This window comes from Pseudophryne corroboree, unplaced genomic scaffold (genome assembly GCF_028390025.1).
Source record: "Pseudophryne corroboree isolate aPseCor3 unplaced genomic scaffold, aPseCor3.hap2 scaffold_567, whole genome shotgun sequence".
In the NCBI taxonomy this organism is placed as follows: Eukaryota; Metazoa; Chordata; class Amphibia; order Anura; family Myobatrachidae; genus Pseudophryne; species Pseudophryne corroboree.
This window is the reverse complement of record NW_026970166.1, coordinates 286,175-358,263: the sequence shown is the minus strand read 5'-3', so window position 1 is coordinate 358,263 and position 72,089 is coordinate 286,175. Positions and strand designations below refer to the sequence as shown.

Genomic DNA, 72,089 nt, shown 5'->3' with positions numbered 1-72,089 from the left:
GAACAAATTTGTAATCATAAAAATAAAGCCAGAAAATGAAGAGCTGTTTAATCACTCAATTGGATTTTTCTGCCAGCATTTTTCTTTTTCTCTGCAACCCACTGCTAAATTGTGCTTCCTAGCTGTTTTTTTATAAAATCACTTAATCAAATCTAACTCTGATTACATCAGAGAAGGCCAGGTACCCTATACCATAAGAGGGGGTTTGCAATTTTGACTTGTCTACTTAAATATCACCAAAATCTGATAACAAGGTCAATTAAGTCCCTGGGTGGGATTGAACCACCAACCTTTTGGTTAACAGCCTTACACACTAACTGATTGCGCCACAGCGACACTTTGCAAAAAGCACATACTGACAAAGACTAATAAGCATTCATCTAGAACGTTTCCTAGAAAAACTTTAAAAAGTCAATAATCTGGAGAGTTTTTGTAAGATGTTTCTTCCAGCAACCAATGAAGAAACACATTGGTACTTTCGCATGATGAGTGAGTGCTTCAGGATCTCTTGCACTTACATGTGCAGCAGAGTACTGCAATGGAAGCATGCTGGGCCCATAACCCAGAGGTAGGCAGATTGAAACTATCCTTTGCTATATGCATTTTTTTTTTGTTCATTAAAGTAATCCAAAACTGGGATTGATATTTTAGCTTTTATTTTTACTTAAAGTACAATAACTTTTACCATTTTAATTTGTTTTAATAGTATATTGACAGTATTGTTTTCTTTCAAAAATCCACTTAATTTTCTTTACCCTATTATTAAAATGGTAATTGACAAAAACAAACTACATTGTCACCATAAGAGCAATACAAAATGTACAAGTGATATATTAAAATCATCTTTCCAGCTTGAATTTCAATGATGCATTGGGGCAACGATTTTGTGAGAAACATCTTCACCCTTAAATAAAGATTTTCTTAATTCCTTACCTGTGTGCTAATTAGATATCACCTTGTTTTCACATTAAACAGACTTCCACATGAGAAAGCAGCAAGGATGCAGTGGCGTTAATGTTTCCTGGTATCAACCTGTATTATTTCAGTAGATATTGAAATGAGGATGCATCTTGCTGCCTTTCCAATGAAGCAAGTTTAATTTAGTAATAGGTGAAAAACCATCCCTACAAATATGTTAATCAGATACTTGGCTTTGTGGACACTTTTCAGAGAACAAATTAGTTAGTATAAAAATAAAGCCAGAAAATGAAGAGCTGTTTAATCACTCAATTGGATTTTTCTGCCAGCATATTTCTTTTTCTCTGCAACCCACTGCCAAATTGTGCTTCCTAGCTGTTTTTATAAAATCACTGAATCAAATCTAACTCTGATTACATCAGAGAAGGCCAGGTACCCTACACCATAACAGGGGGTTTGAAATTTTGACTTGTCTACTTAAAGATCACCAAAATCTGATAACAAGGTCAATTAAGTCCCTGGGTGGGATTGAACAACCAACCTTTTGGTTAATAGCCTTACACACTAACTGATTGCGCCACAGCTACACTTTGAAAAAGTACATACTGACAAAGGCTAATAAGCATTCATCTAGAACGATTCCTAGAAACATTTTAAAAAGTCAATAATGTGGAGAGTTTTTGTAAGATGTTTCTTCCATCAACCAATGAAGAAACACATTGGTACTTTCCCATGATAAGTGAGTGCTTCAGGACCTCTTGCACTTACATGTGCAGCAGAGTACTGTAATGGAAGCATGCTGGGTCCATAACCCAGAGGTAGGCAGATTGAAACTATCCTCTGCTATATGCATTTTTTTTTGTTAATTAAAGTAATCCAAAACTGGGATTGATATTTTTGCTCTTTTATTTTTACTTAAAGTACAATAACTTTTACCATTTTAATTTGTTTTAAGAGTATATTGACAGTATTGTTTTCTTTCAAAAATCCACTTAATTTTCTTTACCCGATTATTAAAATGGTAATTGACAAAAACAAACTACATTGTCACCAGAAGAGCAATACAAAATGTACAAGTGATATATTAAAATCATCTTTCCAGCTTGAATTTCAATGATGCATTGGGGCAACGATTTTGTGAGAAACATCTTCACCCTTAAATAAAGATTTTCTTAATTCCTTACCTGTGTGCTAATTAGATATCACCTTGTTTTCACATTAAACAGACTTCCACATGAGAAAACAGCAAAGATGCAGTGGCGTTAATGTTTCCTGGTGTCAACCTGTATTATTTCCGTAGATATTGAAATGAGGATGCATCTTGCTGCCTTTCCAATGAAGCAAGTTTAATTTAGTAATAGGTGAAAAACCATCCCTACAAAGATGTTAATCAGATACTTGGCTTTGTGGACACTTTTCAGAGAACAAATTTGTAATCATAAAAATAAAGCCAGAAAATGAAGAGCTGTTTAATCACTTAATTGGATTTTTCTGCCAGCATTTTTCTTTTTCTCTGCAACCCACTGCTAAATTGTGCTTCCTAGCTGTTTTTTTATAAAATCACTTAATCAAATCTAACTCTGATTACATCAGAGAAGGCCAGGTACCCTACACCATAAGAGGGGGTTTGCAATTTTGACTTGTCTACTTAAATATTACCAAAATCTGATCACAAGGTCAATTACGTCCCTGGATGGGATTGAACCACCAACCTTTTGATTAATAGCTGAACACACTAACCGATTGCGCCACAGAGACACTTTGCGAAAAGTACATACTGACAAAGACTAATAAGCATTCATCTAGAACGTTTCCTAGAAAAACTTTAAAAAGTCAATAATCTGGAGAGTTTTTGTAAGATGTTTCTTCCAGCAACCAATGAAGAAACACATTGGTACTTTCGCATGATGAGTGAGTGCTTCAGGATCTCTTGCACTTACATGTGCAGCAGAGTACTGCAATGGAAGCATGCTGGGCCCATAACCCAGAGGTAGGCAGATTGAAACTATCCTTTGCTATATGCATTTTTTTTTGTTCATTAAAGTAATCCAAAACTGGGATTGATATTTTAGCTTTTATTTTTACTTAAAGTACAATAACTTTTACCATTTTAATTTGTTTTAATAGTATATTGACAGTATTGTTTTCTTTCAAAAATCCTATTAATTTTCTTTACCCGATTATTAAAATGGTAATTGACAAAAACAAACTACATTGTCACCAGAAGAGCAATACAAAATGTACAAGTGATATATTAAAATCATCTTTCCAGCTTGAATTTCAATGATGCATTGGGGCAACGATTTTGTGAGAAACATCTTCACCCTTAAATAAAGATTTTCTTTATTCCTTACCTGTGTGCTAATTAGATATCACCTTGTTTTCACATTAAACAGACTTCCACATGAGAAAGCAGCAAGGATGCAGTGGCGTTAATGTTTCCTGGTGTCAACCTGTATTATTTCAGTAGATATTGAAATGAGGATGCATCTTGCTGCCTTTCCAATGAAGCAAGTTTAATTTAGTAATAGGTGAAAAACCATCCCTACAAATATGTTAATCAGATACTTGGCTTTGTGGACACTTTTCAGAGAACAAATTCGTTAGCATAAAAATAAAGCCAGAAAATGAAGAGCTGTTTAATCACTCAATTGGATTTTTCTGCCAGCATATTTCTTTTTCTCTGCAACCCACTGCTAAATTGTGCTTCCTAGCTGTTTTTTTTTATAAAATCACTGATTCAAATCTAACTCTGATTACATCAGAGTAGGCCAGGTACCCTACACCATAAGAAGGGGGTTTGAAATTTTGACTTGTCTACTTAAAGATCACCAAAATCTGATAACAAGGTCAATTACATCCCTGCGTGGGATTGAACCACCAACCCTGTGATTAATAACCAAACACACCAACAGATTGCGCCACAGAGACACTTTACAAACGTACATACTGACAAAGGCTAATAAGCATTCATCTAGAACGTTTCCTAGAAAAACTTTAAAAAGTCAATAATCTGGAGAGTTTTTGTAAGATGTTTCTTCCATCAACCAACGAAGAAACACATTGGTACTTTCCCATGATGAGTGAGTGCTTCAGGATCTCTTGCACTTACATGTGCAGCAGAGTACTGCAATGGAAAAATGCTGGGCCCATAACCCAGAGGTAGGCAGATTGAAACTATCCTCTGCTATATGCATTTTTTTTTGTTAATTAAAGTAATCCAAAACTGGGATTGATATTTTTGCTCTTTTATTTTTACTTAAAGTGCAATAACTTTTACCTTTTTAATTTGTTTTAATAGTATATTGACAGTATTGTTTTCTTTCAAAAATCCACTTAATTTTCTTTACCCTATTATTAAAATGGTAATTGACAAAAACAAACTACATTGTCACCAGAAGAGCAATACAAAATGTACAAGTGATATATTAAAATCATCTTTCCAGCTTGAATTTCAATGATGCATTGGGGTAACGATTTTGTGAGAAACACCTTCACCCTTGAATAAAGATTTTCTTAATTCCTTACCTGTGTGCTAATTAGATATCACCTTGTTTTCACATTAAACAGACTTCAACATGCGAAAGCAGCAAGGATGCAGTGGCGTTAATGTTTCCTGGTGTCAACCTATATTATTTCAGTAGACATTGAAATGAGGATGCATCTTGCTGCCTTTCCAATGAAGCAAGTTTAATTTAGTAATAGGTGAAAAACCATCCCTACAAAGGTGTTAATCAGAGACTTGGCTTTGTGGACACTTTTCAGAGAACAAATTTGTTAGCATAAAAATAAAGCCAGAAAATGAAGAGCTGTTTAATCACTCAATTGGATTTTTTTGCCAGCATATTTCTTTTTCTCTGCAACCCACTGCTAAATTGTGCTTCCTAGCTGTTTTTATAAAATCACTGAATCAAATCTAACTCTGATTACATCAGAGAAGGCCAGGTACCCTACACCATAACAGGGGGTTTGAAATTTTGACTTGTCTACTTAAAGATCACCAAAATCTGATAACAAGGTCAATTACGTCCCTGGGTGGGATTGAACCACCAACCTTTTGGTTAATAACCATACACACTAACTGATTGCGCCACAGCGACACTTTGCAAAAGTACATACTGACAAAGGCTAATAAGCATTCATCTAGAACGCTTCCTAGAAACATTTTAAAAAGTCAATAATGTGGAGAGTTTTTGTAAGATGTTTCTTCCATCAACCAATGAAGAAACACATTGGTACTTTCCCATGATAAGTGAGTGCTTCAGGACCTCTTGCACTTACATGTGCAGCAGAGTACTGTAATGGAAGCATGCTGGGTCCATAACCCAGAGGTAGGCAGATTGAAACTATCCTCTGCTATATGCATTTTTTTTTGTTAATTAAAGTAATCCAAAACTGGGATTGATATTTTTGCTCTTTTATTTTTACTTAAAGTACAATAACTTTTACCATTTTAATTTGTTTTAATAGTATATTGACAGTATTGTTTTCTTTCAAAAATCCAATTAATTTTCTTTACCCGATTATTAAAATGGTAATTGACAAAAACAAACTACATTGTCACCAGAAGAGCAATACAAAATGTACAAGTGATATATTAAAATCATCTTTCCAGCTTGAATTTCAATGATGCATTGGGGCAACGATTTTGTGAGAAACATCTTCACCCTTAAATAAAGATTTTCTTAATTCCTTACCTGTGTGCTAATTAGATATCACCTTGTTTTCACATTAAACAGACTTCCACATGAGAAAGCAGCAAGTTTGCAGTGGCGTTAATGTTTCCTGGTGTCAACCTGTATTATTTCTGTAGATATTGAAATGAGGATGCATCTTGCTGCCTTTCCAATGAAGCAAGTTTAATTTAGTAATAGGTGAAAAACCATCCCTACAAAGGTGTTAATCAGAGACTTGGCTTTGTGGACACTTTTCACAGAACAAATGTGTTAGCATAAAAATAAAGCCAGAAAATGAAGAGCTGTTTAATCACTCAATTGGATTTTTTTGCCAGCATATTTCTTTTTCTCTGCAACCCACTGCTAAATTGTGCTTCCTAGCTGTTTTTTATAAAATCACTGAATCAAATCTAACTCTGATTACATCAGAGAAGGCCAGGTACCCTACACCATAAGAGGGGGTTTGAAATTTTTACTTGTCTACATAAAGATCACCAAAATCTGATAACAAGGTCAATTACGTCCCTGGGTGGGATTGAACCACCAACTTTTTGGTTAATAGCCTTACACACTAACTGATTGCGCCACAGCGACACTTTGCAAAAGCATATACTGAAAAAGGCTAATAAGCATTCATCTAGAACGTTTCCTAGAAACATTTTAAAAAGTCAATAATGTGGAGAGTTTTTGTAAGATGTTTCTTCCATCAACCAATGAAGAAACACATTGGTACTTTCCCATGATGAGTGAGTGCTTCAGGATCTCTTGCACTTACATGTGCAGCAGAGTACTGTAATGGAAGCATGCTGGGTCCATAACCCAGAGGTAGGCAGATTGAAACTATCCTCTGCTATATGCATTTTTTTTGTTAATTAAAGTAATCCAAAACTGGGATTGACATTTTTGCTCTTTTATTTTTACTTAAAGTACAATAACTTTTACCATTTTAATTTGTTTTAATAGTATATTGACAGTATTGTTTTCTTTCAAAAATTCACTTAATTTTCTTTTCTGTGTGCTAATTAGATAGCACCTTGTTTTCACATTAAATAGACTTCCACATGAGAAAGCAGCAAGGATGCAGTGGCGTTAATGTTTCCTGGTGGTAGTGGGGGACTGTGTTTGTGCTTTCCTCTGGTCAGCTCTGGTAAAAGTCAGATTTCTTTGTCTCAGATCTTCCTCTAGCCTTGTTCTTCTTTCGAGAGTTCCCTTGTGCTGCCTCAGTTGGATCTCCTTCACTTGACAGGGGCGTACCCGAGCAGCGACCCTCCCCAGCACTAGCCCAACTCCTACTTACCTGCCAGGTGAGATACTATGATCATGAAGGTGCTTCTCCCAGGGCAAGGCTCACCCATTGCACTCTGGGTGTGCTGCTCCTGCGATTTCCCCAAATGTGGGAAACTTGACTGCATAATTTGTGTTTCCCCTGGTCGGCTCTCGTATAATTCAGATCTCTTTGTCTCAGGTCTCTCTCCCGTCTAGTTTGCTGTCTGTTTCCACTTCTCTTTTCTTAAACCGCTCCCTTCTATGTCCTTGCGCACCTTAATTAAATCTAACTCTGATTACGTCAGAGAAGGCCAGGTACCCTACACCATAAGAGGGGGTTTGAAATTTTGACTTGTCTACTTAAAGATCACCAAAATCTGATCACAAGGTCAATTACATCACTGGGTGGGAACCTTTTGGTTAATAGCCCATGTAAGTGCAAGAGATCCTGAAGCACTCACTCATCATGGGAAAGTACCAATGTGTTTCTTACAAAAATTCTCCAGATTATTGACTTTTTAAAGTTTTTCTAGGAAACGTTCTAGATGAATGCTTATTAGCCTTTGTCAGTATGTACTTTTGCAAAGTGTCGCTGTGGCGCAATCAGTCAGTGTGTATGGCTATTAACCTAAAGGTTGGTGATTCAATCCCACCCAGGGACGTAATTGACCTTGTTATCAGATTTTGGTGATCTTTAAGTAGACAAGTCAAAATTTCAAACCCCCTCTTATGGTGTAGGGTACCCGGCCTTCTCTGATGTAATCAGAGTTAGATTTGATTAAGTGATTTTATAAAAAACAGCTAGGAAGCACAATTTAGCAGTGGGTTGCAGAGAAAAAAAATTATGCTGGCAGAAAAGTCCAATTGAGTGATTAAACAGCTCTTCATTTTCTGATTTTATGTTTATGCTAACAAATTTGCTCTCTGAAAAGTGTCCACAAAGCCAAGTCTCTGATTAACACCTTTGTAGGAATGATTATCCACCTATTACTGAATTAAACTTGCTTCATTGGAAAGGAAGCAAGATGCATCCTCATTTCAATGTCTACTGAAATAATACAGGTTGACACCAGGAAACATAAACGTCACTGCATCCTTGCTGCTTCCTCATGGGGAAGTCTGTTTAATGTGAATACAAGGTGATATCTAATCAGCACACAGGTAAGGAATAAAGAAAATCTTTCTTTATGGGTGAAGATGTTTCTCACAAAATTGTTGCACCAAGGCATCATTGAAATTAAAGCTGGAAAGATGATTTTAATATATCACTTGTATATTTTGTACTGCTCTTCTGGTGACAATGTAGTTTGTTTTTGTCAATTACCATTTTAATAATAGGGTAAAGAAAATTAAGTGGATTTTTGAAAGAAAACAATACTGTCAATATACTATTAAAACAAATTAAAATGGTAAAAGTTATTGTACTTTAAGTAAAAATAAAAGAGCAAAAATATCAATCCCAGTTTTGGATTACTTTAATTAACAAAAAACAATGCATATAGCAGAGGATAGTTTCAATCTGCCTACCTCTGGGTTATGGACCCAGCATGCTTCCATTACAGTACTCTGCTGCACATGTAAGTGCAAGAGATCCTGAAGCACTCACTCATCATGGGAAAGTACCAATGTGTTTCTTCATTGGTTGATGGAAGAAACATCTTACAAAAACTCTCCAGATTATTGACTTTTTAAAGTTTTTCTAGGAAACGTTCTAGATGAATGCTTATTAGCCTTTGTCAGTATGTACTTTCGCAAAGTGTCTCTGAGGCACAAACAGTTAGCGTGTTCAGTTGTTAACCAAAAGGTTGGTGGTTCAATCCCACCTAGGGACGTAATTGACCTTGTTATCAGATTTTGGTGATCTTTAAGTAGACAAGTCAAAATTTCGAAAACCCCTGTTATGGTGTAGGGTACCTGGCCTTCTCTGATGTAATCAGAGTTAGATTTGATTAAGTGATTTTATAAAAAAAACAGCCACGAAGCACAATTTAGCAGTGGGTTGCAGAGAAAAAGAAATATGCTGGCAGAAAAATCCAATTGAGTGATTAAACAGCTCTTCATTTTCTGGCTTTATTTTTATGCTAACAAATTTGTGCTCTGAAAAGTGTCCACAAAGCCAAGTATCTTATTAACACCTTTGTAGGGATGGTTTTTCACCTATTATTAAATTAAACTTGCTTCATTGGAAAGGCAGCAAGTGATGTCATCCAAGCAGTGGGTCAAGGTTGGTTTCAAACCTCGTCTGCTTATGAAAAGAGAAAAGGGGTATGCAGGGCATGGCGGCCTTTTGCGGTGCTTGGATGACCCCTAGTTCGCATTAAATAATGCCGTCGAGTTTCCCACATTTGGGGAAATCACAGGGGTCAGCATACCCAGAATGCAATGAATGAACCGCACCCTGGGAGAACAGTCTTCATGACCATGGTATCTCCTATGCAAAATAAGTATGATTTGGGATAGGGCTGGGGAGGGCCGCTGCTCAGGCACATCTCTGTCAAGTAAAGGAGATTCAACTGAGGCAGCACAAGGGAACTCTCATCTGGGGACAACAACTGCAGGGAGAACACATATTTTCAGATGAACATGGGAGGGCAGAAGGCTGCCTAATACTGAAGCACCCCCAAACAACAAACCAAATGCAACAACTAGTGCAAGCATTCCTGGGGGAAGGCCTGCAGCAGATGGATTTGCATATGGCGATGTCATCCAAGCAGTGGGTCAAAGTTGGCTTCAACCCTCGTCTGCATATGAAAAGAGAAAAGGGGCGTGCAGGGCATGGCGGCCTTTTGCGGCACTTGGATGACCCCTAGTTCGCATTAAACACCTCCACCCTCTGTCGGTGTGGGGCTCATGTTGGCTATGCCCCAGCCCCTGAAGGATTCAAGCTGATTTCTTGCAGCAGCTGGGCACTGTAACAGCTCCAGAGCTGCTCTGTAAGGCAAGTAAAAGGGTGTGGGCCCTGCAGCACTACCTGTAGTTCGCATTGTGCAAGACCCCTAGTTCGCATTAAACACCCCCACCCTCCTTCGGTGTGGGGCTCATGTTGGCCATGCCCCAGCCCCTGAAGCATTCACGCTGATTTCTTGCAGCAGCTGGGCACTGTAACAGCTCAAGAGCTGCTCTGTAAGGCAAGTAAAAGGGTGTGGGCCCTGCAGCACTACCTGTAGTTTGCATTGTGCATTGGAAGGCACAAAGTAAGCAGACGGGAGGAGAAGTCAGGATAGTGCACAAGGGTATAGACGGGAGGGGATCAAGAAAAAAGAAGTGGAAACAGACAGCAAACTAGGCTTCCAATGCACAATGCAAACTACAGGTAGTGCTGCAGGGCCCACACCCTTTTACTTGCCTTACAGAGCAGCTCTGGAGCTGTTTAATCACTCAATTGGATTTTTCTGCCAGCATAATTTTTCTCTTACGTCCTAGAGGATGCTGGGGACTCCGTAAGGACCATGGGGGATAGACGGGCTCCGCAGGAGACATGGGCACTTTAAGAAAGACTTTAGATCTGGGTGTGCACTGGCTCCTCCCTCTATGCCCCTCCTCCAGACCTCAGTTTACTACTGTGCCCAGAGGAGACTGGGTGCTTTTCAGGGAGCTCTCCTGAGTTTCCTGACAGAAAGTATATTTGTTAGATTTTTTTATTTTCAGGGAGCCTGCTGGCAACAGACTCCCTGCATCGAGGGGCGGAGGGGAGAGATGCACACCTACTTCTGTGAGTTGATAGGCTCTGCTTCTTAGGCTACTGTACAGCATTAGCTCCAGAGGGATCGGTACGCAGGTCTCACCCTCGCCGTCCGTCCCAGAGCCGCGCCGCCGTCCCCCTCGCAGAGCCGGAAGATAGAAGCCGGGTGAGTATAAGAAGAAAAGAAGACTTCAGAGGCGGCGGAAGACTTCATGATCTTCACTGAGGTAACGCACAGCAGTAAAGCTGTGCTCCATTGCTCCCATACACCTCACACACGGCAGTCAGTGTAAGGGTGAAGGGCGCAGGGGGGACGCCCTGGGCAGCAATATAGACCTCTCTTTGGCAAAATAAATATATATGCAGCTAGGCACTGTATATATATATAAGAGCCCCCGCCATTTTTTTATGGGGGGGGCTATTTGAGCGGGACAGAAGCCCGTCGCTGAGGGGGTGGGGCTTCTCCCTCAGCACTCCCCAGCGCCATTTTCTCCACAGCACCGCTGAGGGGAAGCTCCATGGACTCTCCCCTGCTTATACCACGGTAGAAAGAGGGTCTTAAAGAAGAGGGGGCACATAATTAGGCGCATATATATATGGAAATACAGCGCTACTGGGTAAACATAAAGTGATTGTGTTTTTTTCCTGGGTCATATAGCGCTGGGGTGTGTGCTGGCATACTTTCTCTCTCTGTCTCTCCAAAGGGCCTTGTTGGGGAACTGTCCTCAGATAAGAGGATTCCCTGAGTGTATGGTGTGTCGGTACACGTGTGTCGACATGTCTGAGGTAGAAGGCTCTCCTAGAGAGGAGCAGGAGCAAATTAATGTGGTGTCTCCATCGACAACGCCGACACCTGACTGGATGGATATGTGGAATGTTTTAAGTGCTAATGTAAACTTATTACACAAGAGATTAGACAAAGCTGAAGCTAGGGAACAGTCAGGGAGTCAACCCATGCCTGTCCCTATGTCGCAGGGACCTTCGGGGTCTCAAAAGCGCCCACTATCCCAAATAGTTGACACAGATACCGACACAGATTCTGACTCCAGTGTCGACTACGATGATGCAAAGTTACAACCAAAATTGGCTAAATGTATTCGATATATGATTATTGCAATAAAAGATGTTTTGCACATCACAGAGTCCCCTGTCCCTGACACGAGGGTACACATGTATAAGGGAAAGAAACCTGAGATAACCTTTCCCCCCTCACATGAGTTGAACGAATTATGTGAAAAAGCTTGGGAATCTCCAGACAAAAAGCTGCAGATTCCCAAAAGGATTCTTATGGCGTATCCTTTCCCGCCAATGGACAGGATACGGTGGGAATCCTCCCCTAGGGTGGATAAAGCATTGACACGCTTATCCAAAAAGGTAGCGCTGCCATCCCAGGATACGGCTACCATCAGGGACCCTGCTGACCGCAAGCAGGAGGTTACCCTAAAGTCCATTTACACACATTCTGGTACCTTACTCAGACCGGCAATTGCGTCGGCCGAGGTTGTAGCGCGGTGGCAGCATGGACAGATACCTTATCAGCAGAGATTGAGACCCTAGATAAGGATGCTATGTTATTGACCATAGGGCATATAAAAGATGCTGTCCTATATATGAGAGATGCTCAAAGTGACATTAGTCTACTGGGTTCTAGAATAAACGCTATGTCGATTTCTGCTAGACGAGTCCTATGGACCCGGCAATGGACAGGTGATGCCGACTCAAAAAGGCATATGGAGGTTTTACCTTACAGGTGTGAGGAATTGTTTGGGGAAGGTCTCTCGGACCTTGTCTCCACAGCTACAGCTGGTAAATCAAATTTTTTGCCTTATATTCCCTCACAGCCTAAGAAAGCACCACATTATCAAATGCAGTCCTTTCGATCACAGAGAAACAAGAAAGTACGAGGTGCGTCCTTTCTTGCCAGAGGTAAGGGCAGAGGGAAGAAGCTGCACAACACAGCTAGTTCCCAGGAACAGAAGTCCTCCCCGGCCTCTACAAAATCCACCGCATGACGCTGGGGCTCCGCTAAAGGAGTCCGCCCAGTTGGGGGCACGTCTTCGTGTTTTCAGCCACATCTGGGTTCATTCGCAGGTGGATCCCTAGGCAATAGAAATTGTTTCTCAGGGTTACAAGCTGAAATTCGAAGAGGTGCCTCCTCGCCGGTTTTTCAAATCGGCCCTACCATCTTCTCCCCAGGAAAGGGAGATAGTGTTAAATGCAATTCACAAATTGTATCTTCAACAGGTGGTGGTCAAGGTTCCCCTGCTTCAACAAGGAAAGGGAAATTATTCGACCCTGTTTGTAGTCCCAAAACCGGACGGTTTGGTCAGACCCATATTAAATTTAAAATCCCTGAACCTATACTTGAAAAGGTTCAAGTTCAAGATGGAATCGCTAAGAGCGGTCATCGCCAGCCTAGAAGGGGGGGATTTTATGATATCTCTGGACATAAAGGATGCATACCTTCATGTACTCATTTATCCACCTCATCAGGCGTACCTAAGATTTGCGGTACAGTATTGTCATTACCAATTTCAGACGTTGCCGTTTGGTCTCTCCAGAATTTTCTCCGAGAATTTTCACCAAGGTAATGACGGAAATTATGGTGCTCCTGCGAAAGCAAGGTGTCACAATTATCCCGTACTTGAACGATCTCCTCATAAAAGCGAGATCAAGAGAGCAGTTGCTGAACAGCGTATAACTTTCATTGAAGGTGTTACAGCAAAACGGCTGGATTCTCAATATCCCGAAGTCGCAGTTGGTTCCTACGACTCGTCTGACTTTGCTTGGGCATTATTCTGGATACGGACCAGAAAAGGGTTTATCTTCCGATAGAAAAGGCCCAGGAACTCATGACTCTGGTCAGGAACCTATTGAAACCAAAACAGGTGTCAGTGCATCACTGCACTCGAGTCCTGGGAATGATGGTGGCATCATACGAGGCCATTCCCTTCGGCAGGTTCCATGCGAGGATCTTGCAATGGGACCTACTGGACAAGTGGTCCGGGTCACATCTACAGATTCATCAGTTGATCACCCTGTCCCCCAGGGCCAGGGTATCTCTCCTGTGGTGGCTGCAGAGTGCTCACCTTCTAGAGGGCCGCAGGTTCGGCATTCAGGACTGGATCCTGGTGACCACGAACGCGAGCCTCCGAGGTTGGGGAGCAGCCACACAGGGAAGAAATTTCCAAGGTCTTTGGTCAAGTCAGGAGACTTGTCTTCACATCAACATCCTGGAGCTAAGGGCCATATACAACGCCCTATGTCAAGCGGAGACCTTACTTCGCGACCAACCAGTTCTGATCCAGTCAGACAACGTCACCGCAGTAGTTCATGTAAACCGCCAAGGCGGCACAAGGAGCAGAGTGGCGATGGCGGAAGCCACCAGAATTCTTCGCTGGGCGGAGAATCATGTAAGCGCACTGTCAGCAGTGTTCATTCCGGGAGTGGACAACTGGGAAGCAGACTTCCTCAGCAGACACGACCTACATCCAGGAGAGTGGGGACTCCATCAGGAAGTCTTCGCACAGATTGCAAGTCGGTGGGGACTGTTCCAGATAGACATGATGGCGTCCCGCCTCAACAAAAAGCTACAGAGGTATTGCACCAGGTCAAGAGACCCTCAGGCAGTAGCTGTTTAAACAGCTCTTCATTTTCTGATTTTATGTTTATGCTAACAAATTTGCTCTCTGAAAAGTGTCCACAAAGCCAAGTCTCTGATTAACACCTTTGTAGGAATGGTTTTTCACCTATTACTGAATTAAACTTGCTTCATTGGAAAGGCAGCAAGATGCATCCTCATTTCAATGTCTACTGAAATTATACAGGTTGACACCAGGAAACATAAACGCCACTGCATCCTTGCTGCTTTCGCATGTGGAAGTCTGTTTAATGTGAAAACAAGGTGATATCTAATTAGCACACAGGTAAGGAATTAAGAAAATCTTTATTTAAGGGTGAAGGTGTTTCTCACAAAATCGTTGCCCCAATGCATCATTGAAATTCAAGCTGGAAAGATGATTTTAATATATGACTTGTACATTTTGTATTGCTCTTCTGGTGACAATGTAGTTTGTTTTTGTCAATTACCATTTTAATAATAGGGTAAAGAAAATTAAGTGGATTTTTGAAAGAAAACAATACTGTCAATATACTATTAAAACAAATTAAAATGGTAAAAGTTATTGTACTTTAAGTAAAAATAAAAGAGCAAAAATATCAATCCCAGTTTTGGATTACTTTAATTAACAAAAAAAAATGCATATAGCAGAGGATAGTTTCAATCTGCCTACCTCTGGGTTATGGGCCCAGCATGTTTCCATTGCAGTACTCTGCTGCACATGTAAGTGCAAGAGATCCTGAAGCACTCACTCATCATGGGAAAGTACCAATGTGTTTCTTCGTTGGTTGATGGAAGAAACATCTTACAAAAACTCTCCAGATTATTGACTTTTTAAAGTTTTTCTAGGAAACGTTCTAGATGAATGCTTATTAGCCTTTGTCAGTATGTATGTTTGTAAAGTGTCTCTGTGGCGCAATCGGTTAGTGTGTTTGGTTATTAATCAAAGGGTTGGTGGTTCAATCCCACCCAACGATGTAATTGACCTTGTTATCAGATTTTGGTGATCTTTAAGTAGACAAGTCAAAATTTCAAACCCCCTTCTTATGGTGTAGGGTACCTGGCCTACTCTGATGTAATCAGAGTTAGATTTGAATCAGTGATTTTATAAAAAAACAGCTAGGAAGCACAATTTAGCAGTGGGTTGCAGAGAAAAAGAAATATGCTGGCAGAAAAATCCAATTGAGTGATTAAACAGCTCTTCATTTTCTGGCTTTATTTTTATGCTAACTAATTTGTTCTCTGAAAAGTGTCCACAAAGCCAAGTATCTGATTAACATATTTGTAGGGATGGTTTTTCACCTATTACTAAATTAAACTTGCTTCATTGGAAAGGCAGCAAGATGCATCCTCATTTCAATATCTACTGAAATAATACAGGTTGACACCAGGAAACATTAACGCCACTGCATCCTTGCTGCTTTCTCATGTGGAAGTCTGTTTAATGTGAAAACAAGGTGATATCTAATTAGCACACAGGTAAGGAATAAAGAAAATCTTTATTTAAGGGTGAAGATGTTTCTCACAAAATCGTTGCCCCAATGCATCATTGAAATTCAAGCTGGAAAGATGATTTTAATATATCACTTGTACATTTTGTATTGCTCTTCTGGTGACAATGTAGTTTGTTTTTGTCAATTACCATTTTAATAATCGGGTAAAGAAAATTAATTGGATTTTTGAAAGAAAACAACACTGTCAATATACTATTAAAACAAATTAAAATGGTAAAAGTTATTGTACTTTAAGTAAAAATAAAAGCTAAAATATCAATCCCAGTTTTGGATTACTTTAATGAACAAAAAAAAAATGCATATAGCAAAGGATAGTTTCAATCTGCCTACCTCTGGGTTATGGGCCCAGCATGCTTCCATTGCAGTACTCTGCTGCACATGTAAGTGCAAGAGATCCTGAAGCACTCACTCATCATGGGAAAGTACCAATGTGTTTCTTCATTGGTTGCTGGAAGAAACATCTTACAAAAACTCTCCAGATTATTGACTTTTTAAAGTTTTTCTAGGAAACGTTCTAGATGAATGCTTATTAGTCTTTGTCAGTATGTACTTTTTGCAAAGTGTCTCTGTGGCGCAATCGGTTAGTGTGTTCAGCTATTAATCAAAAGGTTGGTGGTTCAATCCCATCCAGGGACGTAATTGACCTTGTCATCAAATTTTGGTAATATTTAAGTAGACAAGTCATATAGCAGAGGATAGTTTCAATCTGCCTACCTCTGGGTTATGGACCCAGCATGCTTCCATTACAGTACTCTGCTGCACATGTAAGTGCAAGAGATCCTGAAGCACTCACTCATCATGCGAAAGTACCAATGTGTTTCTTCATTGGTTGCTGGAAGAAACATCTTACAAAAACTCTCCAGATTATTGACTTTTTAAAGTTTTTCTAGGAATCGTTCTAGATGAATGCTTATTAGCCTTTGTCAGTATGTACTTTTGCAAAGTTTCGCTGTGGCGCAATCAGTTAGTGTGTACGGCTATTAACCAAAAGGTTGGTGGTTCAATCCCACCCAGGGACGTAATTGAACTTGTAATCAGATTTTGTTGATCTTTAAGTAGACAAGTCAAAATTTCGAAAACCCCTGTTATGGTGTAGGGTACCTGGCCTTCTCTGATGTAATCAGAGTTAGATTTGATTCATACTGTTAACTGGGTAGTATATCACAAGTTATACGGTGTGATTGGTGTGGCTGGTATGAATCTTGACCTTGGATTAACAAAAATCCTTTCCTCGAACTGTCTGTCTCCTCTGGGCACAGTTTCTCTAACTGAGGTATGGAGGAGGGGCATAGAGGGAGGAGCCAGTGCACACCCAGATCTAAAGTCTTTCTTAAAGTGCCCATGTCTGCTGCGGAGCCCGTCTATCCCCCATGGTCCTTACGGAGTCCCCATCATCCTCTACGGACTACGAGAAAAAAAAATTACCGGTAGGTTTAAAATGTTATTTTTTTCTCTGCAACCCACTGCTAAATTGTGCTTCCTAGCTGTTTTTTATAAAATCACTTAATTAAATCTAACTCTGATTACGTCAGAGAAGGCCAGGTACCCTACACCATAAGAGGGGGTTTGAAATTTTGACTTGTCTACTTAAAGATCACCAAAATCTGATGACAAGGTCAATTACATCCCTGGGTGGGATTGAACCACCAACCTTTTGGTTAATAGCCCATGTAAGTGCAAGAAATCCTGAAGCACTCACTCATCATGGGAAAGTACCAATGTGTTTCTTACAAAAATTCTCCAGATTATTGACTTTTTAAAGTTTTTCTAGGAAACGTTCTAGATGAATGATTATTAGCCTTTGTCAGTATTGACTTTTGCAAGGTGTCTCTGTGGCGCAATCGGTTAGCATGTTTGGCTATTAACCAAAAGGTTGGTGGTTCAATCCCACCCAGGGATGTAATTGACCTTGTAATCAGATTTTGGTGATCTTTAAGTAGACAAGTCAAAATTTCAAAAACCCCCCTTATGGTGTAGGGTACCTGGCCTTCTCTGATGTAATCAGAGTTAGATTTGATTAAGTGATTTTATAAAAAAACAGCTAGGAAGCACAATTTAGCAGTGGGTTGCAGAGAAAAAAAATATGCTGGCAGAAAAGTCCAATTGAGTGATTAAACAGCTCTTCATTTTCTGATTTTATGTTTATGCTAACAAATTTGCTCTCTGAAAAGTGTCCACAAAGCCAAGTCTCTGATTAACACCTTTGTAGGAATGGTTTTTCACCTATTACTGAAATAAACTTGCTTCATTGGAAAGGCATCAAAGATGCATCCTCATTTCAATGTCTACTGAAATAATACAGGTTGACACCAGGAAACGTCACTGCATCCTTGCTGCTTCCTCACGGGGAAGTCTGTTTAATGTGAAAACAAGGTGATATCTAATCAGCACACAGGTAAGGAATTAAGAAAATCTTTCTTTGTGGGTGAAGATGTTTCTCACAAATTGTTGTCCCAATGCATCATTGAAATTCAAGATGGAAGATGATTTTCATATATCACTTGTACATTTTGCATTGCTCTTCTGGTGACAATGTAGTTTGTTTTTGTCAATTACCATTTCAGTAATAGGGTAAAGAAAATTAAGTGGATTTTTTAAAGAAAACAATGCTGTCAATATACTATTAAAACAAATTAAAATGATAAAAGTTATTGTACTTTAAGTAAAAATAAAAGAGCCAAAATATCAATCCCAGTTTTTGATTACTTTAATTATAAAAAAAAAATGCACATAGCAGAGGATAGTTTCGATCAATCGACCTCTGGGTTATGGGCCCAGCATGCTTCCATTGCACTACTCTGCTGCTCATGGAAGTGTAAGAGATCCTGAAGACTAAATTGATTAAAGGCCTAAAAGTACTGGACTATAAGGAAAGACTTACTAGGCTGAATATTTATACACTAGAAAAGAGGTGCCTAAGAGGAGATATTATTAATATCTTCAAATATGTAAAGATACATAACAAAGAGTTATCAGAGGAATTATTTATTAAAAGAACACGTGGTCACTCGCTGCGACTGGAGGAAAGTTCAGAACGCAATGGAGGAAAGGTTTCTTCACTGTTAGGGCAATCAGGATGTGGAATTCCCTGCCAGGGAAGGTGGTAATGGCGGACTCTGTAATTGGATTTAAAAAAGGAATGGATACATTTCTGAATGAAAAAGCTATCCAAGGTTATAATACTTAAAATATCAACATGGTTAATCCGGGGGTAACATGAGTTATAGTAGCTAACTAGTCATAAAACATTATTCAGCAAGTATGTAGAATCATCACAACTTAAAACAGGTTGAACACGATGGGCAATTTGCCTCTATTCAACCTCAAAAACTATGTTACTATATTACTATGTTATTGTAGTATACAGAACACCACAATGCAATGAGCAGTGATAGTGAGCACTGATGAGGATACTAGAACTGACACTGAGCAGCAAGATGCAGCACTGGACTATTAGTAATGTACTGTAGTATGCTGAGCACCACAATGCAGCACAAGACAATGAGCAGTGATACTGAGCACTGATGAGGATACTACTGAGAACTGACACTGAGCAGGAGAGACACACTACTAGTATTACTGAGCAGCAATAAGTAACCACTGATACTGAGCACTGATATTGAGATTTCCACTGAGAGAACATAGCCACGTCCTCTCCGCTCTCTCTTCAATGCACGAGTAAAAATGTCAGCAACGCGCAGCTCTTTATATGGAATCCGAATCTCGCGAGAATCCGACAGCGGGATGATGACATTTTCCCTTGTTCAGGTTTTCCGAGTCAGGCGGGAACAACCGAGCCTGCCTCGGACCAGTGTAAACCACGTGGAGTTCGTGGGGAATTCGGTTCTCGGAGAACCGAACCCGCTCCTCTCTACCTTATACCCATCAATTTTTTTATTTTCAATCTAAGCCCCTGCAGTTTTCTGTAAGCATCTGCTTCGCTATGATGATCAACAAGTCACAAGGGCAAACACTCAGGGCTTGAGGCGTAGATCTTAGGACCAGCTGCTACAAGCATGGCAGAGGTGTCACTATCACTGGTGACACCCAGAGAGGTGGCGAGGGAGATTGTAATGCAGTGCGCGCAGATAAACAGCGCAATGGTAAAAAGGAGGCATGGTTTCATAGGTAGGGGCGTGGCCTGGTGGCCTGAATCTACATTTTGTTGCTCCGGGTGTCCCGGGGGTTGGGGGCTGCACCCGGGGACTAGTGTGTGAGCTGTGCTGGCTCCTGCACAGTGACAGGGCATGGCCACCCAGCATGACGCCTCCCTTCTTGACCATGCTGTAATTGCAGTCGCACTGCAGTTCAGCGTGATCATAAAAAATGGTGTAGGCTCCTGCTGGTGCAGGCTGTAGAGAAAAGCTGCTGTGACCACGCCCCCTGTGTCTCCTCCGTTGCAGACCCCATTTTGAAGCCTTGCCCCCGGACTAAGAGAAAAGTATGCCCTTGCGCACTATCCTGACTTCTCCTCCCGTCTGCTTAATTTGTGCCTTCCAACGCACAATGCGAACAACAGGTGGTGCTGCAGGGCCCACACCCTTTTTCTTGCCTTACAGAACAGCTCTGGAGCTGTTACAGTGCCCAGCTGCTGCAAGAAATCAGCTTGAATGCTTCAGGGGATGGGGCATGGCCAACATGAGCCCCACACCAAAGGAGGGTGGGGGTGTTTAATGCGAACTAGGGGTCATCCAAGCACTGCAAAAGGCCGCCATGCCCTGCATGCCCCTTTTCTCTTTTCATATGCAGATGAGGGTTCCAGTCAACTTTGGCCCACTGCTTGGATAACATCACCGTATGCAAATCCGTCTGCTGCAGACCTTCCCCCAGGAGTGCTTGTACTAGTTGTTGCATATGGTTTGATATTTGATGGTGCTTCAGTATTAGGCAGCCTTCCGCCCTCCCATGTTCATCTGAAAAGATGTGGTCTCCCTGCAGTTGTTGTCCCCAGATGAGAGTTCCCTTGTGCTGCCTCAGTTGAATCTCCTTTACTTGACAGAGATGTGCCTGAGCAGCGGCCCTCACCAGCCCTATCCCAAATCATACTTATTTTGCATAGGAGATACCATGGTCATGAAGATTGTTCTCCCAGGGTGAGGTTCATTCATTGCATTCTGGGTATGCTGACCCCTGTGATTTTCCCAAATGTGGGAAACTCGACTGCATTATTTGTGGTAGTGGGGGACTGTGTTTGTGCTTTCCTCTGGTCAGCTCTGGTAAAAGTCAGATTTCTTTGTCTCAGATCTTCCTCTAGCCTTGTTCTTCTTTCGAGAGTTCCCTGGTGCTGCCTCAGTTGGATCTCCTTCACTTCACAGGGGGGAACCCGAGCAGCGACCCTCCCCAGCTCTAGCCCAACTCCTACTTACCTGCCAGGTGAGATACTATGATCATGAAGGTGCTTCTCCCAGGGCAAGGCTCAACCATTGCACTCTGGGTGTGCTGCTCCTGCGATTTCCCCAAATGTGGGAAACTTGACTGCATAATTTGTGTTTCCCCTCGTCGGCTCTCGTATAATTCAGATCTCTTTGTCTCAGGTCTCTCTACAGCCTAGTTTGCTGTCTGTTTCCACTTCTCTTTTCTTGAGCCGCTCCCTTCTATGCCCTTGCGCACTATCCTGACTTCTCCCGTCTGCTTACTTCGTGCCTTCCAACGCACAATGCGAACTACAGGTAGTGCTGCAGGGCCCACACCCTTTTACTTGCCTTACAGAGTAGCTCTGGAGCAGTTACAGTGCCCAGCTGCTGCAAGAAATCAGCTTGAATGCTTCAGGGGCTGGGGCATAGCCAACATGAGCCCCACACCGAAGGAGGGTGGAGGTGTGTAATGCGAACTAGGGGTCATCCAAGCGCTGCAAAAGGCCGCCATGCCCTGCACGCCCCTTTTCTCTTTTCATATGCAGACGAGGGTTGAAGCCAACTTTGACCCACTGCTTGGATGACATCACCATATGCAAATCCATCTGCTGCAGGCCTTCCCCCAGGAATGCTTGCACTAGTTGTTGCATTTGGTTTGTTGTTTGGGGGTGCTTCAGCATTAGGCAGCCTTCTGCCCTCACATGTTCATCTGAAAATATGTGTTCTCCCTGCAGTTGTTGTCCCCAGATGAGAGTTCCCTTGTGCTGCCTCAGTTGAATCTCCTTTACTTGACAGAGATGTGCCTGAGCAGCGGCCCTCCCCAGCCCTATCCCAAATCATACTTATTTTGCATAGGCGATACCATGGTCATGAAGATTTTTCTCCCAGGGTGAGGTTCATTCATTGCATTCTGGGTATGCTGACCCCTGTGATTTCCCCAAATGTGGGAAACTCGACTGCATTATTTGTGGTAGTGGGGGACTGTGTTTGTGCTTTCCTCTGGTCAGCTCTGGAAAAAGTCTGATTTCTTTGTCTCAGATCTTCCTCTAGCCTTGTTCTTCTTTCGAGAGTTCCCTTGTGCTGCCTCAGTTGGATCTCTTTCACTTGACAGGGGGGTGCCCGAACAGCGGCATATGTTGAAGATACAATTTGTGAATTGCATTTAACACTATCTCCCTTTCCTGGGGAGAAGATGGTAGGGCCGATTTGAAAAACCGGCGAGGAGGCACCTCTTCGAATTTCAGCTTGTAACCCTGAGAAACAATTTCTATTGCCTAGGGATCCACCTGCGAATGAACCCAGATGTGGCTGAAAACTCGAAGACGTGCCCCCAACTGGGCGGACTCCTTTAGCGGAGCCCCAGCGTCATGCGGTGGATTTTGTAGAGGCCGGGGAGGACTTCTGTTCCTGGGAACTAGCTGTGTTGTGCAGCTTCTTCCCTCTGCCCTTACCTCTGGCAAGAAAGGACGCACCTCGTACTTTCTTGTTTCTCTGTGATCGAAAGGACTGCATTTGATAATGTGGTGCTTTCTTAGGCTGTGAGGGAATATAAGGCAAAAAATTTGATTTACCAGCTGTAGCTGTGGAGACTAGGTCCGAGAGACCTTCCCCAAACAATTCCTCACCCCTTTAAGGTAAAACCTCCATATGCCTTTTTGAGTCGGCATCACCTGTCCATTGCCGGGTCCATAGGACTCGTCTAGCAGAAATCGACATAGCGTTTATTCTAGAACCCAGTAGACTAATGTCACTTTGAGCATCTCTCATATATAGGACAGCATCTTTTATATGCCCTATGGTCAATAACATAGCATCCTTATCTAGGGTCTCAATCTCTGCTGATAAGGTATCTGTCCATGCTGCCACTGCGCTACAACCCCGGCCGACGCAATTACCGGTCTGAGTAAGGTACCAGAATGTGTGTAAATGGACTTTAGGGTAACCTCCTGCTTGCGGTCAGCAGGGTCCCTGATGGTAGCCGTATCCTGGGATGGCAGCGCTACCTTTTTGGATAAGCGTGTCAATGCTTTATCCACCCTAGGGGAGGATTCCCACCGTATCCTGTCCATTGGCGGGAAAGGATACGCCATAAGAATCCTTTTGGGAATCTGCAGCTTTTTGTCTGGAGATTCCCAAGCTTTTTCACATAATTCGTTCAACTCATGTGAGGGGGGAAAGGTTATCTCAGGTTTCTTTCCCTTATACATGTGTACCCTCGTGTCAGGGACAGGGGACTCTGTGATGTGCAAAACATCTTTTATTGCAATAATCATATATCGAATACATTTAGCCAATTTTGGCTGTAACTTTGCATCATCGTAGTCGACACTATGTCGGTATCTGTGTCAACTATTTGGGATAGTGGGCGCTTTTGAGACCCCGAAGGTCCCTGCGACATAGGGACAGGCATGGGTTGACTCCCTGACTGTTCCCTAGCTTCAGCTTTGTCTAATCTCTTGTGTAATAAGTTTACATTAGCACTTAAAACATTCCACATATCCATCCAGTCAGGTGTCGGCGTTGTCGATGGAGACACCACATTAATTTGCTCCTGCTCCTCTCTAGGAGAGCCTTCTACCTCAGACATGTCGACACACGTGTACCGACACACCATACACTCAGGGAATCCTCTTATCTGAGGACAGTTCCCCAACAAGGCCCTTTGGAGAGACAGAGAGAGAGAGTATGCCAGCACACACCCCAGCGCTATATGACCCAGGAAAAAAACACAATAATTTTATGTTTACCCAGTAGCGCTGTATTTCCATATATATATGCGCCTAATTATGTGCCCCCCTCTTCTTTAAGACCCTCTTTCTACCGTGGTATAAGCAGGGGAGAGTCCGTGGAGCTTCCCCTCAGCGGTGCTGTGGAGAAAATGGCGCTGGTGAGTGCTGAGGGAGAAGCCCCACCCCCTCAGCGATGGGCTTCTGTCCCGCTCAAATATAGTAAAAAAATGGCGGGGGCTCTTATATATATATATACAGTGCCTAGCTGCATATATATTTATTTTGCCAAAGAGTGGTCTATATTGCTGCCCAGGGCGTCCCCCCTGCGCCCTTCACCCTTACACTGACTGCCGTGTGTGAGGTGTATTGGAGCAATGGAGCACAGCTTTACTGCTGTGCGTTACCTCAGTGAAGATCATGAAGTCTTCCGCCGCCTCTGAAGTCTTCTTTTCTTCTCATACTCACCCGGCTTCTATCTTCCGGCTCTGCGAGGGGGACGGCGGCGCGGCTCTGGGACGGACGGCGAGGGTGAGACCTGCGTACCGATCCCTCTGGAGCTAATGCTGTACAGTAGCCTAAGAAGCAGAGCCTATCAACTCACAGAAGTAGGTGTGCATCTCTCCCCTCCGCCCCTCGATGCAGGGAGTCTGTTGCCAGCAGGCTCCCTGAAAATAAAAAAATCTAACAAATATACTTTCTGTCAGGAAACTCAGGAGAGCTCCCTGAAAAGCACCCAGTCTCCTCTGGGCACAGTAGTAAACTGAGGTCTGGAGGAGGGGCATAAAGGGAGGAGCCAGTGCACACCCAGATCTAAAGTCTTTCTTAAAGTGCCCATGTCTCCTGCAGAGCCCGTCTATCCCCCATGGTCCTTACGGAGTCCCCAGCATCCTCTAGGACGTAAGAGAAAAATTATGCTGGCAGAAAAATCCAATTGAGTGATTAAACAGCTCCAGAGCTGCTCTGTAAGGCAAGTAAAAGGGTGTGGGCCCTGCAGCACTACCTGTAGTTTGCATTGTGCATTGGAAGCCTAGTTTGCTGTCTGTTTCCACTTCTTTTTTCTTGAGCCCCTCCCGTCTATACCCTTGTGCACTATCCTGACTTCTCCTCCCGTCTGCTTACTTTGTGCCTTCCAATGCACAATGCAAACTACAGGTAGTGCTGCAGGGCCCACACCCTTTTACTTGCCTTACAGAGCAGCTCTGGAGCTGTTACAGTGCCCAGCTGCTGCAAGAAATCAGCTTGAATCCTTCAGGGGCTGGGGCATAGCCAACATGAGCCCCACACCGACGGAGGGTGGAGGTGTTTAATGCGAACTAGGGGTCATCCAAGTGCCGCAAAAGGCCGCCATGCCCTGCACGCCCCTTTTCTCTTTTCATATGCAGACGAGGGTTGAAGCCAACTTTGACCCACTGCTTGGATGACATCGCCATATGCAAATCCATCTGCTGCAGGCCTTCCCCCAGGAATACTTGCACTAGTTGTTGCATTTGGTTTGTTGTTTGAGGGTGCTTCAGTATTAGGCAGCCTTCTGCCCTCCCATGTTCATCTGAAAATATGTGTTCTCCCTGCAGTTGTTGTCCCCAGATGAGAGTTCCCTTGTGCTGCCTCAGTTGAATCTCCTTTACTTGACAGAGATGTGCCTGAGCAGCGGCCCTCCCCAGCCCTATCCCAAATCATACTTATTTTGCATAGGAGATACCATGGTCATGAAGACTGTTCTCCCAGGGTGCGGTTCATTCATTGCATTCTGGGTATTCTGACCCCTGTGATTTCCCCAAATGTGGGAAACTCGACTGCATTATTTAATGCGAACTAGGGGTCATCCAAGCACCGCAAAAGGCCGCCATGCCCTGCATACCCCTTTTCTCTTTTCATAAGCAGACGAGGTTTGAAGCCAACTTTGACCCACTGCTTGGATGACATCACTTGCTGCCTTTCCAATGAAGCAAGTTTAATTTAATAATAGGTGAAAAACCATCCCTACAAAGGTGTTAATCAGATACTTGGCTTTGTGGACACTTTTCAGAGCACAAATTTGTTAGCATAAAAATAAAGCCAGAAAATGAAGAGCTGTTTAATCACTCAATTGGATTTTTCTGCCAGCATATTTCTTTTTCTCTGCAACCCACTGCTAAATTGTGCTTCCTAGCTGTTTTTATAAAATCACTGAATCAAATCTAACTCTGATTACATCAGAGAAGGCCAGGTACCCTACACCATAACAGGGGGTTTGAAATTTTGACTTGTCTACTTAAAGATCACCAAAATCTGATAACAAGGTCAATTAAGTCCCTGGGTGGGATTGAACCACCAACCTTTTGGTTAACAGCCTTACACACTAACTGATTGCGCCACAGCGACACTTTGCAGAAGTACATACTGACAAAGGCTAATAAGCATTCATCTAGAACGATTCCTAGAAACATTTTAAAAAGTCAATAATGTGGAGAGTTTTTGTAAGATGTTTCTTCCATCAACCAATGAAGAAACACATTGGTACTTTCCCATGATGAGTGAGTGCTTCAGGATCTTTTGCACTTACATGTGCAGCAGAGTACTGTAATGGAAGCATGCTGGGTCCATAACCCAGAGGTAGGCAGATTGAAACTATCCTCTGCTATATGCATTTTTTTTTTGTTAATTAAAGTAATCCAAAACTGGGATTGATATTTTTGCTCTTTTATTTTTACTTAAAGTACAATAACTTTTACCATTTTAATTTGTTTTAATAGTATATTGACAGTATTGTTTTCTTTCAAAAATCCAATTAATTTTCTTTACCCGATTATTAAAATGGTAATTGACAAAAACAAACTACATTGTCACCAGAAGAGCAATACAAAATGTACAAGTGATATATTAAAATCATCTTTCCAGCTTGAATTTCAATGATGCATTGGGGCAACGATTTTGTGAGAAACATCTTCACCCTTAAATAAAGATTTTCTTAATTCCTTACCTGTGTGCTAATTAGATATCACCTTGTTTTCACATTAAACAGACTTCCACATGAGAAAACAGCAAAGATGCAGTGGCGTTAATGTTTCCTGGTGTCAACCTGTATTATTTCCGTAGATATTGAAATGAGGATGCATCTTGCTGCCTTTCCAATGAAGCAAGTTTAATTTAGTAATAGGTGAAAAACCATCCCTACAAAGATGTTAATCAGATACTTGGCTTTGTGGACACTTTTCAGAGAACAAATTTGTAATCATAAAAATAAAGCCAGAAAATGAAGAGCTGTTTAATCACTCAATTGGATTTTTCTGCCAGCATTTTTCTTTTTCTCTGCAACCCACTGCTAAATTGTGCTTCCTAGCTGTTTTTTTATAAAATCACTTAATCAAATCTAACTCTGATTACATCAGAGAAGGCCAGGTACCCTATACCATAAGAGGGGGTTTGCAATTTTGACTTGTCTACTTAAATATCACCAAAATCTGATAACAAGGTCAATTAAGTCCCTGGGTGGGATTGAACCACCAACCTTTTGGTTAACAGCCTTACACACTAACTGATTGCGCCACAGCGACACTTTGCAAAAAGCACATACTGACAAAGACTAATAAGCATTCATCTAGAACGTTTCCTAGAAAAACTTTAAAAAGTCAATAATCTGGAGAGTTTTTGTAAGATGTTTCTTCCAGCAACCAATGAAGAAACACATTGGTACTTTCGCATGATGAGTGAGTGCTTCAGGATCTCTTGCACTTACATGTGCAGCAGAGTACTGCAATGGAAGCATGCTGGGCCCATAACCCAGAGGTAGGCAGATTGAAACTATCCTTTGCTATATGAATTTTTTTTTTGTTCATTAAAGTAATCCAAAACTGGGATTGATATTTTAGCTTTTATTTTTACTTAAAGTACAATAACTTTTACCATTTTAATTTGTTTTAATAGTATATTGACAGTATTGTTTTCTTTCAAAAATCCACTTAATTTTCTTTACCCTATTATTAAAATGGTAATTGACAAAAACAAACTACATTGTCACCATAAGAGCAATACAAAATGTACAAGTGATATATTAAAATCATCTTTCCAGCTTGAATTTCAATGATGCATTGGGGCAACGATTTTGTGAGAAACATCTTCACCCTTAAATAAAGATTTTCTTAATTCCTTACCTGTGTGCTAATTAGATATCACCTTGTTTTCACATTAAACAGACTTCCACATGAGAAAGCAGCAAGGATGCAGTGGCGTTAATGTTTCCTGGTATCAACCTGTATTATTTCAGTAGATATTGAAATGAGGATGCATCTTGCTGCCTTTCCAATGAAGCAAGTTTAATTTAGTAATAGGTGAAAAACCATCCCTACAAATATGTTAATCAGATACTTGGCTTTGTGGACACTTTTCAGAGAACAAATTAGTTAGTATAAAAATAAAGCCAGAAAATGAAGAGCTGTTTAATCACTCAATTGGATTTTTCTGCCAGCATATTTCTTTTTCTCTGCAACCCACTGCCAAATTGTGCTTCCTAGCTGTTTTTATAAAATCACTGAATCAAATCTAACTCTGATTACATCAGAGAAGGCCAGGTACCCTACACCATAACAGGGGGTTTGAAATTTTGACTTGTCTACTTAAAGATCACCAAAATCTGATAACAAGGTCAATTAAGTCCCTGGGTGGGATTGAACAACCAACCTTTTGGTTAATAGCCTTACACACTAACTGATTGCGCCACAGCTACACTTTGCAAAAGTACATACTGACAAAGGCTAATAAGCATTCATCTAGAACGATTCCTAGAAACATTTTAAAAAGTCAATAATGTGGAGAGTTTTTGTAAGATGTTTCTTCCATCAACCAATGAAGAAACACATTGGTACTTTCCCATGATAAGTGAGTGCTTCAGGACCTCTTGCACTTACATGTGCAGCAGAGTACTGTAATGGAAGCATGCTGGGTCCATAACCCAGAGGTAGGCAGATTGAAACTATCCTCTGCTATATGCATTTTTTTTTTGTTAATTAAAGTAATCCAAAACTGGGATTGATATTTTTGCTCTTTTATTTTTACTTAAAGTACAATAACTTTTACCATTTTAATTTGTTTTAAGAGTATATTGACAGTATTGTTTTCTTTCAAAAATCCACTTAATTTTCTTTACCCGATTATTAAAATGGTAATTGACAAAAACAAACTACATTGTCACCAGAAGAGCAATACAAAATGTACAAGTGATATATTAAAATCATCTTTCCAGCTTGAATTTCAATGATGCATTGGGGCAACGATTTTGTGAGAAACATCTTCACCCTTAAATAAAGATTTTCTTAATTCCTTACCTGTGTGCTAATTAGATATCACCTTGTTTTCACATTAAACAGACTTCCACATGAGAAAACAGCAAAGATGCAGTGGCGTTAATGTTTCCTGGTGTCAACCTGTATTATTTCCGTAGATATTGAAATGAGGATGCATCTTGCTGCCTTTCCAATGAAGCAAGTTTAATTTAGTAATAGGTGAAAAACCATCCCTACAAAGATGTTAATCAGATACTTGGCTTTGTGGACACTTTTCAGAGAACAAATTTGTAATCATAAAAATAAAGCCAGAAAATGAAGAGCTGTTTAATCACTTAATTGGATTTTTCTGCCAGCATTTTTCTTTTTCTCTGCAACCCACTGCTAAATTGTGCTTCCTAGCTGTTTTTTTATAAAATCACTTAATCAAATCTAACTCTGATTACATCAGAGAAGGCCAGGTACCCTACACCATAAGAGGGGGTTTGCAATTTTGACTTGTCTACTTAAATATTACCAAAATCTGATCACAAGGTCAATTACGTCCCTGGATGGGATTGAACCACCAACCTTTTGATTAATAGCTGAACACACTAACCGATTGCGCCACAGAGACACTTTGCGAAAAGTACATACTGACAAAGACTAATAAGCATTCATCTAGAACGTTTCCTAGAAAAACTTTAAAAAGTCAATAATCTGGAGAGTTTTTGTAAGATGTTTCTTCCAGCAACCAATGAAGAAACACATTGGTACTTTCGCATGATGAGTGAGTGCTTCAGGATCTCTTGCACTTACATGTGCAGCAGAGTACTGCAATGGAAGCATGCTGGGCCCATAACCCAGAGGTAGGCAGATTGAAACTATCCTTTGCTATATGCATTTTTTTTTTGTTCATTAAAGTAATCCAAAACTGGGATTGATATTTTAGCTTTTATTTTTACTTAAAGTACAATAACTTTTACCATTTTAATTTGTTTTAATAGTATATTGACAGTATTGTTTTCTTTCAAAAATCCTATTAATTTTCTTTACCCGATTATTAAAATGGTAATTGACAAAAACAAACTACATTGTCACCAGAAGAGCAATACAAAATGTACAAGTGATATATTAAAATCATCTTTCCAGCTTGAATTTCAATGATGCATTGGGGCAACGATTTTGTGAGAAACATCTTCACCCTTAAATAAAGATTTTCTTAATTCCTTACCTGTGTGCTAATTAGATATCACCTTGTTTTCACATTAAACAGACTTCCACATGAGAAAGCAGCAAGGATGCAGTGGCGTTAATGTTTCCTGGTGTCAACCTGTATTATTTCAGTAGATATTGAAATGAGGATGCATCTTGCTGCCTTTCCAATGAAGCAAGTTTAATTTAGTAATAGGTGAAAAACCATCCCTACAAATATGTTAATCAGATACTTGGCTTTGTGGACACTTTTCAGAGAACAAATTCGTTAGCATAAAAATAAAGCCAGAAAATGAAGAGCTGTTTAATCACTCAATTGGATTTTTCTGCCAGCATATTTCTTTTTCTCTGCAACCCACTGCTAAATTGTGCTTCCTAGCTGTTTTTTTTATAAAATCACTGATTCAAATCTAACTCTGATTACATCAGAGTAGGCCAGGTACCCTACACCATAAGAAGGGGGTTTGAAATTTTGACTTGTCTACTTAAAGATCACCAAAATCTGATAACAAGGTCAATTACATCCCTGCGTGGGATTGAACCACCAACCCTGTGATTAATAACCAAACACACCAACAGATTGCGCCACAGAGACACTTTACAAACGTACATACTGACAAAGGCTAATAAGCATTCATCTAGAACGTTTCCTAGAAAAACTTTAAAAAGTCAATAATCTGGAGAGTTTTTGTAAGATGTTTCTTCCATCAACCAACGAAGAAACACATTGGTACTTTCCCATGATGAGTGAGTGCTTCAGGATCTCTTGCACTTACATGTGCAGCAGAGTACTGCAATGGAAAAATGCTGGGCCCATAACCCAGAGGTAGGCAGATTGAAACTATCCTCTGCTATATGCATTTTTTTTTGTTAATTAAAGTAATCCAAAACTGGGATTGATATTTTTGCTCTTTTATTTTTACTTAAAGTGCAATAACTTTTACCTTTTTAATTTGTTTTAATAGTATATTGACAGTATTGTTTTCTTTCAAAAATCCACTTAATTTTCTTTACCCTATTATTAAAATGGTAATTGACAAAAACAAACTACATTGTCACCAGAAGAGCAATACAAAATGTACAAGTGATATATTAAAATCATCTTTCCAGCTTGAATTTCAATGATGCATTGGGGTAACGATTTTGTGAGAAACACCTTCACCCTTGAATAAAGATTTTCTTAATTCCTTACCTGTGTGCTAATTAGATATCACCTTGTTTTCACATTAAACAGACTTCAACATGCGAAAGCAGCAAGGATGCAGTGGCGTTAATGTTTCCTGGTGTCAACCTGTATTATTTCAGTAGACATTGAAATGAGGATGCATCTTGCTGCCTTTCCAATGAAGCAAGTTTAATTTAGTAATAGGTGAAAAACCATCCCTACAAAGGTGTTAATCAGAGACTTGGCTTTGTGGACACTTTTCAGAGAACAAATTTGTTAGCATAAAAATAAAGCCAGAAAATGAAGAGCTGTTTAATCACTCAATTGGATTTTTTTGCCAGCATATTTCTTTTTCTCTGCAACCCACTGCTAAATTGTGCTTCCTAGCTGTTTTTATAAAATCACTGAATCAAATCTAACTCTGATTACATCAGAGAAGGCCAGGTACCCTACACCATAACAGGGGGTTTGAAATTTTGACTTGTCTACTTAAAGATCACCAAAATCTGATAACAAGGTCAATTACGTCCCTGGGTGGGATTGAACCACCAACCTTTTGGTTAATAACCATACACACTAACTGATTGCGCCACAGCGACACTTTGCAAAAGTACATACTGACAAAGGCTAATAAGCATTCATCTAGAACGCTTCCTAGAAACATTTTAAAAAGTCAATAATGTGGAGAGTTTTTGTAAGATGTTTCTTCCATCAACCAATGAAGAAACACATTGGTACTTTCCCATGATAAGTGAGTGCTTCAGGACCTCTTGCACTTACATGTGCAGCAGAGTACTGTAATGGAAGCATGCTGGGTCCATAACCCAGAGGTAGGCAGATTGAAACTATCCTCTGCTATATGCATTTTTTTTTGTTAAAGTAATCCAAAACTGGGATTGATATTTTTGCTCTTTTATTTTTACTTAAAGTACAATAACTTTTACCATTTTAATTTGTTTTAATAGTATATTGACAGTATTGTTTTCTTTCAAAAATCCAATTAATTTTCTTTACCCGATTATTAAAATGGTAATTGACAAAAACAAACTACATTGTCACCAGAAGAGCAATACAAAATGTACAAGTGATATATTAAAATCATCTTTCCAGCTTGAATTTCAATGATGCATTGGGGCAACGATTTTGTGAGAAACATCTTCACCCTTAAATAAAGATTTTCTTAATTCCTTACCTGTGTGCTAATTAGATATCACCTTGTTTTCACATTAAACAGACTTCCACATGAGAAAGCAGCAAGTTTGCAGTGGCGTTAATGTTTCCTGGTGTCAACCTGTATTATTTCTGTAGATATTGAAATGAGGATGCATCTTGCTGCCTTTCCAATGAAGCAAGTTTAATTTAGTAATAGGTGAAAAACCATCCCTACAAAGGTGTTAATCAGAGACTTGGCTTTGTGGACACTTTTCACAGAACAAATTTGTTAGCATAAAAATAAAGCCAGAAAATGAAGAGCTGTTTAATCACTCAATTGGATTTTTTTGCCAGCATATTTCTTTTTCTCTGCAACCCACTGCTAAATTGTGCTTCCTAGCTGTTTTTTATAAAATCACTGAATCAAATCTAACTCTGATTACATCAGAGAAGGCCAGGTACCCTACACCATAAGAGGGGGTTTGAAATTTTTACTTGTCTACATAAAGATCACCAAAATCTGATAACAAGGTCAATTACGTCCCTGGGTGGGATTGAACCACCAACTTTTTGGTTAATAGCCTTACACACTAACTGATTGCGCCACAGCGACACTTTGCAAAAGTATATACTGAAAAAGGCTAATAAGCATTCATCTAGAACGTTTCCTAGAAACATTTTAAAAAGTCAATAATGTGGAGAGTTTTTGTAAGATGTTTCTTCCATCAACCAATGAAGAAACACATTGGTACTTTCCCATGATGAGTGAGTGCTTCAGGATCTCTTGCACTTACATGTGCAGCAGAGTACTGTAATGGAAGCATGCTGGGTCCATAACCCAGAGGTAGGCAGATTGAAACTATCCTCTGCTATATGCATTTTTTTTGTTAATTAAAGTAATCCAAAACTGGGATTGACATTTTTGCTCTTTTATTTTTACTTAAAGTACAATAACTTTTACCATTTTAATTTGTTTTAATAGTATATTGACAGTATTGTTTTCTTTCAAAAATTCACTTAATTTTCTTTTCTGTGTGCTAATTAGATAGCACCTTGTTTTCACATTAAATAGACTTCCACATGAGAAAGCAGCAAGGATGCAGTGGCGTTAATGTTTCCTGGTGGTAGTGGGGGACTGTGTTTGTGCTTTCCTCTGGTCAGCTCTGGTAAAAGTCAGATTTCTTTGTCTCAGATCTTCCTCTAGCCTTGTTCTTCTTTCGAGAGTTCCCTTGTGCTGCCTCAGTTGGATCTCCTTCACTTGACAGGGGCGTACCCGAGCAGCGACCCTCCCCAGCACTAGCCCAACTCCTACTTACCTGCCAGGTGAGATACTATGATCATGAAGGTGCTTCTCCCAGGGCAAGGCTCACCCATTGCACTCTGGGTGTGCTGCTCCTGCGATTTCCCCAAATGTGGGAAACTTGACTGCATAATTTGTGTTTCCCCTGGTCGGCTCTCGTATAATTCAGATCTCTTTGTCTCAGGTCTCTCTCCAGCCTAGTTTGCTGTCTGTTTCCACTTCTCTTTTCTTAAACCGCTCCCTTCTATGTCCTTGCGCACCTTAATTAAATCTAACTCTGATTACGTCAGAGAAGGCCAGGTACCCTACACCATAAGAGGGGGTTTGAAATTTTGACTTGTCTACTTAAAGATCACCAAAATCTGATCACAAGGTCAATTACATCACTGGGTGGGAACCTTTTGGTTAATAGCCCATGTAAGTGCAAGAGATCCTGAAGCACTCACTCATCATGGGAAAGTACCAATGTGTTTCTTACAAAAATTCTCCAGATTATTGACTTTTTAAAGTTTTTCTAGGAAACGTTCTAGATGAATGCTTATTAGCCTTTGTCAGTATGTACTTTTGCAAAGTGTCGCTGTGGCGCAATCAGTCAGTGTGTATGGCTATTAACCTAAAGGTTGGTGATTCAATCCCACCCAGGGACGTAATTGACCTTGTTATCAGATTTTGGTGATCTTTAAGTAGACAAGTCAAAATTTCAAACCCCCTCTTATGGTGTAGGGTACCCGGCCTTCTCTGATGTAATCAGAGTTAGATTTGATTAAGTGATTTTATAAAAAACAGCTAGGAAGCACAATTTAGCAGTGGGTTGCAGAGAAAAAAAATTATGCTGGCAGAAAAGTCCAATTGAGTGATTAAACAGCTCTTCATTTTCTGATTTTATGTTTATGCTAACAAATTTGCTCTCTGAAAAGTGTCCACAAAGCCAAGTCTCTGATTAACACCTTTGTAGGAATGATTATCCACCTATTACTGAATTAAACTTGCTTCATTGGAAAGGAAGCAAGATGCATCCTCATTTCAATGTCTACTGAAATAATACAGGTTGACACCAGGAAACATAAACGTCACTGCATCCTTGCTGCTTCCTCATGGGGAAGTCTGTTTAATGTGAAAACAAGGTGATATCTAATCAGCACACAGGTAAGGAATTAAGAAAATCTTTCTTTATGGGTGAAGATGTTTCTCACAAAATTGTTGCACCAAGGCATCATTGAAATTAAAGCTGGGAAGATGATTTTAATATATCACTTGTATATTTTGTACTGCTCTTCTGGTGACAATGTAGTTTGTTTTTGTCAATTACCATTTTAATAATAGGGTAAAGAAAATTAAGTGGATTTTTGAAAGAAAACAATACTGTCAATATACTATTAAAACAAATTAAAATGGTAAAAGTTATTGTACTTTAAGTAAAAATAAAAGAGCAAAAATATCAATCCCAGTTTTGGATTACTTTAATTAACAAAAAACAATGCATATAGCAGAGGATAGTTTCAATCTGCCTACCTCTGGGTTATGGACCCAGCATGCTTCCATTACAGTACTCTGCTGCACATGTAAGTGCAAGAGATCCTGAAGCACTCACTCATCATGGGAAAGTACCAATGTGTTTCTTCATTGGTTGATGGAAGAAACATCTTACAAAAACTCTCCAGATTATTGACTTTTTAAAGTTTTTCTAGGAAACGTTCTAGATGAATGCTTATTAGCCTTTGTCAGTATGTACTTTCGCAAAGTGTCTCTGAGGCACAAACAGTTAGCGTGTTCAGTTGTTAACCAAAAGGTTGGTGGTTCAATCCCACCTAGGGACGTAATTGACCTTGTTATCAGATTTTGGTGATCTTTAAGTAGACAAGTCAAAATTTCGAAAACCCCTGTTATGGTGTAGGGTACCTGGCCTTCTCTGATGTAATCAGAGTTAGATTTGATTAAGTGATTTTATAAAAAAAACAGCCACGAAGCACAATTTAGCAGTGGGTTGCAGAGAAAAAGAAATATGCTGGCAGAAAAATCCAATTGAGTGATTAAACAGCTCTTCATTTTCTGGCTTTATTTTTATGCTAACAAATTTGTGCTCTGAAAAGTGTCCACAAAGCCAAGTATCTTATTAACACCTTTGTAGGGATGGTTTTTCACCTATTATTAAATTAAACTTGCTTCATTGGAAAGGCAGCAAGTGATGTCATCCAAGCAGTGGGTCAAGGTTGGCTTCAAACCTCGTCTGCTTATGAAAAGAGAAAAGGGGTATGCAGGGCATGGCGGCCTTTTGCGGTGCTTGGATGACCCCTAGTTCGCATTAAATAATGCAGTCGAGTTTCCCACATTTGGGGAAATCACAGGGGTCAGCATACCCAGAATGCAATGAATGAACCGCACCCTGGGAGAACAGTCTTCATGACCATGGTATCTCCTATGCAAAATAAGTATGATTTGGGATAGGGCTGGGGAGGGCCGCTGCTCAGGCACATCTCTGTCAAGTAAAGGAGATTCAACTGAGGCAGCACAAGGGAACTCTCATCTGGGGACAACAACTGCAGGGAGAACACATATTTTCAGATGAACATGGGAGGGCAGAAGGCTGCCTAATACTGAAGCACCCCCAAACAACAAACCAAATGCAACAACTAGTGCAAGCATTCCTGGGGGAAGGCCTGCAGCAGATGGATTTGCATATGGCGATGTCATCCAAGCAGTGGGTCAAAGTTGGCTTCAACCCTCGTCTGCATATGAAAAGAGAAAAGGGGCGTGCAGGGCATGGCGGCCTTTTGCGGCACTTGGATGACCCCTAGTTCGCATTAAACACCTCCACCCTCTGTCGGTGTGGGGCTCATGTTGGCTATGCCCCAGCCCCTGAAGGATTCAAGCTGATTTCTTGCAGCAGCTGGGCACTGTAACAGCTCCAGAGCTGCTCTGTAAGGCAAGTAAAAGGGTGTGGGCCCTGCAGCACTACCTGTAGTTCGCATTGTGCAAGACCCCTAGTTCGCATTAAACACCCCCACCCTCCTTCGGTGTGGGGCTCATGTTGGCCATGCCCCAGCCCCTGAAGCATTCACGCTGATTTCTTGCAGCAGCTGGGCACTGTAACAGCTCAAGAGCTGCTCTGTAAGGCAAGTAAAAGGGTGTGGGCCCTGCAGCACTACCTGTAGTTTGCATTGTGCATTGGAAGGCACAAAGTAAGCAGACGGGAGGAGAAGTCAGGATAGTGCACAAGGGTATAGACGGGAGGGGATCAAGAAAAAAGAAGTGGAAACAGACAGCAAACTAGGCTTCCAATGCACAATGCAAACTACAGGTAGTGCTGCAGGGCCCACACCCTTTTACTTGCCTTACAGAGCAGCTCTGGAGCTGTTTAATCACTCAATTGGATTTTTCTGCCAGCATAATTTTTCTCTTACGTCCTAGAGGATGCTGGGGACTCCGTAAGGACCATGGGGGATAGACGGGCTCCGCAGGAGACATGGGCACTTTAAGAAAGACTTTAGATCTGGGTGTGCACTGGCTCCTCCCTCTATGCCCCTCCTCCAGACCTCAGTTTACTACTGTGCCCAGAGGAGACTGGGTGCTTTTCAGGGAGCTCTCCTGAGTTTCCTGACAGAAAGTATATTTGTTAGATTTTTTTATTTTCAGGGAGCCTGCTGGCAACAGACTCCCTGCATCGAGGGGCGGAGGGGAGAGATGCACACCTACTTCTGTGAGTTGATAGGCTCTGCTTCTTAGGCTACTGTACAGCATTAGCTCCAGAGGGATCGGTACGCAGGTCTCACCCTCGCCGTCCGTCCCAGAGCCGCGCCGCCGTCCCCCTCGCAGAGCCGGAAGATAGAAGCCGGGTGAGTATGAGAAGAAAAGAAGACTTCAGAGGCGGCGGAAGACTTCATGATCTTCACTGAGGTAACGCACAGCAGTAAAGCTGTGCTCCATTGCTCCCATACACCTCACACACGGCAGTCAGTGTAAGGGTGAAGGGCGCAGGGGGGACGCCCTGGGCAGCAATATAGACCTCTCTTTGGCAAAATAAATATATATGCAGCTAGGCACTGTATATATATATAAGAGCCCCCGCCATTTTTTTATGGGGGGGGCTATTTGAGCGGGACAGAAGCCCGTCGCTGAGGGGGTGGGGCTTCTCCCTCAGCACTCCCCAGCGCCATTTTCTCCACAGCACCGCTGAGGGGAAGCTCCATGGACTCTCCCCTGCTTATACCATGGTAGAAAGAGGGTCTTAAAGAAGAGGGGGCACATAATTAGGCGCATATATATATGGAAATACAGCGCTACTGGGTAAACATAAAGTGATTGTGTTTTTTTCCTGGGTCATATAGCGCTGGGGTGTGTGCTGGCATACTTTCTCTCTCTGTCTCTCCAAAGGGCCTTGTTGGGGAACTGTCCTCAGATAAGAGGATTCCCTGAGTGTATGGTGTGTCGGTACACGTGTGTCGACATGTCTGAGGTAGAAGGCTCTCCTAGAGAGGAGCAGGAGCAAATTAATGTGGTGTCTCCATCGACAACGCCGACACCTGACTGGATGGATATGTGGAATGTTTTAAGTGCTAATGTAAACTTATTACACAAGAGATTAGACAAAGCTGAAGCTAGGGAACAGTCAGGGAGTCAACCCATGCCTGTCCCTATGTCGCAGGGACCTTCGGGGTCTCAAAAGCGCCCACTATCCCAAATAGTTGACACAGATACCGACACAGATTCTGACTCCAGTGTCGACTACGATGATGCAAAGTTACAACCAAAATTGGCTAAATGTATTCGATATATGATTATTGCAATAAAAGATGTTTTGCACATCACAGAGTCCCCTGTCCCTGACACGAGGGTACACATGTATAAGGGAAAGAAACCTGAGATAACCTTTCCCCCCTCACATGAGTTGAACGAATTATGTGAAAAAGCTTGGGAATCTCCAGACAAAAAGCTGCAGATTCCCAAAAGGATTCTTATGGCGTATCCTTTCCCGCCAATGGACAGGATACGGTGGGAATCCTCCCCTAGGGTGGATAAAGCATTGACACGCTTATCCAAAAAGGTAGCGCTGCCATCCCAGGATACGGCTACCATCAGGGACCCTGCTGACCGCAAGCAGGAGGTTACCCTAAAGTCCATTTACACACATTCTGGTACCTTACTCAGACCGGCAATTGCGTCGGCCGAGGTTGTAGCGCGGTGGCAGCATGGACAGATACCTTATCAGCAGAGATTGAGACCCTAGATAAGGATGCTATGTTATTGACCATAGGGCATATAAAAGATGCTGTCCTATATATGAGAGATGCTCAAAGTGACATTAGTCTACTGGGTTCTAGAATAAACGCTATGTCGATTTCTGCTAGACGAGTCCTATGGACCCGGCAATGGACAGGTGATGCCGACTCAAAAAGGCATATGGAGGTTTTACCTTACAGGTGTGAGGAATTGTTTGGGGAAGGTCTCTCGGACCTTGTCTCCACAGCTACAGCTGGTAAATCAATTTTTTTGCCTTATATTCCCTCACAGCCTAAGAAAGCACCACATTATCAAATGCAGTCCTTTCGATCACAGAGAAACAAGAAAGTACGAGGTGCGTCCTTTCTTGCCAGAGGTAAGGGCAGAGGGAAGAAGCTGCACAACACAGCTAGTTCCCAGGAACAGAAGTCCTCCCCGGCCTCTACAAAATCCACCGCATGACGCTGGGGCTCCGCTAAAGGAGTCCGCCCAGTTGGGGGCACGTCTTCGTGTTTTCAGCCACATCTGGGTTCATTCGCAGGTGGATCCCTAGGCAATAGAAATTGTTTCTCAGGGTTACAAGCTGAAATTCGAAGAGGTGCCTCCTCGCCGGTTTTTCAAATCGGCCCTACCATCTTCTCCCCAGGAAAGGGAGATAGTGTTAAATGCAATTCACAAATTGTATCTTCAACAGGTGGTGGTCAAGGTTCCCCTGCTTCAACAAGGAAAGGGAAATTATTCGACCCTGTTTGTAGTCCCAAAACCGGACGGTTTGGTCAGACCCATATTAAATTTAAAATCCCTGAACCTATACTTGAAAAGGTTCAAGTTCAAGATGGAATCGCTAAGAGCGGTCATCGCCAGCCTAGAAGGGGGGGATTTTATGATATCTCTGGACATAAAGGATGCATACCTTCATGTACTCATTTATCCACCTCATCAGGCGTACCTAAGATTTGCGGTACAGTATTGTCATTACCAATTTCAGACGTTGCCGTTTGGTCTCTCCAGAATTTTCTCCGAGAATTTTCACCAAGGTAATGACGGAAATTATGGTGCTCCTGCGAAAGCAAGGTGTCACAATTATCCCGTACTTGAACGATCTCCTCATAAAAGCGAGATCAAGAGAGCAGTTGCTGAACAGCGTATAACTTTCATTGAAGGTGTTACAGCAAAACGGCTGGATTCTCAATATCCCGAAGTCGCAGTTGGTTCCTACGACTCGTCTGACTTTGCTTGGGCATTATTCTGGATACGGACCAGAAAAGGGTTTATCTTCCGATAGAAAAGGCCCAGGAACTCATGACTCTGGTCAGGAACCTATTGAAACCAAAACAGGTGTCAGTGCATCACTGCACTCGAGTCCTGGGAATGATGGTGGCATCATACGAGGCCATTCCCTTCGGCAGGTTCCATGCGAGGATCTTGCAATGGGACCTACTGGACAAGTGGTCCGGGTCACATCTACAGATTCATCAGTTGATCACCCTGTCCCCCAGGGCCAGGGTATCTCTCCTGTGGTGGCTGCAGAGTGCTCACCTTCTAGAGGGCCGCAGGTTCGGCATTCAGGACTGGATCCTGGTGACCACGAACGCGAGCCTCCGAGGTTGGGGAGCAGCCACACAGGGAAGAAATTTCCAAGGTCTTTGGTCAAGTCAGGAGACTTGTCTTCACATCAACATCCTGGAGCTAAGGGCCATATACAACGCCCTATGTCAAGCGGAGACCTTACTTCGCGACCAACCAGTTCTGATCCAGTCAGACAACGTCACCGCAGTAGTTCATGTAAACCGCCAAGGCGGCACAAGGAGCAGAGTGGCGATGGCGGAAGCCACCAGAATTCTTCGCTGGGCGGAGAATCATGTAAGCGCACTGTCAGCAGTGTTCATTCCGGGAGTGGACAACTGGGAAGCAGACTTCCTCAGCAGACACGACCTACATCCAGGAGAGTGGGGACTCCATCAGGAAGTCTTCGCACAGATTGCAAGTCGGTGGGGACTGTTCCAGATAGACATGATGGCGTCCCGCCTCAACAAAAAGCTACAGAGGTATTGCACCAGGTCAAGAGACCCTCAGGCAGTAGCTGTTTAAACAGCTCTTCATTTTCTGATTTTATGTTTATGCTAACAAATTTGCTCTCTGAAAAGTGTCCACAAAGCCAAGTCTCTGATTAACACCTTTGTAGGAATGGTTTTTCACCTATTACTGAATTAAACTTGCTTCATTGGAAAGGCAGCAAGATGCATCCTCATTTCAATGTCTACTGAAATAATACAGGTTGACACCAGGAAACATAAACGCCACTGCATCCTTGCTGCTTTCGCATGTGGAAGTCTGTTTAATGTGAAAACAAGGTGATATCTAATTAGCACACAGGTAAGGAATTAAGAAAATCTTTATTTAAGGGTGAAGGTGTTTCTCACAAAATCGTTGCCCCAATGCATCATTGAAATTCAAGCTGGAAAGATGATTTTAATATATCACTTGTACATTTTGTATTGCTCTTCTGGTGACAATGTAGTTTGTTTTTGTCAATTACCATTTTAATAATAGGGTAAAGAAAATTAAGTGGATTTTTGAAAGAAAACAATACTGTCAATATACTATTAAAACAAATTAAAATGGTAAAAGTTATTGTACTTTAAGTAAAAATAAAAGAGCAAAAATATCAATCCCAGTTTTGGATTACTTTAATTAACAAAAAAAAATGCATATAGCAGAGGATAGTTTCAATCTGCCTACCTCTGGGTTATGGGCCCAGCATGTTTCCATTGCAGTACTCTGCTGCACATGTAAGTGCAAGAGATCCTGAAGCACTCACTCATCATGGGAAAGTACCAATGTGTTTCTTCGTTGGTTGATGGAAGAAACATCTTACAAAAACTCTCCAGATTATTGACTTTTTAAAGTTTTTCTAGGAAACGTTCTAGATGAATGCTTATTAGCCTTTGTCAGTATGTATGTTTGTAAAGTGTCTCTGTGGCGCAATCGGTTAGTGTGTTTGGTTATTAATCAAAGGGTTGGTGGTTCAATCCCACCCAACGATGTAATTGACCTTGTTATCAGATTTTGGTGATCTTTAAGTAGACAAGTCAAAATTTCAAACCCCCTTCTTATGGTGTAGGGTACCTGGCCTACTCTGATGTAATCAGAGTTAGATTTGAATCAGTGATTTTATAAAAAAACAGCTAGGAAGCACAATTTAGCAGTGGGTTGCAGAGAAAAAGAAATATGCTGGCAGAAAAATCCAATTGAGTGATTAAACAGCTCTTCATTTTCTGGCTTTATTTTTATGCTAACTAATTTGTTCTCTGAAAAGTGTCCACAAAGCCAAGTATCTGATTAACATATTTGTAGGGATGGTTTTTCACCTATTACTAAATTAAACTTGCTTCATTGGAAAGGCAGCAAGATGCATCCTCATTTCAATATCTACTGAAATAATACAGGTTGACACCAGGAAACATTAACGCCACTGCATCCTTGCTGCTTTCTCATGTGGAAGTCTGTTTAATGTGAAAACAAGGTGATATCTAATTAGCACACAGGTAAGGAATAAAGAAAATCTTTATTTAAGGGTGAAGATGTTTCTCACAAAATCGTTGCCCCAATGCATCATTGAAATTCAAGCTGGAAAGATGATTTTAATATATCACTTGTACATTTTGTATTGCTCTTCTGGTGACAATGTAGTTTGTTTTTGTCAATTACCATTTTAATAATAGGGTAAAGAAAATTAAGTGGATTTTTGAAAGAAAACAATACTGTCAATATACTATTAAAACAAATTAAAATGGTAAAAGTTATTGTACTTTAAGTAAAAATAAAAGAGCAAAAATATCAATCCCAGTTTTGGATTACTTTAATTAACAAAAAAAATGCATATAGCAGAGGATAGTTTCAATCTGCCTACCTCTGGGTTATGGGCCCAGCATGTTTCCATTGCAGTACTCTGCTGCACATGTAAGTGCAAGAGATCCTGAAGCACTCACTCATCATGGGAAAGTACCAATGTGTTTCTTCGTTGGTTGATGGAAGAAACATCTTACAAAAACTCTCCAGATTATTGACTTTTTAAAGTTTTTCTAGGAAACGTTCTAGATGAATGCTTATTAGCCTTTGTCAGTATGTATGTTTGTAAAGTGTCTCTGTGGCGCAATCGGTTAGTGTGTTTGGTTATTAATCAAAGGGTTGGTGGTTCAATCCCACCCAACGATGTAATTGACCTTGTTATCAGATTTTGGTGATCTTTAAGTAGACAAGTCAAAATTTCAAACCCCCTTCTTATGGTGTAGGGTACCTGGCCTACTCTGATGTAATCAGAGTTAGATTTGAATCAGTGATTTTATAAAAAAAACAGCTAGGAAGCACAATTTAGCAGTGGGTTGCAGAGAAAAAGAAATATGCTGGCAGAAAAATCCAATTGAGTGATTAAACAGCTCTTCATTTTCTGGCTTTATTTTTATGCTAACTAATTTGTTCTCTGAAAAGTGTCCACAAAGCCAAGTATCTGATTAACATATTTGTAGGGATGGTTTTTCACCTATTACTAAATTAAACTTGCTTCATTGGAAAGGCAGCAAGATGCATCCTCATTTCAATATCTACTGAAATAATACAGGTTGACACCAGGAAACATTAACGCCACTGCATCCTTGCTGCTTTCTCATGTGGAAGTCTGTTTAATGTGAAAACAAGGTGATATCTAATTAGCACACAGGTAAGGAATAAAGAAAATCTTTATTTAAGGGTGAAGATGTTTCTCACAAAATCGTTGCCCCAATGCATCATTGAAATTCAAGCTGGAAAGATGATTTTAATATATCACTTGTACATTTTGTATTGCTCTTCTGGTGACAATGTAGTTTGTTTTTGTCAATTACCATTTTAATAATCGGGTAAAGAAAATTAATTGGATTTTTGAAAGAAAACAACACTGTCAATATACTATTAAAACAAATTAAAATGGTAAAAGTTATTGTACCTTAAGTAAAAATAAAAGCTAAAATATCAATCCCAGTTTTGGATTACTTTAATGAACAAAAAAAAAATGCATATAGCAAAGGATAGTTTCAATCTGCCTACCTCTGGGTTATGGGCCCAGCATGCTTCCATTGCAGTACTCTGCTGCACATGTAAGTGCAAGAGATCCTGAAGCACTCACTCATCTTTGGAAAGTACCAATGTGTTTCTTCATTGGTTGCTGGAAGAAACATCTTACAAAAACTCTCCAGATTATTGACTTTTTAAAGTTTTTCTAGGAAACGTTCTAGATGAATGCTTATTAGTCTTTGTCAGTATGTACTTTTTGCAAAGTGTCTCTGTGGCGCAATCGGTTAGTGTGTTCAGCTATTAATCAAAAGGTTGGTGGTTCAATCCCATCCAGGGACGTAATTGACCTTGTCATCAAATTTTGGTAATATTTAAGTAGACAAGTCATATAGCAGAGGATAGTTTCAATCTGCCTACCTCTGGGTTATGGACCCAGCATGCTTCCATTACAGTACTCTGCTGCACATGTAAGTGCAAGAGATCCTGAAGCACTCACTCATCATGCGAAAGTACCAATGTGTTTCTTCATTGGTTGCTGGAAGAAACATCTTACAAAAACTCTCCAGATTATTGACTTTTTAAAGTTTTTCTAGGAATCGTTCTAGATGAATGCTTATTAGCCTTTGTCAGTATGTACTTTTGCAAAGTTTCGCTGTGGCGCAATCAGTTAGTGTGTACGGCTATTAACCAAAAGGTTGGTGGTTCAATCCCACCCAGGGACGTAATTGAACTTGTAATCAGATTTTGTTGATCTTTAAGTAGACAAGTCAAAATTTCGAAAACCCCTGTTATGGTGTAGGGTACCTGGCCTTCTCTGATGTAATCAGCGTTAGATTTGATTCATACTGTTAACTGGGTAGTATATCACAAGTTATACGGTGTGATTGGTGTGGCTGGTATGAATCTTGACCTTGGATTAACAAAAATCCTTTCCTCGAACTGTCTGTCTCCTCTGGGCACAGTTTCTCTAACTGAGGTATGGAGGAGGGGCATAGAGGGAGGAGCCAGTGCACACCCAGATCTAAAGTCTTTCTTAAAGTGCCCATGTCTGCTGCGGAGCCCGTCTATCCCCCATGGTCCTTACGGAGTCCCCATCATCCTCTACGGACTACGAGAAAAAAAAATTACCGGTAGGTTTAAAATGTTATTTTTTTCTCTGCAACCCACTGCTAAATTGTGCTTCCTAGCTGTTTTTTATAAAATCACTTAATTAAATCTAACTCTGATTACGTCAGAGAAGGCCAGGTACCCTACACCATAAGAGGGGGTTTGAAATTTTGACTTGTCTACTTAAAGATCACCAAAATCTGATGACAAGGTCAATTACATCCCTGGGTGGGATTGAACCACCAACCTTTTGGTTAATAGCCCATGTAAGTGCAAGAAATCCTGAAGCACTCACTCATCATGGGAAAGTACCAATGTGTTTCTTACAAAAATTCTCCAGATTATTGACTTTTTAAAGTTTTTCTAGGAAACGTTCTAGATGAATGATTATTAGCCTTTGTCAGTATTGACTTTTGCAAGGTGTCTCTGTGGCGCAATCGGTTAGCATGTTTGGCTATTAACCAAAAGGTTGGTGGTTCAATCCCACCCAGGGATGTAATTGACCTTGTAATCAGATTTTGGTGATCTTTAAGTAGACAAGTCAAAATTTCAAAAACCCCCCTTATGGTGTAGGGTACCTGGCCTTCTCTGATGTAATCAGAGTTAGATTTGATTAAGTGATTTTATAAAAAAACAGCTAGGAAGCACAATTTAGCAGTGGGTTGCAGAGAAAAAAAATATGCTGGCAGAAAAGTCCAATTGAGTGATTAAACAGCTCTTCATTTTCTGATTTTATGTTTATGCTAACAAATTTGCTCTCTGAAAAGTGTCCACAAAGCCAAGTCTCTGATTAACACCTTTGTAGGAATGGTTTTTCACCTATTACTGAAATAAACTTGCTTCATTGGAAAGGCATCAAAGATGCATCCTCATTTCAATGTCTACTGAAATAATACAGGTTGACACCAGGAAACGTCACTGCATCCTTGCTGCTTCCTCACGGGGAAGTCTGTTTAATGTGAAAACAAGGTGATATCTAATCAGCACACAGGTAAGGAATTAAGAAAATCTTTCTTTGTGGGTGAAGATGTTTCTCACAAATTGTTGTCCCAATGCATCATTGAAATTCAAGATGGAAGATGATTTTCATATATCACTTGTACATTTTGCATTGCTCTTCTGGTGACAATGTAGTTTGTTTTTGTCAATTACCATTTCAGTAATAGGGTAAAGAAAATTAAGTGGATTTTTTAAAGAAAACAATGCTGTCAATATACTATTAAAACAAATTAAAATGATAAAAGTTATTGTACTTTAAGTAAAAATAAAAGAGCCAAAATATCAATCCCAGTTTTTGATTACTTTAATTATAAAAAAAAAAATGCACATAGCAGAGGATAGTTTCGATCAATCGACCTCTGGGTTATGGGCCCAGCATGCTTCCATTGCACTACTCTGCTGCTCATGGAAGTGTAAGAGATCCTGAAGACTAAATTGATTAAAGGCCTAAAAGTACTGGACTATAAGGAAAGACTTACTAGGCTGAATATTTATACACTAGAAAAGAGGTGCCTAAGAGGAGATATTATTAATATCTTCAAATATGTAAAGATACATAACAAAGAGTTATCAGAGGAATTATTTATTAAAAGAACACGTGGTCACTCGCTGCGACTGGAGGAAAGTTCAGAACGCAATGGAGGAAAGGTTTCTTCACTGTTAGGGCAATCAGGATGTGGAATTCCCTGCCAGGGAAGGTGGTAATGGCGGACTCTGTAATTGGATTTAAAAAAGGAATGGATACATTTCTGAATGAAAAAGCTATCCAAGGTTATAATACTTAAAATATCAACATGGTTAATCCGGGGGTAACATGAGTTATAGTAGCTAACTAGTCATAAAACATTATTCAGCAAGTATGTAGAATCATCACAACTTAAAACAGGTTGAACACGATGGGCAATTTGCCTCTATTCAACCTCAAAAACTATGTTACTATATTACTATGTTATTGTAGTATACAGAACACCACAATGCAATGAGCAGTGATAGTGAGCACTGATGAGGATACTAGAACTGACACTGAGCAGCAAGATGCAGCACTGGACTATTAGTAATGTACTGTAGTATGCTGAGCACCACAATGCAGCACAAGACAATGAGCAGTGATACTGAGCACTGATGAGGATACTACTGAGAACTGACACTGAGCAGGAGAGACACACTACTAGTATTACTGAGCAGCAATAAGTAACCACTGATACTGAGCACTGATATTGAGATTTCCACTGAGAGAACATAGCCACGTCCTCTCCGCTCTCTCTTCAATGCACGAGTAAAAATGGCAGCAACGCGCAGCTCTTTATATGGAATCCGAATCTCGCGAGAATCCGACAGCGGGATGATGACATTTTCCCTTGTTCAGGTTTTCCGAGTCAGGCGGGAACAACCGAGCCTGCCTCGGACCAGTGTAAACCACGTGGAGTTCGTGGGGAATTCGGTTCTCGGAGAACCGAACCCGCTCCTCTCTACCTTATACCCATCAATTTTTTTATTTTCAATCTAAGCCCCTGCAGTTTTCTGTAAGCATCTGCTTCGCTATGATGATCAACAAGTCACAAGGGCAAACACTCAGGGTTTGAGGCGTAGATCTTAGGACCAGCTGCTACAAGCATGGCAGAGGTGTCACTATCACTGGTGACACACAGAGAGGTGGCGAGGGAGATTGTAATGCAGTGCGCGCAGATAAGCAGCGCAATGGTAAAAAGGAGGCATGGTTTCATAGGTAGGGGCGTGGCCTGGTGGCCTGAATCTACATTTTGTTGCTCCGGGTGTCCCGGGGGTTGGGGGCTGCACCCGGGGACTAGTGTGTGAGCGGTGCTGGCTCCTGCACAGTGACAGGGCATGGCCACCCAGCATGACGCCTCCCTTCTTGACCATGCTGTAATTGCAGTCGCACTGCAGTTCAGCGTGATCATAAAAAATGGTGTAGGCTCCTGCTGGTGCAGACTGTATGTGCGCGCAGGAAGCCGCCACCATTTTTGTGATCACAGCGGCTGAATGTGATGTCATACAGCCGCTGTGACCACGCCCCCTGTGTCTCCTCCGTTGCAGACCCCATTTTGAAGCCTTGCCCCCGCACCGCTCCATCCCTGACTTGGAAATGGAGTGTTGCTGACCCACCTCTCCCCCCCTTCCCCACCCCGATTGACAGGCAGAGGCGATCACATTCTCTGCGGGGTGCCGCAGAAAATGCAGGCACATGCGTATGCTCTTAGCAATTTTTGCAGTTGGATCGCTTATTGTGATTGCAATCCAACCTGAATCAGGCCCTATTACCTATCACAATGCGCTGCGGGCAGTACAAAATTGGGTTAATATAGGAGAAAAAACCCCAGACCTGTGCTCCTTAACTGTACCTGGTGGCTAGTGGAGCGGCTGCCCAGTAATCAGTGTCCACCGCAGTGCGCACACGGCCCACCCCCTACGGCCTCGCTCCCCTTCATCAGCGGCCTCGTGATCCGGAAGGGTGGTGTGTGTGTGACTGACCTTAGGATGAAACCGGAGCCTCCGCTGCAGTGACCCAGCAACCAGGGCACGGGAGTATATAGCGCCGCTGGGAGTGATGAAGCTGCAGTAAAGATGTCTATTAGACCTAGCCTGCTGCAGCCCTTGTAGATTCTCATAAAACAAGTTCTTCTTTTCTTGTCAAAATTAATAGCTAAGAATAGGCTGCCTGAGGCAGGCCCCTGTTAATTGGCCTGCTACTGAAGGCACCAACTACAAACTGAGCTCCCTGTTCATGGAAGCGGGGTTATAGAGGAGAATGCACTGAGCTTCTTGGGAACAGTCAAAAGCTTTGAGCCGGTTGGTGCCTCAGATCAAGATCCTACTCTACACCCCAATGTGAATCCTTGTGGAGTCCAGTGTACCCCACAGAAGAAATTAATGTGTCACACCCATTGGCAGCAACCTTAGAATAGCTGCTGACGGGCACAATTGAGAAAGGAAGGGGGGGGGGGACATTTGAATCCAGCACATAGATGCAATTCAAATATGTAATTTGTACCTTCCTATTTTAAAATATAATGGATGAACCTCACCCTGTGAGAACAATCTTCATGATCAAGAGATCTAATATGTAAAATAAGTATGAGTTGGGATAGGGCTGGGGAGGGTGGCTGCTCGGGCAGCCCCTCCCCCGTCAAGTTAAGGAGATTCAACTGAGGAAGCACAAGGGAACTCTCGTCTGGGGACAACAACTGCAGGGAGACCACATCTTTTCAGATGAACATGGGATGGCGGAAGGCTGCCTAATACTGAAGCACCATCAAATATCAAACCATATCCAACAACTAGTAACAGCATTCCTGGGGGAAGGTCTGCAGCAGACGGATTTGCATACGGTGATGTCATCCAAGCAGTGGGCCAAAGTTGGCTGGAACCCTCATCTGCATATAAAAAGAGAAAAGGGGCATGCAGGGCATGGTGGCCTTTTGCAGTGCTTGGATGACCCCTAGTTCGCATTAAACACCCCCACCCTCCTTTGGTGTGGGGCTCATGTTGGCCATGCCCCATCCCCTGAAGCATTCATGCTGATTTCTTGCAGCAGCTGGGCACTGTAACAGCTCCAGAGCTGCTCTGTAAGGCAAGTAAAAGGGTGTGGGCCCTGCAGCACCACCTGTAGTTCGCATTGTGTGTTGGAAGGCACAAAGTAAGCAGACGGGAGGAGAAGTCAGGATAGTACACAAGGGCATCCTTTTCTCTTAGTCCGTAGAGGATGCTGGGGTCACATTAAGAACCATGGGGTATAGACGGGATCCGCAAGAGACATGGGCACTTTAAGACTTTCAAAGGGTGTGAACTGGCTCCTCCCTCTATGCCCCTCCTCCAGACTCCAGTTATAGGAACTGTGCCCAGGGAGACGGACATTTCGAGGAAAGGATTTATTGTTAAACTAAGGTGAGCATCTTACCAGCTCACACCTTAAGCATGCCGCAGAACGTGGCATTCAACAGAACACAAGCCAACGGCATGAACAATTGCAGCAAAAAGCTGACCAGAACCGTAACACAACATGTGTATAACCACAAGTAATAACTGCAGACACAGTATGGACTGGGACGGGTGCCCAGCATCCTCTACGTACTAAGAGAAAAGGATTTACCGGTAGGTATTAAAATCCTATTTTCTCATACGACCTAGAGGATGCTGGGGTCACATTAAGAACCATGGGGTTATACCAAAGCTCTTGAACGGGTGGGAGAGTGCGTACGACTCTGCAGCACCGAATGACCCAACTTGAGGTTATCATCAGCCAAGGTATCAAACTTGTAAAACTTAGCAAAAGTGTTTACTAAATAGCTGCTCGGCAAAGTTGCAATGCCGAGACTCCCCGACCAGCTGCCCAGGATGAACCCACCTTTCTAGTAGAATGGGTCTTCACCTAATTCAGTAACGGCAATCCTGCCGTGGAATGAGCATGCTGAATTTTACCACAGATCCAGCGCATAATGGTCTGCATGGAAGCAGGACACCCAATCATGTTGGGAGCATACAGGACAAACAGAGCCTCTGTTTTCCTAATCTGAACCGTTCTGGTGACATAAATTTTCAAAGTTCTGACCACAGCCAGAGACTTTGACTCAACGAAGGTGTCAGTGGCCAAAGGCACCATGTGGAAAGATGAACCACCTTCGGCAGAAATTGTTGACGTGTCCTCAATTCTGCTCTATCTTCATGAAAGATCAAATAAAGGCTCTTGTGATACTGCATGGTTTGTACTGTTTTCCATGTGCTCCCAGATCTTTCAAGCAAGTAGCATGGTCAAGAAAGTTCTGTTTGAAAAGAAACAAACATTTACTGTCATTGTTATGCAAATAAACTTACATTAAAGCTAACAAGAAAGCACACTCGTTCTGTCTTTAAACTGATAAAAGAAACCCCAATAATATGGGGCATGCAAAAATTGAGATAAAACTCAGTTTTGCTCCTCTCCACGGAAATCTTTAATAAAAGGCGAAATATTTGTTAGTTCTGAAGAGAAACCAGAGCATGACCAAGATTCCACCTGTCGCCTGAGTGCCATGCCAGCAGTTCTCATTCAGCTCAAAGTGAGCACCCAATTTGAATGAAAGAAAGCAGATTTCTCACCAGGCTTCCCCTTGCTATAAACATGGTTTGTACTCTTTTCCATGTGCTCCCAGATCTTTCAAACAATTAGTGTGGTCAAGAAAGTTCTGTTTGAAAAGAAACAAACATTTACTGTCATTTCTATGCAAATGAGCTTACATTAAAGCACACTCGTTCTATCTTTAAACCAATAAAATAAAACCCCAATAAGATGGGGCATGCAAAAATTGAGATAAAACTCAGTTTTGCTCCTCTCCACGGAAATCTTTAGTAAAAGGCAAAAGATTTGTTCGTTCTGAAGAGAAACCACAGCATGACCAAGATTCTACCTGTCGCCTGAGTGCCATGCCAGCAGTCCTCATTCAGCTCAAAGTGAGCACCCAATTTGAAAGAAAGAAAGCAGATTTCTCACCAGGCTTCCCCTTGCTATAAACATGGTTTGTACTCTTTTCCATGTGCTCCCAGATCTTTCAAGCAATTAGTATAGTCAAGAAAGTTCTGTTTGAAAAGAAACAAACATTTACTGTCATTTCTACGCAAATGAGCTTACATTAAAGCACACTCGTTCTATCTTTAAACTGATAAAAGAAACCCCAATAAGACGGGGCATGCAAAAATTGAGATAAAACTCAGTTTTGCTCCTCTCCACGGAAATCTTTAGTAAAAGGCAAAAGATTTGTTCGTTCTGAAGAACTAGCACAAGGGAACTCTCAAAAGAAGAACAAGGCTCTGAAACAAAGAAATCTGACTTTTACCAGAGCTGACCAGAGGAAAATACAAACACAGTCCCCCACTACCACAAATAAAGCAGTCGAGTTTCCCACATTTGGGGAAATCACAGGGGTCAGCATACCCAGAATGCAATGAATGAACCTCACCCTGGGAGAATAATCTTCATGACCATGGTATCTCCTATGCAAAATAAGTATGATTTGGGATAGAGCTGGGGAGGGCCGCTGCTCAGGCACATCTCTGTCAAGTTAAGGAGATTCAACTGAGGCAGCACAAGGGAACTCTCATCTGGGGACAACAACTGCAGGGAGAACACATATTTTCAGATGAACATGGGAGGGCAGAAGGCTGCCTAATACTGAAGCACCCCCAAACAACAAACCAAATGCAACAACTAGTGCAAGCATTCCTGGGGGAAGGCCTGCCGCAGATGGATTTGCATATGGTGATGTCATCCAAGCAGTGGGTCAAAGTTGGCTTCAACCCTCGTCTGCATATGAAAACAGAAAAGGGGCGTGCAGGGCATGGTGGCCTTTTGCGGCGCTTGTCTGACCCCTAGTTTGCATTAAACACCTCCACCCTCCTTCGGTGTGGGGCTCATGTTGGCTATGCCCCAGCCCCTGAAGCATTCAAGCTGATTTTTCTCCCAAACGAAAGACACTAGAATGAAAATTTTAAAGCCTCCTGTTAGTGCTTCATATACACGTTATAGCCCTGAATTTTCCAATGCCTATCTCTTTGCAAAAGAGAGATATCGACAAGGAAAAGCTGTATTGTACCTTTGCATTTTTCTCCCAAACGAAGGACATTAGAATGAAAATTTTAAAGCCTCCTATTAGTGCTTCATCTACACGTTATAGCCCTGAATTTTCCAATGCCTAGCTCTTTGCAAAAGAGAGATATCGGCAAGGAAAAGCTGTATTGTACCTTTGCATTTTTCTCCCAAACGAAAGACACTAGAATGAAAATTTTAAAGCCTCCTGTTAGTGCTTCATCTACACGTTATAGCCCTGAATTTTCCAATGCCTATCTCTTTGCAAAAGAGAGATATCGGCAAGGAAAAGCTGTATTGTACCTTTGCATTTTTCTCCCAAACGAAGGACACTAGAATGAAAATTTTAAAGCCTCCTATTAGTGCTTCATCTACACGTTATAGCCCTGAATTTTCCAATGCCTATCTCTTTGCAAAAGAGAGATATCGGCAAGGAAAAGCTGTATTGTACCTTTGCATTTTTCTCCCAAACGAAGGACACTAGAATGAAAATTTTAAAGCCTCCTGTTAGTGCTTCATCTATACGTTATAGCCCTGAATTTTCAAATGCCTATCTCTTTGCAAAAGAGAGATATCGGCAAGGAAAAGCTGTATTGTACCTTTGCATTTTTCTCCCAAACGAAAGACACTAGAATGAAAATTTTAAAGCCTCCTGTTAGTGCTTCATCTACACGTTATAGCCCTGAATTTTCCAATGCCTATCTCTTTGCAAAAGAGAGATATCGGCAAGGAAAAGCTGTATTGTACCTTTGCATTTTTCTCCCAAACGAAGGACACTAGAATGAAAATGTAAAAGCCTCCTGTTAGTGCTTCATCTACACGGTATAGCCCTGAATTTTCCAATGCCTAGCTCTTTGCAAAAGAGAGATATTGGCAAGGAAAAGCTGTATTGTACCTTTGCATTTTTCTCCCAAACGAAGGACACTAGAATGAAAATTTTAAAGCCTCCTGTTAGTGCTTCATCTACACGTTATAGCCCTGAATTTTCCAATGCCTATCTCTTTGCAAAAGAGAGATATCGGCAAGGAAAAACTGTATTGTACCTTTGCATTTTTCTCCCAAACGAAAGACACTAGAATGAAAATTTTAAAGCCTCCTGTTAGTGCTTCATCTACACGTTATAGCCCTGAATTTTCCAATGCCTAGCTCTTTGCAAAAGAGAGATATCGGCAAGGAAAAACTGTATTGTACCTTTGCATTTTTCTCCCAAACGAAAGACACTAGAATGAAAATTTTAAAGCCTCCTGTTAGTGCTTCATCTACACGTTATAGCCCTGAATTTTCCAATGCCTAGCTCTTTGCAAAAGAGAGATATTGGCAAGGAAAAGCTGTATTGTACCTTTGCATTTTTCTCCCAAACGAAAGACACTAGAATGAAAATTTTAAAGCCTCCTGTTAGTGCTTCATCTACACGTTATAGCCCTGAATTTTCCAATGCCTAGCTCTTTGCAAAAGAGAGATATCGGCAAGGAAAAGCTGTATTGTACCTTTGCATTTTTCTCCCAAACGAAGGACACTAGAATGAAAATGTAAAAGCCTCCTGTTAGTGCTTCATCTACACGGTATAGCCCTGAATTTTCCAATGCCTAGCTCTTTGCAAAAGAGAGATATTGGCAAGGAAAAGCTGTATTGTACCTTTGCATTTTTCTCCCAAACGAAGGACACTAGAATGAAAATTTTAAAGCCTCCTGTTAGTGCTTCATCTACACGTTATAGCCCTGAATTTTCCAATGCCTATCTCTTTGCAAAAGAGAGATATCGGCAAGGAAAAACTGTATTGTACCTTTGCATTTTTCTCCCAAACGAAAGACACTAGAATGAAAATTTTAAAGCCTCCTGTTAGTGCTTCATCTACACGTTATAGCCCTGAATTTTCCAATGCCTAGCTCTTTGCAAAAGAGAGATATTGGCAAGGAAAAGCTGTATTGTACCTTTGCATTTTTCTCCCAAACGAAAGACACTAGAATGAAAATTTTAAAGCCTCCTGTTAGTGCTTCATCTACACGTTATAGCCCTGAATTTTCCAATGCCTAGCTCTTTGCAAAAGAGAGATATCGGCAAGGAAAAGCTGTATTGTACCTTTGCATTTTTCTCCCAAACGAAAGACACTAGAATGAAAATTTTAAAGCCTCCTGTTAGTGCTTCATCTACACGTTATAGCCCTGAATTTGTCCAATGCCTATCTCTTTGCAAAAGAGAGATATCGGCAAGGAAAAGCTGTATTGTACCTTTGCATTTTTCTCCCAAACGAAGGACACTAGAATGAAAATTTTAAAGCCTCCTGTTAGTGCTTCATCTACACGTTATAGCCCTGAATTTTCCAATGCCTATCTCTTTGCAAAAGAGAGATATCGGCAAGGAAAAGCTGTATTGTACCTTTGCATTTTTCTCCCAAACGAAAGACACTAGAATGAAAATTTTAAAGCCTCCTGTTAGTGCTTCATCTACATGTTATAGCCCTGAATTTTCCAATGCCTATCTCTTTGCAAAAGAGAGATATCGGCAAGGAAAAGCTGTATTGTACCTTTGCATTTTTCTCCCAAACGAAGGACATTAGAATGAAAATTTTAAAGCCTCCTATTAGTGCTTCATCTACACGTTATAGCCCTGAATTTTCCAATGCCTATCTCTTTGCAAAAGAGAGATATCGGCAAGGAAAAGCTGCATTGTACTTTTGCATTTTTCTCCCAAACGAAAGACACTAGAATGAAATTTTTAAAGCCTACTGTTAGTGCTTCATCTACACGTTATAGCCCTGCATTTTCCAATGCCTATCTCTTTGCAAAAGAGAGATATCGGCAAGGAAAAGCTGCATTGTACTTTTGCATTTTTCTCCCAAACGAAAGACACTAGAATGAAAATTTTAAAGCCTCCTGTTAGTGCTTCATCTACACGTTATAGCCCTGAATTTTCCAATGCCTAGCTCTTTGCAAAAGAGAGATATTGGCAAGGAAAAGCTGTATTGTACCTTTGCATTTTTCTCCCAAACGAAAGACACTAGAATGAAAATTTTAAAGCCTCCTGTTAGTGCTTCATCTACACGTTATAGCCCTGAATTTTCCAATGCCTATCTCTTTTCAAAAGAGAGATATCGGCAAGGAAAAACTGTATTGTACCTTTGCATTTTTCTCCCAAACGAAGGACACTAGAATGAAAATTTAAAAGCCTCCTGTTAGTGCTTCATCTACACGTTATAGCCCTGCATTTTCCAATGCCTATCTCTTTGCAAAAGAGAGATATCGGCAAGGAAAAGCAGCATTGTACCTTTGCATTTTTCTCCCAAACGAAAGACACTAGAATGAAAATTGTAAAGCCTCCTGTTAGTGCTTCATCTACACGTTATAGCCCTGCATTTTCCAATGCCTAGCTCTTTGCAAAAGAGAGATATTGGCAAGGAAAAGCTGTATTGTACCTTTGCATTTTTCTCCCAAACGAAAGACACTAGAATGAAAATTTTAAAGCCTCCTGTTAGTGCTTCATCTACATGTTATAGCCCTGCATTTTCCAATGCCTATCTCTTTGCAAAAGAGAGATATCGGCAAGGAAAAGCAGCATTGTACTTTTGCATTTTTCTCCCAAACGAAAGACACTAGAATGAAAATTTTAAAGCCTCCTATTAGTGCTTCATCTACACGTTATAGCCTTGAATTTTCCAATGCCTAGCTCTTTGCAAAAGAGAGATATCGGCAAGGAAAAGCTGTATTGTACCTTTGCATTTTTCTCCCAAACGAAAGACACTAGAATGAAAATTTTAAAGCCTCCTGTTAGTGCTTCATCTACACGTTATAGCCCTGAATTTTCCAATGCCTATCTCTTTGCAAAAGAGAGATATCGGCAAGGAAAAGCTGTATTGTACCTTTGCATGTTTCTCCCAAACGAAGGACACTAGAATGAAAATTTTAAAGCCTCCTATTAGTGCTTCATCTACACGTTATAGCCCTGAATTTTCCAATGCCTATCTCTTTGCAAAAGAGAGATATCGGCAAGGAAAAGCTGTATTGTACCTTTGCATTTTTCTCCCAAACGAAGGACACTAGAATGAAAATTTTAAAGCCTCCTTTTAGTGCTTCATCTACACGTTATAGCCCTGAATTTTCCAATGCCTATCTCTTAGCAAAAGAGAGATATCGGCAAGGAAAAGCTGTATTGTACCTTTGCATTTTTCTCCCAAACGAAAGACACTAGAATGAAAATTTTAAAGCCTCCTGTTAGTGCTTCATATACACGTTATAGCCCTGAATTTTCCAATGCCTATCTCTTTGCAAAAGAGAGATATCGGCAAGGAAAAGCTGCATTGTACTTTTACATTTTTCTCCCAAACGAAAGACACTAGAATGAAAATTTTAAAGCCTCCTGTTAGTGCTTCATCTACACGTTATAGCCCTGAATTTTCCAATGCCTATCTCTTTGCAAAAGAGAGATATCGGCAAGGAAAAGCTGCATTGTACTTTTACATTTTTCTCCCAAACGAAAGACACTAGAATGAAAATTTTAAAGCCTCCTTTTAGTGCTTCATCTACACGTAATAGCCCTGAATTTTCCAATGCCTATCTCTTTGCAAAAGAGAGATATCGGCAAGGAAATGCTGTATTGTAAAGAAAATACAAGGATAGTAAACCACTGCGCTCACTGCGGCTGCAGTTATATAGAACCCTGGTGTCACTCAACACCATATACCGTAACCATGAACAAAAAAAGGGGAACTAACACAACTGCGCACTGCTGAGAATGATTCATAAAATAGTCAAAAAGTCTTTGAAGCAATGTCTGTTTGGATAATGATGGGGGAGGTGTTGTTCAATCTTCTCCTTCTTTCTCTTCCCTTTCTATTTCCAATCGATCTCCTTCAATTTCGCCAAGTGTCCCTCAAAAACAGTGAGAAAGAGCAATATTTTGTAGGGTGTCTTAAATTTCAGGGAATTCTAAGTTGTATAGCTCAATTAGATGGTTCGTACCGTACTCACGTATAGTACGGAGAATTTCACACGTATAAAGGTTTCTTTGTGGACCCAAGATTTCATCCAGCTGGATGGTTTGTTCTGTGTGTTCCTTCAAATTCTCGCCAAATGGTGTCACAGCATGGGAGATACCGGGGGAAAGAGTGTCCCAATTACTGAATATATCTCAATTAATTTTATCCAATTAATTATACAGGTAACCAGTGGGAATAAACTGGCGTACCGTACTCACACTCCAAAAATGTTAAGTACACCCATAAAGGTATCTTTTACAGGTAATCCAAACTTCAGACAGATAAAACAGGTATAGGAGAGTAGAGGGTAAGCGTACCCCACTTACAATCTTCAATGATGTTTCCAAGCACGTAGCGGTTTCTTTTTCTAGTCTCTTCCCATGAAGTGGACCTCCACTCCTAAGTCCTCCAATCTCGGTAAAATGAGATATATATCAGGAGTGGAAGTTTGATAAAAAGTATTTTATTGAATGTAAACAGTAAAATAGCAGCAATAGGGCAAAAAGACTCCTAACAAAACAACCAGAAGATGTTTTACCACTACCAAACAAGAGATGAAATAGATCCGGATTATCTCACCTCAGTCAATAATGGTCTGGATAGTTTGTAAGTAGTGAATGGCCCTCACACCAACGCGTTTCGACCGGGAGGTCTTTTTCAAGGTGTGTTATGAGGGCAACTGTACTTCTACTTATACCCCAAAACAGGAAACAGTCATAATGTGGGCGTGATCAGTCACAATTAAAATCAATATATTAAAACACATATTCCGTAGTTAAAAACCTTCAGATTCTGTGACTAATGGGTATCTAATAACATTTGGGGACATTTCATGTACTAATAAATCGTGTTTCTTATTCTATTTGTACATATATTGTGCTGTGCGTTCCACCTGTCCGTGGTGGAACGCACCATTTCCGCCGGAAATAGATAGGGGAACAAGAAATGGTTCCCAATATATCCTGCCGATAGATGGTCCGCATCACGTGCTGCCGGAAGTGATGTGCGTTCCACTCGTTCACAGTGGAACGCACTCACTGATGGATGGTCCGCGTCACGTGCTGCCGGAAGTGATGTGCGTTCCACTCGTTCACGGTGGAACGCACTCACTGATTGATGGTCCGCGGCCTATGTTTCCGGAAGTACTGTGCGTTCCACTCGTCTTTAGTGGAACGCACTTCCTCCGGATGTGGCGGACATTCGTGAAGGGGGAGTGTAATGAGTGACGCGTACAGTAGTGTGCGTTCCACTCATTCTTAGTGGAACGCACAACCCGGAACTGGCGGGTCTCTCTCCTATACAAGAATTTTATGTTAGCTGATATTTACATATATTTTACACATTACTTTACTGGTATTTGTTAGCACAATCTATGTTCCATAAGTCCTTCCTACAGTAGATTTCCCTCTCCCAATTACACCGGTACCATCCAACTGGGTCCAGTAAAGTAATGTGTAAAATATATGTAAATATCAGCTAACATAGATTGTATTCACACTATTAATAGGTCCTATGAAAGAGAGGCCCTCTTAATAGAAGGTTTCCCTTCACCTAACCCGGTACCATCCAACTAGGTCCAATATAGGAATGTATAAAATATATGTAAATATCAGCTAACATAGATTTTATTTACACTATTAATAGGTCCTGTGAAAGAGAGGCCCTCTTAATAGAAGGTTTCTCTTCACCTAACCCTTCCTAAAATTCTTGTATAGGAGTTTACAAAAATACATGAAAATATATTTCACTATCAATTGTATTTAAGTATAATTTATTTTAACTAGTATATCATTTTTTATTTTCCATAAGATTTTACTTCTCATGTACAAACTACTGTTTTCCTCATGTCAGATTATAAAACTGGACCATCACCACAGATATGGAGAGAGACCCGCCAGTTCCGGGTTGTGCGTTCCACTAAGAATGAGTGGAACGCACACTACTGTACGCGTCACTCATTACACTCCCCCTTCACGAATGTCCGCCACATCCGGAGGAAGTGCGTTCCACTAAAGACGAGTGGAACGCACAGTACTTCCGGAAACATAGGCCGCGGACCATCAATCAGTGAGTGCGTTCCACCGTGAACGAGTGGAACGCACATCACTTCCGGCAGCACGTGACGCGGACCATCCATCAGTGAGTGCGTTCCACTGTGAACGAGTGGAACGCACATCACTTCCGGCAGCACGTGATGCGGACCATCTATCGGCAGGATATATTGGGAACCATTTCTTGTTCCCCTATCTATTTCCGGCGGAAATGGTGCGTTCCACCACGGACAGGTGGAACGCACAGCACAATATATGTACAAATAGAATAAGAAACACGATTTATTAGTACATGAAATGTCCCCAAATGTTATTAGATACCCATTAGTCACAGAATCTGAAGGTTTTTAACTACGGAATATGTGTTTTAATATATTGATTTTAATTGTGACTGATCACGCCCACATTATGACTGTTTCCTGTTTTGGGGTATAAGTAGAAGTACAGTTGCCCTCATAACACACCTTGAAAAAGACCTCCCGGTCGAAACGCGTTGGTGTGAGGGCCATTCACTACTTACAAACTATCCAGACCATTATTGACTGAGGTGAGATAATCCGGATCTATTTCATCTCTTGTTTGGTAGTGGTAAAACATCTTCTGGTTGTTTTGTTAGGAGTCTTTTTGCCCTATTGCTGCTATTTTACTGTTTACATTCAATAAAATACTTTTTATCAAACTTCCACTCCTGATATATATCTCATTTTACCGAGATTGGAGGACTTAGGAGTGGAGGTCCACTTCATGGGAAGAGACTAGAAAAAGAAACCGCTACGTGCTTGGAAACATCATTGAAGATTGTAAGTGGGGTACGCTTACCCTCTACTCTCCTATACCTGTTTTATCTGTCTGAAGTTTGGATTACCTGTAAAAGATACCTTTATGGGTGTACTTAACATTTTTGGAGTGTGAGTACGGTACGCCAGTTTATTCCCACTGGTTACCTGTATAATTAATTGGATAAAATTAATTGAGATATATTCAGTAATTGGGACACTCTTTCCCCGGTATCTCCCATGCTGTGACACCATTTGGCGAGAATTTGAAGGAACACACAGAACAAACCATCCAGCTGGATGAAATCTTGGGTCCACAAAGAAACCTTTATACGTGTGAAATTCTCCGTACTATACGTGAGTACGGTACGAACCATCTAATTGAGCTATACAACTTAGAATTCCCTGAAATTTAAGACACCCTACAAAATATTGCTCTTTCTCACTGTTTTTGAGGGACACTTGGCGAAATTGAAGGAGATCGATTGGAAATAGAAAGGGAAGAGAAAGAAGGAGAAGATTGAACAACACCTCCCCCATCATTATCCAAACAGACATTGCTTCAAATGCTGTATTGTACCTTTGCATTTTTCTCCCAAACGAAAGACACTAGAATGAAAATTTTAAAGCCTCCTGTTAGTGCTTCATCTACACGTTATAGCCCTGAATTTTCCAATGCCTAGCTCTTTGCAAAAGAGAGATATTGGCAAGGAAAAGCTGTATTGTACCTTTGCATTTTTCTCCCAAACGAAGGACACTAGAATGAAAATTTTAAAGCCTCCTGTTAGTGCTTCATCTACACGTTATAGCCCTGAATTTTCCAATGCCTATCTCTTTGCAAAAGAGAGATATCGGCAAGGAAAAGCAGCATTGTACTTTTGCATTTTTCTCCCAAACGAAAGACACTAGAATGAAAATTTTAAAGCCTCCTGTTAGTGCTTTATCTACACGTTATAGCCCTGAATTTTCCAATGCCTAGCTCTTTGCAAAAGAGAGATATTGGCAAGGAAAAGCTGTATTGTACCTTTGCATTTTTCTCCCAAACGAAAGACACTAGAATGAAAATTTTAAAGTCTACTGTTAGTGCTTCATCTACACGTTATAGCCCTGAATTTTCCAATGCCTAGCTCTTTGCAAAAGAGAGATATCGGCAAGGAAAAGCTGTATTGTACCTTTGCATTTTTCTCCCAAACGAAAGACACTAGAATGAAAATTTTAAAGCCTCCTGTTAGTGCTTCATCTACACGTTATAGCCCTGAATTTTCCAATGCCTATTTCTTTGCAAAAGAGAGATATCGGCAAGGAAAAGCTGTATTGTACCTTTGCATTTTTCTCCCAAACGAAGGACACTAGAATGAAAATTTTAAAGCCTCCTATTAGTGCTTCATCTACACGTTATAGCCCTGAATTTTCCAATGCCTATCTCTTTGCAAAAGAGAGATATCGGCAAGGAAAAGCTGTATTGTACCTTTGCATTTTTCTCCCAAACGAAGGACACTAGAATGAAAATTTTAAAGCCTCCTTTTAGTGCTTCATCTACACGTTATAGCCCTGAATTTTCCAATGCCTATCTCTTAGCAAAAGAGAGATATCGGCAAGGAAAAGCTGTATTGTACCTTTGCATTTTTCTCCCAAACGAAAGACACTAGAATGAAAATTTTAAAGCCTCCTGTTAGTGCTTCATATACACGTTATAGCCCTGAATTTTCCAATGCCTATCTCTTTGCAAAAGAGAGATATCGGCAAGGAAAAGCTGCATTGTACTTTTACATTTTTCTCCCAAACGAAAGACACTAGAATGAAAATTTTAAAGCCTCCTGTTAGTGCTTCATCTACACGTTATAGCCCTGAATTTTCCAATGCCTATCTCTTTGCAAAAGAGAGATATCGGCAAGGAAAAGCTGCATTGTACTTTTACATTTTTCTCCCAAACGAAAGACACTAGAATGAAAATTTTAAAGCCTCCTTTTAGTGCTTCATCTACACGTAATAGCCCTGAATTTTCCAATGCCTATCTCTTTGCAAAAGAGAGATATCGGCAAGGAAATGCTGTATTGTACCTTTGCATTTTTCTCCCAAACGAAAGACACTAGAATGAAAATTTTAAAGCCTCCTGTTAGTGCTTCATCTACACGTTATAGCCCTGAATTTTCCAATGCCTATCTCTTAGCAAAAGAGAGATATCGGCAAAGAAAAGCTGTATTGTACCTTTGCATTTTTCTCCCAAACGAAAGACACTAGAATGAAAATTTTAAAGTCTACTGTTAGTGCTTCATCTACACGTTATAGCCCTGAATTTTCAAATGCCTAGCTCTTTGCAAAAGAGAGATATCGGCAAGGAAAAGCTGTATTGTACCTTTGCATTTTTCTCCCAAACGAAAGACACTAGAATGAAAATTTTAAAGCCTCCTGTTAGTGCTTCATCTACACGTTATAGCCCTGAATTTTCCAATGCCTATCTCTTTGCAAAAGAGAGATATCGGCAAGGAAAAGCTGTATTGTACCTTTGCATTTTTCTCCCAAACGAAAGACACTAGAATGAAAATTTTAAAGCCTCCTGTTAGTGCTTCATATACACGTTATAGCCCTGAATTTTCCAATGCCTATCTCTTTGCAAAAGAGAGATATCGGCAAGGAAAAGCTGCATTGTACTTTTACATTTTTCTCCCAAACGAAAGACACTAGAATGAAAATTTTAAAGCCTCCTGTTAGTGCTTCATCTACACGTTATAGCCCTGAATTTTCCAATGCATATCTCTTTGCAAAAGAGAGATATCGGCAAGGAAAAGCTGCATTGTACTTTTACATTTTTCTCCCAAACGAAAGACACTAGAATGAAAATTTTAAAGCCTCCTTTTAGTGCTTCATCTACACGTAATACCCCTGAATTTTCCAATGCCTATCTCTTTGCAAAAGAGAGATATCGGCAAGGAAATGCTGTATTGTACCTTTGCATTTTTCTCCCAAACGAAAGACACTAGAATGAAAATTTTAAAGCCTCCTGTTAGTGCTTCATCTACACGTTATAGCCCTGAATTTTCCAATGCCTATCTCTTTGCAAAAGAGAGATATCGGCAAGGAAAAGCTGTATTGTACCTTTGCATTTTTCTCCCAAACGAAGGACACTAGAATGAAAATTTTAAAGCCTCCTTTTAGTGCTTCATCTACACGTTATAGCCCTGAATTTTCCAATGCCTATCTCTTAGCAAAAGAGAGATATCGGCAAGGAAAAGCTGTATTGTACCTTTGCATTTTTCTCCCAAACGAAAGACACTAGAATGAAAATTTTAAAGCCTCCTGTTAGTGCTTCATATACACGTTATAGCCCTGAATTTTCCAATGCCTATCTCTTTGCAAAAGAGAGATATCGGCAAGGAAAAGCTGCATTGTACTTTTGCATTTTTCTCCCAAACGAAAGACACTAGAATGAAAATTTTAAAGCCTCCTGTTTGTGCTTCATCTACACGTTATAGCCCTGAATTTTCCAATGCCTATCTCTTTGCAAAAGAGAGATATCGGCAAGGAAAAGCTGCATTGTACTTTTACATTTTTCTCCCAAACGAAAGACACTAGAATGAAAATTTTAAAGCCTCCTTTTAGTGCTTCATCTACACGTAATAGCCCTGAATTTTCCAATGCCTATCTCTTTGCAAAAGAGAGATATCGGCAAGGAAATGCTGTATTGTACCTTTGCATTTTTCTCCCAAACGAAAGACACTAGAATGAAAATTTTAAAGCCTCCTGTTAGTGCTTCATCTACACGTTATAGCCCTGAATTTTCCAATGCCTATCTCTTTGCAAAAGAGAGATATCGGCAAGGAAAAACTGTATTGTACCTTTGCATTTTTCTCCCAAACGAAAGACACTAGAATGAAAAATTTAAAGCCTCCTGTTAGTGCTTCATCTACACGTTATAGCCCTGAATTTTCCAATGCCTATCTCTTTGCAAAAGAGAGATATCGGCAAGGAAAAGCTGTATTGTACCTTTGCATTTTTCTCCCAAACGAAAGACACTAGAATGAAATTTTTAAAGCCTACTGTTAGTGCTTCATCTACACGTTATAGCCCTGCATTTTCCAATGCCTATCTCTTTGCAAAAGAGAGATATCGGCAAGGAAAAGCTGTATTGTACCTTTGCATTTTTCTCCCAAACGAAAGACACTAGAATGAAATTTTTAAAGCCTACTGTTAGTGCTTCATCTACACGTTATAGCCCTGCATTTTCCAATGCCTATCTCTTTGCAAAAGAGAGATATCGGCAAGGAAAAGCTGTATTGTACCTTTGCATTTTTCTCCCAAACGAAAGACACTAGAATGAAATTTTTAAAGCCTACTGTTAGTGCTTCATCTACACGTTATAGCCCTGCATTTTCCAATGCCTATCTCTTTGCAAAAGAGAGATATCGGCAAGGAAAAGCTGCATTGTACTTTTGCATTTTTCTCCCAAACGAAAGACACTAGAATGAAAATTTTAAAGCCTCCTGTTAGTGCTTCATCTACACGTTATAGCCCTGAATTTTCCAATGCCTAGCTCTTTGCAAAAGAGAGATATTGGTAAGGAAAAGCTGTATTGTACCTTTGCATTTTTCTCCCAAACGAAAGACACTAGAATGAAAATTTTAAAGCCTCCTGTTAGTGCTTCATCTACACGTTATAGCCCTGAATTTTCCAATGCCTATCTCTTTTCAAAAGAGAGATATCGGCAAGGAAAAACTGTATTGTACCTTTGCATTTTTCTCCCAAACGAAGGACACTAGAATGAAAATTTAAAAGCCTCCTGTTAGTGCTTCATCTACACGTTATAGCCCTGCATTTTCCAATGCCTATCTCTTTGCAAAAGAGAGATAACGGCAAGGAAAAGCAGCATTGTACCTTTGCATTTTTCTCCCAAACGAAAGACACTAGAATGAAAATTGTAAAGCCTCCTGTTAGTGCTTCATCTACACGTTATAGCCCTGCATTTTCCAATGCCTAGCTCTTTGCAAAAGAGAGATATTGGCAAGGAAAAGCTGTATTGTACCTTTGCATTTTTCTCCCAAACGAAAGACACTAGAATGAAAATTTTAAAGCCTCCTGTTAGTGCTTCATCTGCACGTTATAGCCCTGCATTTTCCAATGCCTATCTCTTTGCAAAAGAGAGATATCGGCAAGGAAAAGCAGCATTGTACTTTTGCATTTTTCTCCCAAACGAAAGACACTAGAATGAAAATTTTAAAGCCTCCTGTTAGTGCTTCATCTACATGTTATAGCCCTGCATTTTCCAATGCCTATCTCTTTGCAAAAGAGAGATATCGGCAAGGAAAAGCAGCATTGTACTTTTGCATTTTTCTCCCAAACGAAAGACACTAGAATGAAAATTTTAAAGCCTCCTGTTAGTGCTTCATCTACACGTTATAGCCCTGAATTTTCCAATGCCTAGCTCTTTGCAAAAGAGAGATATTGGCAAGGAAAAGCAGCATTGTACTTTTGCATTTTTCTCCCAAACGAAAGACACTAGAATGAAAATTTTAAAGCCTCCTGTTAGTGCTTCATCTACACGTTATAGCCCTGAATTTTCCAATGCCTAGCTCTTTGCAAAAGAGAGATATTGGCAAGGAAAAGCTGTATTGTACCTTTGCATTTTTCTCCCAAACGAAAGACACTAGAATGAAAATGTTAAAGCCTCCTGTTAGTGCTTCATCTACACGTTATAGCCCTGAATTTTCCAATGCCTATCTCTTTGCAAAAGAGAGATATCGGCAAGGAAAAGCTGTAATGTACCTTTGCATTTTTCTCCCAAACGAAGGACACTAGAATGAAAATTTTAAAGCCTCCTGTTAGTGCTTCATCTACACGTTATAGCCCTGAATTTTCAAATGCCTATCTCTTTGCAAAAGAGAGATATCGGCAAGGAAAAGCTGTATTGTACCTTTGCATTTTTCTCCCAAACGAAAGACACTAGAATGAAAATTTTAAAGCCTCCTGTTAGTGCTTCATCGAAACGTTATAGCCCTGAATTTTCCAATGCCTATCTCTTTGCAAAAGAGAGATATCGGCAAGGAAAAACTGTATTGTACCTTTGCATTTTTCTCCCAAACGAAAGACACTAGAATGAAAATTTTAAAGCCTCCTGTTAGTGCTTCATCTACACGTTATAGCCCTGAATTTTCCAATGCCTAGCTCTTTGCAAAAGAGAGATATTGGCAAGGAAAAGCTGTATTGTACCTTTGCAGTTTTCTCCCAAACGAAAGACACTAGAATGAAAATTTTAAAGTCTACTGTTAGTGCTTCATCTACACGTTATAGCCCTGAATTTTCCAATGCCTAGCTCTTTGCAAAAGAGAGATATCGGCAAGGAAAAGCTGTATTGTACCTTTGCATTTTTCTCCCAAACGAAAGACACTAGAATGAAAATTTTAAAGCCTCCTGTTAGTGCTTCATCTACACGTTATAGCCCTGAATTTTCCAATGCCTATCTCTTTGCAAAAGAGAGATATCGGCAAGGAAAAGCTGTATTGTACCTTTGCATTTTTCTCCCAAACGAAGGACACTAGAATGAAAATTTTAAAGCCTCCTATTAGTGCTTCATCTACACGTTATAGCCCTGAATTTTCCAATGCCTATCTCTTTGCAAAAGAGAGATATCGGCAAGGAAAAGCTGTATTGTACCTTTGCATTTTTCTCCCAAACGAAGGACACTAGAATGAAAATTTTAAAGCCTCCTGTTAGTGCTTCATCTACACGTTATAGCCCTGAATTTTCCAATGCCTATCTCTTAGCAAAAGAGAGATATCGGCAAGGAAAAGCTGTATTGTACCTTTGCATTTTTCTCCCAAACGAAAGACACTAGAATGAAAATTTTAAAGCCTCCTGTTAGTGCTTCATATACACGTTATAGCCCTGAATTTTCTCATGCCTATCTCTTTGCAAAAGAGAGATATCGGCAAGGAAATGCTGCATTGTACTTTTACATTTTTCTCCCAAACGAAAGACACTAGAATGAAAATTTTAAAGCCTCCTGTTAGTGCTTCATCTACACGTTATAGCCCTGAATTTTCCAATGCCTATCTCTTTGCAAAAGAGAGATATCGGCAAGGAAAAGCTGCATTGTACTTTTACATTTTTCTCCCAAACGAAAGACACTAGAATGAAAATTTTAAAGCCTCCTTTTAGTGCTTCATCTACACGTAATAGCCCTGAATTTTCCAAAGCCTATCTCTTTGCAAAAGAGAGATATCGGCAAGGAAATGCTGTATTGTACCTTTGCATTTTTCTCCCAAACGAAAGACACTAGAATGAAAATTTTAAAGCCTCCTGTTAGTGCTTCATCTACACGTTATAGCCCTGAATTTTCCAATGCCTAGCTCTTTGCAAAAGAGAGATATTGGCAAGGAAAAGCTGTATTGTACCTTTGCATTTTTCTCCCAAACGAAAGACACTAGAATGAAAATTTTAAAGCCTCCTGTTAGTGCTTCATCTACACGTTATAGCCCTGAATTTTCCAATGCCTATCTCTTTGCAAAAGAGAGATATCGGCAAGGAAAAGCTGTATTGTACCTTTGCATGTTTCTCCCAAACGAAGGACACTAGAATGAAAATTTTAAAGCCTCCTATTAGTGCTTCATCTACACGTTATAGCCCTGAATTTTCCAATGCCTATCTCTTTGCAAAAGAGAGATATCGGCAAGGAAAAGCTGTATTGTACCTTTGCATTTTTCTCCCAAACGAAGGACACTAGAATGAAAATTTTAAAGCCTTCTGTTAGTGCTTCATCTACACGTTATAGCCCTGAATTTTCAAATGCCTATCTCTTTGCAAAAGAGAGATATCGGCAAGGAAAAGCTGTATTGTACCTTTGCATTTTTCTCCCAAACGAAAGACACTAGAATGAAAATTTTAAAGCCTCCTGTTAGTGCTTCATCTACACGTTATAGCCCTGAATTTTCCAATGCCTATCTCTTTGCAAAAGAGAGATATCGGCAAGGAAAAGCTGTATTGTACCTTTGCATGTTTCTCCCAAACGAAGGACACTAGAATGAAAATTTTAAAGCCTCCTATTAGTGCTTCCTCTACACGTTATAGCCCTGAATTTTCCAATGCCTATCTCTTTGCAAAAGAGAGATATCGGCAAGGAAAAGCTGTATTGTACCTTTGCATTTTTCTCCCAAACGAAGGACACTAGAATGAAAATTTTAAAGCCTTCTGTTAGTGCTTCATCTACACGTTATAGCCCTGAATTTTCAAATGCCTATCTCTTTGCAAAAGAGAGATATCGGCAAGGAAAAGCTGTATTGTACCTTTGCATTTTTCTCCCAAACGAAAGACACTAGAATGAAAATTTTAAAGCCTCCTGTTAGTGCTTCATCTACACGTTATAGCCCTGAATTTTCCAATGCCTATCTCTTTGCAAAAGAGAGATATCGGCAAGGAAAAACTGTATTGTACCTTTGCATTTTTCTCCCAAACGAAAGACACTAGAATGAAAATTTTAAAGCCTCCTGTTAGTGCTTCATCTACACGTTATAGCCCTGAATTTTCCAATGCCTAGCTCTTTGCAAAAGAGAGATATTGGCAAGGAAAAGCTGTATTGTACCTTTGCATTTTTCTCCCAAACGAAAGACACTAGAATGAAAATTTTAAAGTCTACTGTTAGTGCTTCATCTACACGTTATAGCCCTGAATTTTCCAATGCCTAGCTCTTTGCAAAAGAGAGATATCGGCAAGGAAAAGCTGTATTGTACCTTTGCATTTTTCTCCCAAACGAAAGACACTAGAATGAAAATTTTTAAGCCTCCTGTTAGTGCTTCATCTACACGTTATAGCCCTGAATTTTCCAATGCCTATCTCTTTGCAAAAGAGAGATATCGGCAAGGAAAAGCTGTATTGTACCTTTGCATTTTTCTCCCAAACGAAGGACACTAGAATGAAAATTTTAAAGCCTCCTATTAGTGCTTCATCTACACGTTATAGCCCTGAATTTTCCAATGCCTATCTCTTTGCAAAAGAGAGATATCGGCAAGGAAAAGCTGTATTGTACCTTTGCATTTTTCTCCCAAACGAAGGACACTAGAATGAAAATTTTAAAGCCTCCTTTTAGTGCTTCATCTACACGTTATAGCCCTGAATTTTCCAATGCCTATCTCTTAGCAAAAGAGAGATATCGGCAAGGAAAAGCTGTATTGTACCTTTGCATTTTTCTCCCAAACGAAAGACACTAGAATGAAAATTTTAAAGCCTCCTGTTAGTGCTTCATATACACGTTATAGCCCTGAATTTTCCAATGCCTATCTCTTTGCAAAAGAGAGATATCGGCAAGGAAAAGCTGCATTGTACTTTTACATTTTTCTCCCAAACGAAAGACACTAGAATGAAAATTTTAAAGCCTCCTGTTAGTGCTTCATCTACACGTTATAGCCCTGAATTTTCCAATGCCTATCTCTTTGCAAAAGAGAGATATCGGCAAGGAAAAGCTGCATTGTACTTTTACATTTTTCTCCCAAACGAAAGACACTAGAATGAAAATTTTAAAGCCTCCTTTTAGTGCTTCATCTACACGTAATAGCCCTGAATTTTCCAATGCCTATCTCTTTGCAAAAGAGAGATATCGGCAAGGAAATGCTGTATTGTACCTTTGCATTTTTCTCCCAAACGAAAGACACTAGAATGAAAATTTTAAAGCCTCCTGTTAGTGCTTCATCTACACGTTATAGCCCTGAATTTTCCAATGCCTAGCTCTTTGCAACAGAGAGATATTGGCAAGGAAAAGCTGTATTGTACCTTTGCATTTTTCTCCCAAACGAAGGACACTAGAATGAAAATTTTAAAGCCTCCTGTTAGTGCTTCATCTACACGTTATAGCCCTGAATTTTCCAATGCCTATCTCTTTGCAAAAGAGAGATATCGGCAAGGAAAAGCTGTATTGTACCTTTGCATTTTTCTCCCAAACGAAGGACACTAGAATGAAAATTTTAAAGCCTCCTTTTAGTGCTTCATCTACACGTTATAGCCCTGAATTTTCCAATGCCTATCTCTTAGCAAAAGAGAGATATCGGCAAGGAAAAGCTGTATTGTACCTTTGCATTTTTCTCCCAAACGAAAGACACTAGAATGAAAATTTTAAAGTCTACTGTTAGTGCTTCATCTACACGTTATAGCCCTGAATTTTCAAATGCCTAGCTCTTTGCAAAAGAGAGATATCGGCAAGGAAAAGCTGTATTGTACCTTTGCATTTTTCTCCCAAACGAAAGACACTAGAATGAAAATTTTAAAGCCTCCTGTTAGTGCTTCATCTACACGTTATAGCCCTGAATTTTCCAATGCCTATCTCTTTGCAAAAGAGAGATATCGGCAAGGAAAAGCTGTATTGTACCTTTGCATTTTTCTCCCAAACGAAAGACACTAGAATGAAAAATTTTAAAGCCTCCTGTTAGTGCTTCATATACACGTTATAGCCCTGAATTTTCCAATGCCTATCTCTTTGCAAAAGAGAGATATCGGCAAGGAAAAGCTGCATTGTACTTTTACATTTTTCTCCCAAACGAAAGACACTAGAATGAAAATTTTAAAGCCTCCTGTTAGTGCTTCATCTACACGTTATAGCCCTGAATTTTCCAATGCCTATCTCTTTGCAAAAGAGAGATATCGGCAAGGAAAAGCTGCATTGTACTTTTACATTTTTCTCCCAAACGAAAGACACTAGAATGAAAATTTTAAAGCCTCCTTTTAGTGCTTCATCTACACGTAATACCCCTGAATTTTCCAATGCCTATCTCTTTGCAAAAGAGAGATATCGGCAAGGAAATGCTGTATTGTACCTTTGCATTTTTCTCCCAAACGAAAGACACTAGAATGAAAATTTTAAAGCCTCCTGTTAGTGCTTCATTTACACGTTATAGCCCTGAATTTTCCAATGCCTATCTCTTTGCAAAAGAGAGATATCGGCAAGGAAAAGCTGTATTGTACCTTTGCATTTTTCTCCCAAACGAAGGACACTAGAATGAAAATTTTAAAGCCTCCTTTTAGTGCTTCATCTACACGTTATAGCCCTGAATTTTCCAATGCCTATCTCTTAGCAAAAGAGAGATATCGGCAAGGAAAAGCTGTATTGTACCTTTGCATTTTTCTCCCAAACGAAAGACACTAGAATGAAAATTTTAAAGCCTCCTGTTAGTGCTTCATATACACGTTATAGCCCTGCATTTTCCAATGCCTATCTCTTTGCAAAAGAGAGATATCGGCAAGGAAAAGCAGCATTGTACTTTTGCATTTTTCTCCCAAACGAAAGACACTAGAATGAAAATTTTAAAGCCTCCTGTTAGTGCTTCATCTACACGTTATAGCCCTGGATTTTCCAATGCCTATCTCTTTGCAAAAGAGAGATATCGGCAAGGAAAAACTGTATTGTACCTTTGCATTTTTCTCCCAAACGAAAGACACTAGAATGAAAATTTTAAAGCCTCCTGTTAGTGCTTCATCTACACGTTATAGCCCTGAATTTTCCAATGCCTAGCTCTTTGCAAAAGAGAGATATTG

The 72,089-nt window shown here is 40.6% G+C and overlaps 8 non-coding genes and 4 pseudogenes across 8 annotated transcripts; 6 read left to right on the top strand and 6 right to left on the bottom strand.

Annotated features, from left to right (window-relative positions):
* Positions 1-6,883: 6,883 nt before the first annotated feature.
* LOC135033059 (U1 spliceosomal RNA) lies at positions 6,884-7,046 on the top strand. The gene has a single exon (XR_010228502.1). It is a non-coding gene; the product is annotated as a U1 spliceosomal RNA (small nuclear RNA).
* Positions 7,047-9,129: 2,083 nt separating this feature from the next.
* On the bottom strand, positions 9,130-9,308 carry LOC135033138 (U1 spliceosomal RNA; annotated as a pseudogene).
* Positions 9,309-20,717: 11,409 nt separating this feature from the next.
* On the top strand, positions 20,718-20,881 carry LOC135033168 (U1 spliceosomal RNA). The gene has a single exon (XR_010228579.1). It is a non-coding gene; the product is annotated as a U1 spliceosomal RNA (small nuclear RNA).
* Positions 20,882-21,033: 152 nt separating this feature from the next.
* LOC135033104 (U1 spliceosomal RNA) lies at positions 21,034-21,169 on the top strand (annotated as a pseudogene).
* Positions 21,170-21,867: 698 nt separating this feature from the next.
* On the top strand, positions 21,868-22,031 carry LOC135032989 (U1 spliceosomal RNA). The gene has a single exon (XR_010228435.1). It is a non-coding gene; the product is annotated as a U1 spliceosomal RNA (small nuclear RNA).
* A 3,402-nt stretch (positions 22,032-25,433) lies between these two features.
* On the top strand, positions 25,434-25,612 carry LOC135033135 (U1 spliceosomal RNA; annotated as a pseudogene).
* An 8,223-nt stretch (positions 25,613-33,835) lies between these two features.
* On the top strand, positions 33,836-33,998 carry LOC135033058 (U1 spliceosomal RNA). Its single transcript, XR_010228501.1, has one exon. It is a non-coding gene; the product is annotated as a U1 spliceosomal RNA (small nuclear RNA).
* A 2,083-nt stretch (positions 33,999-36,081) lies between these two features.
* LOC135033130 (U1 spliceosomal RNA) lies at positions 36,082-36,260 on the bottom strand (annotated as a pseudogene).
* Positions 36,261-51,083: 14,823 nt separating this feature from the next.
* LOC135033154 (U5 spliceosomal RNA) lies at positions 51,084-51,199 on the bottom strand. The gene has a single exon (XR_010228565.1). It is a non-coding gene; the product is annotated as a U5 spliceosomal RNA (small nuclear RNA).
* A 275-nt stretch (positions 51,200-51,474) lies between these two features.
* LOC135033148 (U5 spliceosomal RNA) lies at positions 51,475-51,590 on the bottom strand. The gene has a single exon (XR_010228559.1). It is a non-coding gene; the product is annotated as a U5 spliceosomal RNA (small nuclear RNA).
* A 274-nt stretch (positions 51,591-51,864) lies between these two features.
* LOC135033158 (U5 spliceosomal RNA) lies at positions 51,865-51,981 on the bottom strand. The gene has a single exon (XR_010228569.1). It is a non-coding gene; the product is annotated as a U5 spliceosomal RNA (small nuclear RNA).
* A 59-nt stretch (positions 51,982-52,040) lies between these two features.
* On the bottom strand, positions 52,041-52,204 carry LOC135032993 (U1 spliceosomal RNA). Its single transcript, XR_010228439.1, has one exon. It is a non-coding gene; the product is annotated as a U1 spliceosomal RNA (small nuclear RNA).
* Between the last annotated feature and the right edge of the window lie 19,885 nt (positions 52,205-72,089).